Source organism: Furipterus horrens, unplaced genomic scaffold (assembly GCF_987537825.1).
Source record: "Furipterus horrens unplaced genomic scaffold, mFurHor1.1.pri manual_scaffold_4, whole genome shotgun sequence".
NCBI classification, from domain to species: domain Eukaryota; kingdom Metazoa; phylum Chordata; class Mammalia; order Chiroptera; family Furipteridae; genus Furipterus; species Furipterus horrens.
The window spans coordinates 43060209-43132297 of NW_028327174.1; the positions used below are offsets into that span (position 1 = coordinate 43060209).

At 39.2% G+C, this 72089-nt stretch overlaps 1 protein-coding gene across 1 annotated transcript; it reads left to right on the forward strand.

Moving 5' to 3' along the window:
* The first annotated feature begins 8553 nt into the window (after nt 1-8553).
* Nucleotides 8554-35832, forward strand: LOC150011606 (uncharacterized). The gene is made up of 36 exons (XM_090275120.1): nt 8554-8560; nt 8726-8779; nt 9526-9561; nt 9736-9762; nt 10858-10911; nt 11726-11779; nt 11907-11960; nt 12370-12423; nt 12545-12598; nt 13395-13448; nt 13585-13638; nt 14328-14402; nt 15964-16059; nt 16285-16383; nt 16973-17050; nt 21353-21406; nt 21770-21823; nt 21959-22012; nt 22707-22760; nt 22918-22971; nt 23466-23519; nt 23620-23673; nt 24128-24172; nt 24379-24432; nt 24571-24624; nt 24747-24794; nt 25202-25237; nt 25525-25578; nt 27714-27743; nt 29189-29220; nt 29309-29471; nt 29808-29845; nt 31181-31291; nt 33982-34021; nt 34669-34777; nt 35442-35832. The coding sequence occupies exons 1-36, from the start codon at nt 8554-8556 to the stop codon at nt 35623-35625; spliced, it is 2226 nt and encodes a 741-aa protein (XP_090131246.1). The 3' UTR covers nt 35626-35832.
* Nucleotides 35833-72089: the final 36257 nt, after the last annotated feature.

The following is a 72089-nucleotide window of genomic DNA, read 5'->3' on the forward strand; positions in this document are numbered from 1 at the left end:
GATGTCTCCAGCGGTCTTAGTCACGGCAGGGGTGCCGTGTGTGCTTTGGCTGATCTTTTTCCTCCCTTAGGCACTTCTGTCGCACCAGGGAGTCCGGGCACGGGAAGCGAAACAGGTGAGGGTGACATAGGCCTCCTTCCGCTCTCGGTCGGGTGCATGCAAAAGGGAACTGCGCTAGCAACGATGAGCAGTAGGCTGTGCAGGGTAGGAAACGGTGGCAAGCTCCCGATGGCTCGTTCTTTTCAGTAACGGACACGTCAGGCAAAGCCTTCCAGGGATTCGAGGCCACGGGGTTCGTTGAGTTTGAAGGAGCGAGCTCACGCTGCGTCCATGTCTTTGCTTTTCTCATGTTCAGGTGCTACCCGGGGAAGTCCCAGGACAGCCGCTAGACCTGGCACTGCCCACACCGGTAGGTCAACAAGCAGGAGCCTCCCTCTTCAGACTCCCCACGCAGCTGGTAGTCCGGCTCTGCAAGAATACCCACAGAACCCTTTCGACCTCTGTGGAGTCCTCATTCCTCACGATTCCTCATTTCCTTCCCTCAGAGGCCACGACGCCAACGGAAGGCGGCGGCACTGGTGCAACTGGATCCGGAACCGGTGAGGAGGAGTTGCAGCAGCCTGGGGCCTCCCATGAGTGAGGAGTCTTCTCAGCCTCGCCTGCTGGGAGGGGCGCTTTCCCAGAGAGTGGCCGGCCTTAGGTCCCGCCGTTCCGTAGACAACCTGTTTTGGGAGAGCCTGAATACGGGCTGTCGTCTCTGGAGTGGAACTCGGTAGAGAAGGGCTGCTGGTGACATGAGTGCGAGAGGCGTGCCCCGTGCTGGCACACACGTCACTGTGGGCTCAGGCTGAGTTGACAAAATCCTGTGCACGCAGGCAAGAGAAGAAGGCAACGCGAACGGTTAGGCAGACACAGGCTGAGCAAAGCTTTCCCCGCTGCAGCGGGCAATGCCGATAGGACTAGGTTTGAGGGACCCTGATACGTTGCTGGTTTTCTTCACGTGGTCGACCCCAGCGTGAGTGGGGGCGGTGGAACCAGGCTGAGGCTAGCTTCTGGACCCACTTGATGGCAAGTGGGATTTCTGGGACGCTGTCTCCCGTCGAGGGCATTGCTCTCTTCTTCATCACTTCCTTACTGCTGTGGGTCGTAGGGAGGCCGTAGACTCCCAGGTCGTCAGGAGGTAGCGCCAGGGCCCCGCAGCTATCGCAGGCATCCTCCCAGAGTCCTTCCGGAGGACGCACTTCCGGAGAGCAGCGGGAGACCGGCCGAGGATCTGAGACCCTTTGTGTTTCAGGCACGACTGGAATAGCCCCTGGCACCACGGTTGCTCCTGGCACCTCCAACGGAGGTGAGTGAACGGGCTGACATGGGGCCTCAGGTCCTTTCCACCAGCGTGATGTCTCCAGCGGTCTTAGTCACGGCAGGGGTGCCGTGTGTGCTTTGGCTGATCTTTTTCCTCCCTTAGGCACTTCTGTCGCACCAGGGAGTCCGGGCACGGGAAGCGAAACAGGTGAGGGTGACATAGGCCTCCTTCCGCTCTCGGTCGGGTGCATGCAAAAGGGAACTGCGCTAGCAACGATGAGCAGTAGGCTGTGCAGGGTAGGAAACGGTGGCAAGCTCCCGATGGCTCGTTCTTTTCAGTAACGGACACGTCAGGCAAAGCCTTCCAGGGATTCGAGGCCACGGGGTTCGTTGAGTTTGAAGGAGCGAGCTCACGCTGCGTCCATGTCTTTGCTTTTCTCATGTTCAGGTGCTACCCGGGGAAGTCCCAGGACAGCCGCTAGACCTGGCACTGCCCACACCGGTAGGTCAACAAGCAGGAGCCTCCCTCTTCAGACTCCCCACGCAGCTGGTAGTCCGGCTCTGCAAGAATACCCACAGAACCCTTTCGACCTCTGTGGAGTCCTCATTCCTCACGATTCCTCATTTCCTTCCCTCAGAGGCCACGACGCCAACGGAAGGCGGCGGCACTGGTGCAACTGGATCCGGAACCGGTGAGGAGGAGTTGCAGCAGCCTGGGGCCTCCCATGAGTGAGGAGTCTTCTCAGCCTCGCCTGCTGGGAGGGGCGCTTTCCCAGAGAGTGGCCGGCCTTAGGTCCCGCCGTTCCGTAGACAACCTGTTTTGGGAGAGCCTGAATACGGGCTGTCGTCTCTGGAGTGGAACTCGGTAGAGAAGGGCTGCTGGTGACATGAGTGCGAGAGGCGTGCCCCGTGCTGGCACACACGTCACTGTGGGCTCAGGCTGAGTTGACAAAATCCTGTGCACGCAGGCAAGAGAAGAAGGCAACGCGAACGGTTAGGCAGACACAGGCTGAGCAAAGCTTTCCCCGCTGCAGCGGGCAATGCCGATAGGACTAGGTTTGAGGGACCCTGATACGTTGCTGGTTTTCTTCACGTGGTCGACCCCAGCGTGAGTGGGGGCGGTGGAACCAGGCTGAGGCTAGCTTCTGGACCCACTTGATGGCAAGTGGGATTTCTGGGACGCTGTCTCCCGTCGAGGGCATTGCTCTCTTCTTCATCACTTCCTTACTGCTGTGGGTCGTAGGGAGGCCGTAGACTCCCAGGTCGTCAGGAGGTAGCGCCAGGGCCCCGCAGCTATCGCAGGCATCCTCCCAGAGTCCTTCCGGAGGACGCACTTCCGGAGAGCAGCGGGAGACCGGCCGAGGATCTGAGACCCTTTGTGTTTCAGGCACGACTGGAATAGCCCCTGGCACCACGGTTGCTCCTGGCACCTCCAACGGAGGTGAGTGAACGGGCTGACATGGGGCCTCAGGTCCTTTCCACCAGCGTGATGTCTCCAGCGGTCTTAGTCACGGCAGGGGTGCCGTGTGTGCTTTGGCTGATCTTTTTCCTCCCTTAGGCACTTCTGTCGCACCAGGGAGTCCGGGCACGGGAAGCGAAACAGGTGAGGGTGACATAGGCCTCCTTCCGCTCTCGGTCGGGTGCATGCAAAAGGGAACTGCGCTAGCAACGATGAGCAGTAGGCTGTGCAGGGTAGGAAACGGTGGCAAGCTCCCGATGGCTCGTTCTTTTCAGTAACGGACACGTCAGGCAAAGCCTTCCAGGGATTCGAGGCCACGGGGTTCGTTGAGTTTGAAGGAGCGAGCTCACGCTGCGTCCATGTCTTTGCTTTTCTCATGTTCAGGTGCTACCCGGGGAAGTCCCAGGACAGCCGCTAGACCTGGCACTGCCCACACCGGTAGGTCAACAAGCAGGAGCCTCCCTCTTCAGACTCCCCACGCAGCTGGTAGTCCGGCTCTGCAAGAATACCCACAGAACCCTTTCGACCTCTGTGGAGTCCTCATTCCTCACGATTCCTCATTTCCTTCCCTCAGAGGCCACGACGCCAACGGAAGGCGGCGGCACTGGTGCAACTGGATCCGGAACCGGTGAGGAGGAGTTGCAGCAGCCTGGGGCCTCCCATGAGTGAGGAGTCTTCTCAGCCTCGCCTGCTGGGAGGGGCGCTTTCCCAGAGAGTGGCCGGCCTTAGGTCCCGCCGTTCCGTAGACAACCTGTTTTGGGAGAGCCTGAATACGGGCTGTCGTCTCTGGAGTGGAACTCGGTAGAGAAGGGCTGCCGGTGACATGAGTGCGAGAGGCGTGCCCCGTGCTGGCACACACGTCACTGTGGGCTCAGGCTGAGTTGACAAAATCCTGTGCACGCAGGCAAGAGAAGAAGGCAACGCGAACGGTTAGGCAGACACAGGCTGAGCAAAGCTTTCCCCGCTGCAGCGGGCAATGCCGATAGGACTAGGTTTGAGGGACCCTGATACGTTGCTGGTTTTCTTCACGTGGTCGACCCCAGCGTGAGTGGGGGCGGTGGAACCAGGCTGAGGCTAGCTTCTGGACCCACTTGATGGCAAGTGGGATTTCTGGGACGCCGTCTCCCGTCGAGGGCATTGCTCTCTTCTTCATCACTTCCTTACTGCTGTGGGTCGTAGGGAGGCCGTAGACTCCCAGGTCGTCAGGAGGTAGCGCCAGGGCCCCGCAGCTATCGCAGGCATCCTCCCAGAGTCCTTCCGGAGGACGCACTTCCGGAGAGCAGCGGGAGACCGGCCGAGGATCTGAGACCCTTTGTGTTTCAGGCACGACTGGAATAGCCCCTGGCACCACGGTTGCTCCTGGCACCTCCAACGGAGGTGAGTGAACGGGCTGACATGGGGCCTCAGGTCCTTTCCACCAGCGTGATGTCTCCAGCGGTCTTAGTCACGGCAGGGGTGCCGTGTGTGCTTTGGCTGATCTTTTTCCTCCCTTAGGCACTTCTGTCGCACCAGGGAGTCCGGGCACGGGAAGCGAAACAGGTGAGGGTGACATAGGCCTCCTTCCGCTCTCGGTCGGGTGCATGCAAAAGGGAACTGCGCTAGCAACGATGAGCAGTAGGCTGTGCAGGGTAGGAAACGGTGGCAAGCTCCCGATGGCTCGTTCTTTTCAGTAACGGACACGTCAGGCAAAGCCTTCCAGGGATTCGAGGCCACGGGGTTCGTTGAGTTTGAAGGAGCGAGCTCACGCTGCGTCCATGTCTTTGCTTTTCTCATGTTCAGGTGCTACCCGGGGAAGTCCCAGGACAGCCGCTAGACCTGGCACTGCCCACACCGGTAGGTCAACAAGCAGGAGCCTCCCTCTTCAGACTCCCCACGCAGCTGGTAGTCCGGCTCTGCAAGAATACCCACAGAACCCTTTCGACCTCTGTGGAGTCCTCATTCCTCACGATTCCTCATTTCCTTCCCTCAGAGGCCACGACGCCAACGGAAGGCGGCGGCACTGGTGCAACTGGATCCGGAACCGGTGAGGAGGAGTTGCAGCAGCCTGGGGCCTCCCATGAGTGAGGAGTCTTCTCAGCCTCGCCTGCTGGGAGGGGCGCTTTCCCAGAGAGTGGCCGGCCTTAGGTCCCGCCGTTCTGTAGACAACCTGTTTTGGGAGAGCCTGAATACGGGCTGTCGTCTCTGGAGTGGAACTCGGTAGAGAAGGGCTGCTGGTGACATGAGTGCGAGAGGCGTGCCCCGTGCTGGCACACACGTCACTGTGGGCTCAGGCTGAGTTGACAAAATCCTGTGCACGCAGGCAAGAGAAGAAGGCAACGCGAACGGTTAGGCAGACACAGGCTGAGCAAAGCTTTCCCCGCTGCAGCGGGCAATGCCGATAGGACTAGGTTTGAGGGACCCTGATACGTTGCTGGTTTTCTTCACGTGGTCGACCCCAGCGTGAGTGGGGGCGGTGGAACCAGGCTGAGGCTAGCTTCTGGACCCACTTGATGGCAAGTGGGATTTCTGGGACGCCGTCTCCCGTCGAGGGCATTGCTCTCTTCTTCATCACTTCCTTACTGCTGTGGGTCGTAGGGAGGCCGTAGACTCCCAGGTCGTCAGGAGGTAGCGCCAGGGCCCCGCAGCTATCGCAGGCATCCTCCCAGAGTCCTTCCGGAGGACGCACTTCCGGAGAGCAGCGGGAGACCGGCCGAGGATCTGAGACCCTTTGTGTTTCAGGCACGACTGGAATAGCCCCTGGCACCACGGTTGCTCCTGGCACCTCCAACGGAGGTGAGTGAACGGGCTGACATGGGGCCTCAGGTCCTTTCCACCAGCGTGATGTCTCCAGCGGTCTTAGTCACGGCAGGGGTGCCGTGTGTGCTTTGGCTGATCTTTTTCCTCCCTTAGGCACTTCTGTCGCACCAGGGAGTCCGGGCACGGGAAGCGAAACAGGTGAGGGTGACATAGGCCTCCTTCCGCTCTCGGTCGGGTGCATGCAAAAGGGAACTGCGCTAGCAACGATGAGCAGTAGGCTGTGCAGGGTAGGAAACGGTGGCAAGCTCCCGATGGCTCGTTCTTTTCAGTAACGGACACGTCAGGCAAAGCCTTCCAGGGATTCGAGGCCACGGGGTTCGTTGAGTTTGAAGGAGCGAGCTCACGCTGCGTCCATGTCTTTGCTTTTCTCATGTTCAGGTGCTACCCGGGGAAGTCCCAGGACAGCCGCTAGACCTGGCACTGCCCACACCGGTAGGTCAACAAGCAGGAGCCTCCCTCTTCAGACTCCCCACGCAGCTGGTAGTCCGGCTCTGCAAGAATACCCACAGAACCCTTTCGACCTCTGTGGAGTCCTCATTCCTCACGATTCCTCATTTCCTTCCCTCAGAGGCCACGACGCCAACGGAAGGCGGCGGCACTGGTGCAACTGGATCCGGAACCGGTGAGGAGGAGTTGCAGCAGCCTGGGGCCTCCCATGAGTGAGGAGTCTTCTCAGCCTCGCCTGCTGGGAGGGGCGCTTTCCCAGAGAGTGGCCGGCCTTAGGTCCCGCCGTTCCGTAGACAACCTGTTTTGGGAGAGCCTGAATACGGGCTGTCGTCTCTGGAGTGGAACTCGGTAGAGAAGGGCTGCTGGTGACATGAGTGCGAGAGGCGTGCCCCGTGCTGGCACACACGTCACTGTGGGCTCAGGCTGAGTTGACAAAATCCTGTGCACGCAGGCAAGAGAAGAAGGCAACGCGAACGGTTAGGCAGACACAGGCTGAGCAAAGCTTTCCCCGCTGCAGCGGGCAATGCCGATAGGACTAGGTTTGAGGGACCCTGATACGTTGCTGGTTTTCTTCACGTGGTCGACCCCAGCGTGAGTGGGGGCGGTGGAACCAGGCTGAGGCTAGCTTCTGGACCCACTTGATGGCAAGTGGGATTTCTGGGACGCCGTCTCCCGTCGAGGGCATTGCTCTCTTCTTCATCACTTCCTTACTGCTGTGGGTCGTAGGGAGGCCGTAGACTCCCAGGTCGTCAGGAGGTAGCGCCAGGGCCCCGCAGCTATCGCAGGCATCCTCCCAGAGTCCTTCCGGAGGACGCACTTCCGGAGAGCAGCGGGAGACCGGCCGAGGATCTGAGACCCTTTGTGTTTCAGGCACGACTGGAATAGCCCCTGGCACCACGGTTGCTCCTGGCACCTCCAACGGAGGTGAGTGAACGGGCTGACATGGGGCCTCAGGTCCTTTCCACCAGCGTGATGTCTCCAGCGGTCTTAGTCACGGCAGGGGTGCCGTGTGTGCTTTGGCTGATCTTTTTCCTCCCTTAGGCACTTCTGTCGCACCAGGGAGTCCGGGCACGGGAAGCGAAACAGGTGAGGGTGACATAGGCCTCCTTCCGCTCTCGGTCGGGTGCATGCAAAAGGGAACTGCGCTAGCAACGATGAGCAGTAGGCTGTGCAGGGTAGGAAACGGTGGCAAGCTCCCGATGGCTCGTTCTTTTCAGTAACGGACACGTCAGGCAAAGCCTTCCAGGGATTCGAGGCCACGGGGTTCGTTGAGTTTGAAGGAGCGAGCTCACGCTGCGTCCATGTCTTTGCTTTTCTCATGTTCAGGTGCTACCCGGGGAAGTCCCAGGACAGCCGCTAGACCTGGCACTGCCCACACCGGTAGGTCAACAAGCAGGAGCCTCCCTCTTCAGACTCCCCACGCAGCTGGTAGTCCGGCTCTGCAAGAATACCCACAGAACCCTTTCGACCTCTGTGGAGTCCTCATTCCTCACGATTCCTCATTTCCTTCCCTCAGAGGCCACGACGCCAACGGAAGGCGGCGGCACTGGTGCAACTGGATCCGGAACCGGTGAGGAGGAGTTGCAGCAGCCTGGGGCCTCCCATGAGTGAGGAGTCTTCTCAGCCTCGCCTGCTGGGAGGGGCGCTTTCCCAGAGAGTGGCCGGCCTTAGGTCCCGCCGTTCCGTAGACAACCTGTTTTGGGAGAGCCTGAATACGGGCTGTCGTCTCTGGAGTGGAACTCGGTAGAGAAGGGCTGCTGGTGACATGAGTGCGAGAGGCGTGCCCCGTGCTGGCACACACGTCACTGTGGGCTCAGGCTGAGTTGACAAAATCCTGTGCACGCAGGCAAGAGAAGAAGGCAACGCGAACGGTTAGGCAGACACAGGCTGAGCAAAGCTTTCCCCGCTGCAGCGGGCAATGCCGATAGGACTAGGTTTGAGGGACCCTGATACGTTGCTGGTTTTCTTCACGTGGTCGACCCCAGCGTGAGTGGGGGCGGTGGAACCAGGCTGAGGCTAGCTTCTGGACCCACTTGATGGCAAGTGGGATTTCTGGGACGCTGTCTCCCGTCGAGGGCATTGCTCTCTTCTTCATCACTTCCTTACTGCTGTGGGTCGTAGGGAGGCCGTAGACTCCCAGGTCGTCAGGAGGTAGCGCCAGGGCCCCGCAGCTATCGCAGGCATCCTCCCAGAGTCCTTCCGGAGGACGCACTTCCGGAGAGCAGCGGGAGACCGGCCGAGGATCTGAGACCCTTTGTGTTTCAGGCACGACTGGAATAGCCCCTGGCACCACGGTTGCTCCTGGCACCTCCAACGGAGGTGAGTGAACGGGCTGACATGGGGCCTCAGGTCCTTTCCACCAGCGTGATGTCTCCAGCGGTCTTAGTCACGGCAGGGGTGCCGTGTGTGCTTTGGCTGATCTTTTTCCTCCCTTAGGCACTTCTGTCGCACCAGGGAGTCCGGGCACGGGAAGCGAAACAGGTGAGGGTGACATAGGCCTCCTTCCGCTCTCGGTCGGGTGCATGCAAAAGGGAACTGCGCTAGCAACGATGAGCAGTAGGCTGTGCAGGGTAGGAAACGGTGGCAAGCTCCCGATGGCTCGTTCTTTTCAGTAACGGACACGTCAGGCAAAGCCTTCCAGGGATTCGAGGCCACGGGGTTCGTTGAGTTTGAAGGAGCGAGCTCACGCTGCGTCCATGTCTTTGCTTTTCTCATGTTCAGGTGCTACCCGGGGAAGTCCCAGGACAGCCGCTAGACCTGGCACTGCCCACACCGGTAGGTCAACAAGCAGGAGCCTCCCTCTTCACAGTACTCTAGAAAGGCATCATTTCTCAACGTGCAGGTTATCTAATATAACTTAAGCTTAGTGACTAAATTATCTATTATGTAAGGATTATATTGCATATTATTTTTTTAGTAAATAGTTATTTTAAATCTATTTTATTAAAGACTCTACTTATGTAAATTTTTTTATAAAGTAGTGACTAGAAAATAGTTGATTCAGAAGTTTGATCCAGACTAAATCCATAATTATTCTTTATTCATTTATTGGTTATGTAAATAAAATCAGATGCTTTTTATTATTTTGGTACACTATAAGTATGTTATAAATTAATAACATGGCTTCTAATATATGTGACTATTGAGGCACAGTATGTATTTTATCGTTTTTTTTTTTTTTTGCATTCTCCAATTTCAAGATTCTAGTTTTTAATTAAATGGAACCAAACAGAATTACTGTGTGTACGTATTTTACTTATGATAAACATTGGTTTTGTTTTCAGTTTGTTACTTTGTAACTCACAAATGATTCCTTTCAAGAACACTTTACAGTTTATCTCTCAAGCGATCTGTCACCCTGACTTGAATGTTTAAGTTAAACATCTATGGAAATAATGCTCCTGTTTTTAAATTCAAAAACTTACGTATAATGTCAGTTGAAGCATTGAAGTAAATTTTTAAATTAAATTCAAGAAGTATATTATTTAATTAAAACATGAATTTAATCTTTCCTGGTTTAGGCCCATATATCGAAATCCCACCAGAACTCATTGTAGGTAAGTTGAAATTAAAATGACAAAAATATATTCCTGCACAATGTAGTTCGATATATTTTTTCCATTTGAGCACTTAGAAATAACTAAAGTACTGTGATATTCTCCCTAAATTATAATTTAATAGAAATTAATCTTTATGAGTTGATATATATCTAATTTGTTTTTAATTTTTAGTGCCTCCAGTACAGCCTAAAGGAACAGGTAAGTAATTGTAAGATTATAAATATACACTTATGAAATTATGTTACAGTAACTAGAATAGAAAAAGTGATAGCAGAAGTTATAATTTATCAGCTTAATAAAACATGAACTTCAAATTAGATTTTGGTAGCATATGATTTTTGCTTTTTCTTTTCCTATGCACTCTTTTTTCTTTTTAAAAAATAATTGTATTTATTTATTTGTTTGTTTATTTTTAGAGAGAGGGGAAATGAGAAAGAGAGGGAGAGAAATATCACTGTGTGATTGCCTCTCACTCGTGCCCCCAACTTGGGACCTGATGTGCAACCTAGTCATGTGCCCTGACTGGGAATCAAACCAGCGACACTTGGTTTGCAGGCCAACGCTCAATCCACTGAGCAACAGCAGCTAGGGCCTGCGTTCTTAAATCATAAGAAAGGTGTATTGAATTCCTTACATAATAGTTAAATTTTACATTGGTTGTGTACAAAGATACACAATCAATCAAATAAAAATAGGCCCCAAATATCCCCTTCATTAAAAAATAAAGTATCATATTTATCAGAATATTAATATTGTCAACTACCATTTTCATGAAAATTTTTAGCCTTGTTTGCATCCTGATGTCTTTTTAAAAATGGAGCAGTTTTAGAAGAGAAGTAAAGAAAAACAAAAAACTTGGTTCTATAGAACATTTCACATTTTCTTAATTGTTTTCTGCATTCTTCTAGCGATTACATTCAAATATACATCCCAGGAAGGCAGGTATTTTTGTCATAATTTGTTCATTGATATCAAACCCCTTTCTGGTCCTCATGCAATGAGGTGTTTGATTTTGATATTTGTCTGCCTAATCCACTAGATTCCACTTTTGTTGAATGGGGACCATTCAACATGCATCACTGAGTGTGTTGTTCAGTGCCTGAACTAGAGAGCCGAGAGATCTGTTAAAACAGGCATTTCTAACACAGGTTGAGTTGGAATGATAAGGAAACAATCACTATGGACATGATGGAAAGGAAGCTTTTTGTAAGCTCACCAAGATAAAAATAACACAAAATACTTCTCAGCATCCCAAACACCCAGAACTTCCTCTTCTCCTATTTTCTTCCTCAGAGGCCCCAACTTCCACAGAAGTTGCAGGCACCACTGGAGATGGATTCAAAACAGGTGAGAAGAAGCAGTGCGTGTCCTCTGTTAGCCACTAATTATGATGCTCAGAGGAGAGCCGAGAAGAGAAAATGTTTCTGGAGAGCAGTTCATACTTCCTTTACTAGTACTGTATTTTGGGCCAACTAATTCTTTTTGAGTTTTGAAATTCTATCTTGCAAAGCTACTAAAAGCTGCTAATAACAGTTTGGAATTACAGCTGTAATCCTTCAACATAACGTGATTATCCCAACAGTTCTAAGTACTTTATCCATGAAATTACAAATATTGTAAGATTTGAGAAGTAAAGAGAGAAGTTTTTATTCCTTCTGTGAAATTATAAATATTATAAAGTTTGAGGAGGAACGGGAGAAAGCTTTCAATTCCTGAGAAAGATAAAAGAGCTGCATAAATCCTGGAAACATGTCTGCCAGTATAGATGTTGGCATTTTACAACAAATCAATAAATAGAGCAATATTTATTCAAGTCTGAAGTTTCCAGAACACTCACCTTCCTTCTGCTTCCAACCCACAGCAGGTACCACTGTAGCATCAGAAAGTGAAGTCACTGGGAGGAAAACAGGTTACTGGGGAAAAACCAACCAGTTTACTTAAATAGAATGATGCCAGGAAGGTTGTTTCAGGTAGAGAACACTGTTGAAAAATTTTGGTAATAAAGTGTTTAATGAGAAAAAACATAGGGTTCATCATCAAAGGAGAGGTGGGCAGTGAGCCAGTTAGATAAAATGAAAATATGTTTAGGTTCTGCTTATGTGCATAGTTTTAAAAAAAGAAACATGACTCTGTGGTGACCACAGTTCCTTTTGTATCCCAGGCACCACAGGGGTCACTCCTGGCACTACTGTCACCCCAGGAAGTTCCAAAACAGGTGAGGCGGCAAGTTGAAAGAAATACTTCCACATCTCCTCTCAGAAATTAGACCTCTCCTCTGGGATTATCCATTCAGGGTTCCTGATATATTCTCCAATCACCTCTTTCCTCATTCGCTCCTTCAGAGGCCACAACTTTTCTTGGAGGAAGAGGGACAACCAGAGTTGGAAAAATCACAGGTAAGTGTTCTAAATTAATACCTGTACTTCATTATAATGTCTTCAAACCACCTTCTGAAAATATATCTACATTAATTACATATGTTATATTGAGCAATTTCATATTTTAAAAAGATATGCCAGGTCTCACACTGTTCTCTTTATTGTCTGAGCTTACAAAAGCCTTTACTAGACCACCATGAAGACAAATTAATGACAGATAAACTCTTCTCTCCACTCCAAAGTAAGAGACATGATAGTTAATAACTCAAAAAAGAGTTATAAAAATATTTTTACATGGGGCACATTTGTATGACTTCTTGGAACAAAAAGTTATAGATTGGGGTGACACAGAGAGTTTATATTCCTATTTAAATCATGTTGTGAACAGACAATTAAATTAGTGACCATTGCCCCTTTCTTGTTGTAGGTACTACTGGTGTAGCCCCTGGAAAAACTCTGGAACCTGGAGCTTACAACACTGGTAAGTCTGGAAATATGTGCAAAAACTAGAAATTAGCACCTTAGATAATATATTATCACAACAGTACAGTGTGCATTTCCCACACCCCAGTCTTCACTCCTTTTCTACTTTTCTCTATTAGAGACCACAAGTTCGATGGGAGGAAGGGGGACCACCCAAACAGGACTTCCAGGAGGTGAGCTATTTAAGTCTGAGGCTTCTTCTTCTTCTTTTTTTCTTTTAATACAATCTCTGTCAATATGACTAAGGCGAACGCATGAGTGGGAAAGTGGTATGAGGAAATGTGCACACATTTCTTCTGGGAACACAACATGCCAAGTTACACAACCAGGTCAGCCTAGATTTTCGGTGGCCTTTCATGACCCTCTCATTATTTTCAAAGACACAAGCTAGCAAAGGAAGTGGTGGGATGGCAGGGAAGAGGCCCGCCTTCAAGCAAGCCCCTGCTTACCAAGGCCTCATTTGTTATTATTGCCATAGCACTCATTAACAGATCTCAAATGGACTTATTTGTCATATTTATTATTCACCTGTGGACTCCAGCTGACAGAACATAGGACCACAGGGGAGAAATCTTTTGAATATACAGTTCAGTGACACATGCAAAGGCCAAAAATAATATAGTATAGGACACTTGCTTAATAAATTTCAGTGGAATGATAAAATGTATAGCTATGCCGAAACTTCCATCTACTTGTGTTGGTAGGTTAGCACCATGCTTTCAGCTGGAGCCAACAGCAGGTCACAGAATTCCAGGCCAAGGAGGATACACTGTCAGGCACATTAAGTTAAGAACAGTGTATAAAGCCTCCACTAAACACCTGGTTTCAGGAAATGACTATAGATGGCTCATTCCTTACAGAAGTAGACATGTGAGGCAAAATCCTCAAAGGATTCAAGGCCTAAGAGTATATTTAGATTTAAGGAGCAAGCTAATGCTGCATCGATGTTTTTGATTTTCTCATTTTCAGGTGCTACCGAGGGCAATCCTAGGACAACAGTTAGACCTGGGAGTGCCCACACTGGTAGGTTAACAAGATGAAGCCTCCCTGTAGAAATTCCTGACATAGCTGGTAGTCTGGCTATGCAAAAATACCCACAGAACCCTTTCGACCTCTGTGGAGTCCTCATTCCTCACGATTCCTCATTTCCTTCCCTCAGAGGCCACGACGCCAATGGAAGGCGGCGGCACTGGTGCAACTGGATCCGGAACCGGTGAGGAAGAGTTCTAGCAGTTTGGGGCCTCCCATGAGTGAGGAGTCTTCTCAGCCTCGCCTGCTGGGAGGGGCCCTTTCCCTGAGAGTGGCCGGCCTTAAGGCCCGCCGTTTAGATAACCTGTTTTGGGAGAGCCTGAATACGGGCTCTCGTCTTTGGAGTAGAACTGGTGGAGAAGGGCTCGTGGTGAGATCAGTGTTAAGGTTGTGCCCTTTGGTAGCTCAGATACTTTTCTATTTTAGGAGAATATTTAATTGTGTAACTATGTTTAATCTTTTGTTTTCTTTAGTCAGTTGTTGCCACCATGCTTTCAGCCTGTTTCCTCTTATCTATGGCACCACTTTTTTTTCAGCTTGAGGCAACAGCAGGTCACAGAATCCAAGCGAGGAACGATACACTGAGTGTCAGGCACATTATGTTCAGTACAGTGTATGAAACAGTGTTTTCCCATCTGTTTTCACGCAATGCTGCTCAATTCATTAATATACAAAGTAAAGATAGCTGACAGAGGTGTAGTGTCACATACAGGTGTTCTTTATATGTAATGAAAGTGTAGAATCTTTAGTTTTTTCAGTTTTATCCCATAAAGTTTATCATGTTGTTAGAGTTTTCAGACCCATTACCTTGTGTATTGATAGCACATATGACTTTTTCTTAACACATGCTTGTTTTCTCTTTACTTTCTTCAGGGACATCTAAAGCTACAGCAGGTGCCACTACAGGAGCTAAGAAGAAAATTACAGGGGACACAGGCTTTAGAACAGGTGAGATGAAGTAATGAGTCAAATGCTATTTCTTCCACAGATTCTTTCCACAAGCAGTCCTCTTTCAAGTCGGATACAAGTTCTTTGCTGAGTGCAGCATTAGATGACGAGGGTCCCGTGTCAGCATTAAGTCACCTGGATAATTTAAAAAATATTCAATAATTTGTTTTCATGTTGTAATAAAGTGTTAGTTACATATTTTTGTGGTACAACTAAAATTTTGAATTATGCTCAGATATATAACATAATTTAATCCATATTAAAATCATGTATTAAGTCAATCTATTGCCATTGAAAATAAAAGAATAAAAGGTCCCAAGTCTGACAGAATGAGGATTTGAACCCAGACCCCTTAGTCTTCTCTGATATCATTCCACCATTCCCTGATCTAGGCATAAAAGCATCATCAAAAATAATCAACCTGAGAAATCATATGAGGATATTCTTGCCCTTGTGCATCACTGACTAAATTTCAACTCTTGTTAGTTTCATGAATAAAACATTAGTAATACTCTTTAAGCAGAAATAATTTTCTTTAAAACAAACATGATGTAGTTCACCCCTGTCCCTTATGAAGTCAGTTAATATGAGTACCTCTTGCATTGTCTCCTCTTTATCGTATTTGCTTCTGCTTTTGCTCACATGTTAAACAGTTTCCATGTGGTCTCTGCCGTGGTCCATGTAACTCACCTCACATTCACACATGGTGGTCAAAGTGTGCTTCCCAGAGGAACAGTATCAACATCTCCTCAGAACTTGTTAGAAATGCAGATTCTTAGTTCACCTCCCTAGAATCAGGGTCTCTTAAGAGTGGAACCCAGCACAGTGTATTAATTAACAAGCCCTTTTGGCAATTTGTGCTCATCAAGTTGAGAACATTCTCATTGTTTCTGCATTTCCCACCCAATTCAAACTTTAGTCAATACCACTGACCAGAATGGAAAGGACTTCTGAACACTCAGCTGTCATCATGTCACTCCACTACTTACATTCCTTCAATTGTTCTGATTGCCCTTAGGATAAATAAAAATTACTTACATCGCACTAAAAGCCATGTCTTCAGATTATGCATGGGACTTCTCTTTATGCCTTTATTACCTAATTCATGGTCTGATTTTAACTATTTATGGTCTTATTTTGTTTTTATACATTTATTTACCTTTGTCGAATTTCTTGATTTAAAATTTATTTCATACTTTTTGGGATAAAATATATTTAATAAAAATATAATGTGTTAAAATTTAGAATCTACTTCAGCACAAATTAAGAAACTGGCTCATTTTGATTGGAGCAATGGACTGACATAAATTTTAAGGTGATGACTGTTTAGTCTATATTTCCTAAAATTTGAATGAGAAGCAAAAGTTTGAATATAAATTCTCATGCCAGTCTACCTGGGTTTGGCTTATGGATCTACTACCATCCCACTGAGTGACCTGGAGAAAGTCACAGAACCACGTCAGTTAGAGTAATAATCTTACCTGTCTCAGAGGACTTTATAAGATTAAATGATTTGATTTATATCTAGGGTATTTCTAAAACTGCCCTATTTGTTTTTCAGCTGGAACAGGGGCCCCTACTGCACCAACAACAGAACATGTGGAACACAGCACACCCAGAGAACCAAGCCCAGGAGCCACAAGCCCAGGGCAATCAGGCAAGTCGGCATGTACACCTTAGCACCTATTTAATGGTACTGAACATACTACAGGCTAAAGTAAAGATTTAGCTGTGTGTCATGTTAGATGATCTAGTGCCAGAAATTGTAGCACCATATTAAGATTTCCATTATATTAGAAACCATGATTCTGTCACACTAGAAGAGTGACAGATAGAATCCTATAGCTCTAGAAGTAATGCCTGTCCTTTGCTGTTATGTCAGGGACCTCAGAAGCCCCAGACGACTTCACCACAGCACCTGGGAGCGAAAGCACCGGTGGAGACTCAACTGCCTCAGGCACAGCCTCGGGAGGCAGAGCAGGTATGGAAATGGGGTGTGTGAAGCATCTCTTTACTGACCTCAGGGAAGTCACCAGCAGCTTCACTAAGTGATTAGTTATTGGCAAGTACACATATTCATGACTTCACCATCTCTGCATTCATGGGTTTCATGGAATTGCTTCTCTACCATCAGCTCAGAATTGACATATATTATGGTTCAGATTCTACGACTCTTTTTCTGTTAGAACATCTGACGCTCTGTGGAGTGGTATTCAGGTCATGGTTCGCAATCTTTGCTACACATCAGCATTGAGTACAGAAATTTTTGAAAAATAAACTGAAGAGCCTTTTACAGACTAACTGAATCAGAATTTCTGGAGGAAATGCACAGGCATAAATAATTTTTTAAATCTTTCAGCTGGTTTCAATGGCTAGCCTGTGCTGAGAACCACTAGCTAGTTTATCTGTTTCAGTAAGCAGCCCAGGTGATTCTTATAGTTACTTTTTGGAAACAGTCAACTCGAAATGCGTGGGAGCAAATGCATGAAAAGTATTTTCAGATAAGAGGACAGCAAAATCTGTTCTTTTAAACCAAGGGTCATGATGTAATTTATTGTTTATTTTGAAAGGGACTACGGGATCCTCAGCTGGTGAACCGACTACAGCACCAAGTGGTGAAGTGACACCATCTGAAGAAGGCAAGTTCGGTGAGTAGAGGATGTCATTCTGAGGCCACAGTTTTTTCCCAAAAGGACCACCTCAGATCAGAACCTTGCCAATTAAACAAAAGAATCCAACAAAAGATGTAAAACGGTATAAAAATATTAATATTTTCAAGATGATTTTTACTTTTCTGGTTTCTCCAACCTGCCCTTCAAAAGTAGTCCAGTTCTGGGTTGTCACAAGACTGTACATGCTCCCCGCATGCTGTGTTTGTCAGTGTAATAGCAGAGACTTGGAATGACTATTGGAACTGGCAGTAGCAGCCCAGCTAGGCCACTGGTTCCTGCCCAACAGGGAACTCAGCAGACATGCTGCAGGCTCACCTGGGCACGTCGGTGGTGTTCCTTCATGAGCTTAGCTGAGACCCCAAGTTCTTAGGAGGCATTTAAGTGAATTTAGTAATGGGTATGGCTTTAATGGCTATAATTTTAGGACAATAAATATAGATAGTGAGAGCATGGTCAACACAACCGCCTATGCAGACTAGAATTGCCAGATAAAATACAGAATGCCATTTAACTCTTACATTTCACATAAATATGGAGTAATTTTTTTTAGTATACATATATTCCATGCACTAATTGGGACATGGTTGTCTGTTGCCTATCTGGAATTCAATTTCACCGGAGGTGGTGTATTTTTATTAGCTAACTCAGGCAATCCGAGTGTGGTCTGACACCACTGTTGTTTTTGATTAGGAACAACTGGAGGGGGAAATGCAGCCACCACTGGAGCTTCTGGTGCAAATACTTCTGAGATAACATAATCAGAATAAAGTTAGACAATAGAAATGTGATTTTTTTAAACTCAAAATTTTGCAAGAGACAAGGTTTCCTGGGGAATAAATTATTATTGTTTGTATAATGTCATCACTGAAGATCAGAAATCAATGAGGAGCTGTTTTTTATGTGCCACATCATACAGGGTGCTCTAGAGAACATAGGAGCAGAGTAGAGTAGGGTTCTTGTTCTCGCAGAACTTGATTTCTGAGCAAGAAAAAGTGTGTTTATATATGCACAAAGGCAAAAGCCATGCAAGGCTAAGGATAATCAAAGGGAATGAAATATCCAGTGACAAGTGGTGGGATGGGGGCTTAATAGAAAACTCTAGTAAGAGAACTGATTAGCTGGGGTGAAAAATATCAGAGTTAATCTATAATGAAAAGAATATGATGTTATGATCAGTGTACCTAAACTGTATCAATATACTTTAACTTGAGCAAAAACTCAAAACATAAGTAAGCTGTGTGCAATTTTGGGGCTATATTCAATTTCAAGGAAATTTAAAGCAGTCATATTTCAAGTATTGGGGGAAATAAAATTGAAAAGAAATTCTCCCAAATGCAGAGACCCTGTCTACAAAGAAACCAGTATTATCATTGAATGAGCATTAAAGTAGAATGTGATGCAAATCACAGGCAACTTGCTAAGTGACTATAAAAACAGCAAGACCTCTCACCCAGCAGACACAATCCATTACATATATGTCCTCAAGAAAAATAACGCTACAGCCTTCCCTCACTTATCGCGGTTATTATGTTATAGATGCCCCCAGAATAGGTGAAAATCGCCAAGTAAGACCCTTACATTTATTTTGGTATTTATATATATTTTAAGGCTTTATAACCCCTTCCCACACACTTATAAACCATTCCCAGTCCCTTATTAACCTTTCCCACTCCCTTATTAACCTTTCCCACACTTTTATAAACACTACTTATATTATTAAACATATTCTACACTCTTAAACCTATGTAACTTTAATAACATACGTATACAGTACCGCAAAATCCCGCGATATAGTGGAAAGTCCGTGATAAATAATTAAATATAATATTTTAAAAAATCCTACGATACAGTGAGGCTGCGATAAGTGAACCGCGACATAGAAAGGGACTACTGTACTTCTCAAGCAAAGGACTTGACAGCACCTTTCCACATATTCATTCTAAAATCACCTGGTCATTGGGGTCACATCTGGTTAGTTATAAATAACCCTCCTAGGTTGATGACAGAAGGAAGTTTTATAACTAGAGGAAGAGAAGGGTAACTTCTCCCTTTATGTTTTCATTTGAAAGAGACAAAGACCAAGTTCTTGAGAAAGAAACTCCTTGGTCATTATGATGACAAGAGGCCTATAAGATTTTAAAAATATTTAAATATATTTCTAAGACACAGAGAAAGAACTTAAAATTACAAATTTTATAAAGTAAATGATCCAAGAAAGAGAAGGCAGAAGTCTCTTATTTTCAACAGAGACAATTAAGCCGCTCATTTAAACTTATTTTTCTTTATGCAAGCATTCTCATAAAAAGATCAGTTTTTTAAAAAATTAGCTTACTATTTTGTTTCTGTTGTAAAATGAAGCCATGCAGAGGTATCACATGGAGCTGTAGGTGGCAGCTCCACTGAGGAACCGAGCCCTGGACCCACAAGTTCTGGGAAGTCAGACAAGTCTGGACCCGACTTTCCAGCTGTTCCCAACCATACACCCCTTAGCAGGGTATGATCGAATTAAGGACCTTACCCTTAATGCTCTTTGATTTCAGTAGAATTTAAATTAAAGGAACCAATAGAAAGTTTTTAAAAAGTCAGAGAAATGGTGGTTCCATACGTTGCAATCCACACATACCACTTACAAACCATAAAGATCAACACAGATCCCGTGCCTAGTCATCAGGGGGAAGGCAGGGGAGACTAATACCCTAAAGACCAGGAAAAGTAGCCTGAGTGGAGGTGAGATTCGGGTCGTAGCATGCCAGAAGACAGAGAGAATCAAGAAAGTTACTTCATAGTGGTAGAGCATAGATAGCATCAACTAGGGTTTGCCTCCAGAGGAATTGAGTGAACCCAACCCTGAATGGAGAATCCTGAGAAAATATGAGACCTGGAAAGTCAGAGCAATTGTGGATGTGGAGTTTTAAAGATGATCAGAGATTTCAAGGAAAGAGAACGGGCAGCCTTGGGGAGGCATATCAGAAATGAAGGACTCTTTTGAGGCTGAATATTAGTGGAAAAGGAAACAAGTTGTTAAAGCCAAGGGTCTGAAGAAAACTGGATAATAGTTAAGAATTAGAAGACAGACAATGGAAAGGTACCACTTACACAAGAATATCCTCTTTCTCCTAACAAAATAAGAGGCAGCAAGTCAAAATAGGTTCTTCCACATTTCTTCCCACAACTTAGGTGTCCTCTGGGATTGTCCATTGCAGGGGTATTACCATACCTTCCCCATCGTCCTGAAATATTCTTCAAGCACCTCTTACTTCTCTCTTGTAGAGGCTACAACTTTCCTTGGAGAAAGTGAAACATCCAGAGTTGGGATAAACGGAGGTGATAGCTCTAAGCAAACACCCACACTTCATGGTAACTTCCTAAAACAGTCTTCTGAAAAGGTCTGCACTACTTATATATAATCTATGAAGCATAGTGAGAAAATTAAAAGACATGCCAATTTTTACATAGCCTAGCTATTGCCCAGGCTTACAAGAGCCTTCACTAGACGCCTATGAAGTCAAGTAAATGACTAATAAATAGTAATGTGGGGGAAAATTTTTCTCTCTCCTACAAAGTAAGAGTCATGACAGTTAAGAAATTAGAAAAAACGTTCTAGCAGTTTGGGGGGTACCATGTGATGAGTCTTCTCAGCCTCGCCTTCCGGAAGGGGTGCTTTTCTGCAGAGTGGTCAGCCTTAGCTCCTGCCGTTCCTCAGATTTAGCATATTTTTGGAAACTCTCAATACTGGCTCGTCATCTCCCAAGTGTAACTCAGTAGAGAAGGGCTTGTGGTGAAATCTGTGTGAGAGGTCTGCCCTGTGCTGGCACACATGTCATTATGGTGTCAGGGGTGTTGGGAAAATCTTGTACATCCAGGAAAGAAAAAAAGGCAACGTGAATGGTTAAACAGACCTATGCTAAGCAAAGCTTTTGCCGCTGCAAAGGGCAATGCCGAATATCAGTAATTTTCAAGGACATTGATACATTTCTGGTATTCCTTCCATGGTCTGCACCACCATGAGTGGAAAGGCCAATCTAGGCTGAGTCTACCTTTTTAACCCATTTGAGGACAAATGGGATTTCTGGGACGCTGTCTCCTGTCGAGGACATTGCTCTCTTCATCACTTCCTTACTGCTGTGGGTGTAGGAAGGCCATAGACACCCAGGTCATCAGGAAGTAGTGACAGGGCCCCGCAGCTATCACAGGCATCCTCCCAGAGTCCTTCCGGAGGACGCACTTCCGGAGAGCAGCGGGAGACCGGCCGAGGATCTGAGACCCTTTGTGTTTCAGGCACGACTGGAATAGCCCCTGGCACCACGGTTGCTCCTGGCACCTCCAATGGAGGTGAGTGAACGGGCTGACATGGAGCCTCAGGTTTTTTTTATGCTATTATTCATGGCAGGGGTGTCATATGTCTTTTTGCTGATCTTTTTCCTCCCTTAGGCACTTCTGTCGCACCAGGGGGTCCAAGCACGGGAAGTGAAATAGGTGAGGGTGACAGTTTCTCCTTCTCTTTCCCTCGGATATATGTGAAAGGCATCTCTAGTAGCAAGAATAATCAATAGTTGATCCATAAAATACATTGTGGAAATCACTGACATTTCATTTTGTTCTGGAATAGGGATCGGAAAGAAAGGTCTTTAAACATACATCAGTACTGAAGAGGAAGCTAATGCTCTATTGAAGTCCTTATCTTTTCCTTTTTAGGTTTTACTGAGGCATTCTCTAGCACAACCAATATACCTAGGAGTTTCCCCCGAAGTAGGAAAACAGGAAGAAATCTCCACATTTATTGTCATAATATAATTAGGTTTTTTGTTCTCTCCAAACATGGACATTATTTACTCCTAACATTTCAAATCCTCAGATCTCACTATGTTTGTTTCCTTCCTTCAGAGAGCACAATGTTAACAGGAGGCCCCAGCAGTCCTGGGACTGGATCCAGTCTTGGTGAGAATGAGTGCTTCACTATTGGGGTCTACTGTTAGTTATGGCCCTTCATAAGCTCCTGTTTTGGAGATGTGCTTTCATAGAGATGTTTACATTTATTCAGTATTTTCTTTGATTCAACATAGTATCAATAAACTTTCTATGTCTTCTCAAGCTTCACAGCTTTATCTTTATTAGGATGGGCTATTGATGAAATTCCTATGGGAGGTTTCCTCTTTGATGGCATACACATCACTACGATGTCAGAGGAGCTGAAAAATATTATATACTTGAGTAGAAAAGAAAGCCTATCCTTTATATAAGTTCTCTTTCTCAAAAGATCAATAATGATAGTCAATATTTTTTGGCACATTTAAATAGTTTTCTGGTGTTCCCCACACCATAGGCACCACTGCAGTACCATGAGGCCAAGCAACTGGCAGTGTGACAGGTGAACCTGGAATAAACCCACCTTTATTCTTCACTTTAAGTGGATGGAATATCTGTGGAGGGCACCTTACATTGGGAATATTGCTATTGATATTTTTACTACTTTCTTAATACTCTGTGTCATAGGAAAGGCCTGTGCTTTTCACCTCATCAGGAAGTAGTGAAGGGGCCCTTTGACATAACATGGATACACCCAGGGTCCTTTTAGAGACAGGTCTTTAACATACAGGAGTCACTGTGAAGATCTCTACCCTTTTTGTTTCAGGCACCACTGGGCTAGCCCTTGGCACGACTGTTGCCCCTGGCAGTTCCAACACAGGTGAGTCAACAAGGTGGCAGGAAATCTTTGATGGGTCTGTCTTGGTGACATTCCTTTTCAATTGTTATCCTGTGTAGGAGAACTTCCCCTGCCTTTCTGTGGTTCTGTGGCCCTTAAATAGTTTTCAACTACCTCTATCCTTTTTCCTCTCTCTTAGGGGCCACAACTTCTGTAGAAGACGGTAGAATAACAAGTGTTGGAGTAATTACAGGTGAGCTTGGTTAAGACACTAATTGTATTTTCTAATAATTTTCCAGTAAAAACTTTTGTCTGAAATACACAAAAGCTCTCTGAGTTTCTCATATTCTGAATATTGGGCAAAAATTTAGAAAATGTTTCATATTTGACATCAATAAATTCAGCTCAGATAATCCAACTTTTCTTCCTTGTCCTGTGCTCTAAGGATACTTCTAGGGCATCATGGGGCCCATTCCCTCACTGTTATATAGGTAATGTGCATGCAGATCTATCTCTCTCTAAATCAACCTTATAAGAGTGATCCAGTGATGGTGGAATCTCTCTGAAAATTTGCTGAGGGAATGAAATATTTGATGGACTATCTGTGGATGGACTCAAAACTAGGAGGTCCAGAGAAATAAGTTTACTTGTGAGAGACAAAGTTTGTTGTTGTTGTTTTAATAGCTAATGCCCATTGTTTTGATGGACAATGAATTGACCTACTGACCAAAATACTTTTTATTTCAGGCACAACTGAGGACATCTCTGGCAAAACTCCCAATCCTAGAAGTTCTAACACAGGTCCGGAATTCTGAATGTGTCCCCTCAAGAGATAGAGCCTATTGAAGACCTAGTTTGTCCTGTCTACACCTCCAGTCTTTACACCTCTTTTTTTTCTTAGAAGCCACAACTTATACAGGAGGCAGTGGGACTACCCAAGGAAGACTGCCAGGAGGTAAACTTTCTAGTCTGAAGCCTAGGGCTCTCATTATTTGTCTATTTGGGTTGCTGCCATAAGCAGATGAATGGGGAGGAGTGTAAAGGAGGGACCTGCGTTTTCTGAGGTCATACTGTATGCTACCAATCTGACATTCTGCTTGGGAATTCCAAGACCTCATATGTCTTAACCAGAATGTCCTCAGTATTCTAGCTTACAGAGATGTTCTCTGTATAAAAGGTATAAAAGGGTATAAAAGCATATTGCCTGTATCGCAACCGCTCAGTACTTCCAGTCCTCCTTCCCCAGCTTACCTTCCCCAATACTTGCCATTTTCTCTCATTTACTTTTACATGTTTGTTTATTTCATCTCCTCTTACTAGAAAGCTTCATGAAGGCAACTGATTATTAAAATTTATTACAAAGTTTGTTACTTATAAAGATTAAAACTATGCTTTATTTCATCCCTTAGGCACCTCTGGCACACCAGGTGGATCTGTCCCTGGAAATGAAATAGGTAAGGGACAGTTAAAGACCTGCTTCCCTTTTACTACATAGTGAAAGGGAAACCTGGGAAATAAAATGCTGGGAAGTGTATCTTCCATTTTCTTCAGAGAAGAGTGTCTTTAGAAAAGGGCTTCCAGTGTTTTAGGGCCACATTGATGCTGCCAAGATGAACTGGGAGGAAATACTCTATTGTTCCATTTACTTTTTGCATTTTAGGTACCACTGAAGAGTTTTCTGGGACAACTATTACATCTGGAGTTTTTAACACAGGTGGGCTAACAAGAAGGAAATTCCCCTTACTTAACTTCAGATATCATGACCTCTCTTTTTAAGGCTTCTAAAATAAAATACTAACCTGCTATCTCTTCCCAGTATCACCAATTACCAGACTTTATCATCTTGTTGCAGGTACTACTACGGTAGCTTCTGGCACTACGCTTGAACCTGGGAGTTCAAACACAGGTCAGCCAGCTAGCTGGAGAGAATCTTCCACAGTGCTGTCATTGAGAAGAGTACACCCTTAACTTTTCTCAGAATGTTAAATGCTCTTCAGCTCACATTTTTCTACCTTTCCTCTCTCATAGAAGCTACAATGCCCTCTAGAGTTAGTGGAACCACAAGAATCAATACAGGTGAGCTCATAGACTTCTTTACCTCTCTGCTTTTCAGTGACATCATAATGAAAACTTTGGAGTGCTGACTATTCTATATACACTCTTCTCATTATTATTTATTTTATTCCTCTACAAACTATGAGACAAGTACTATTTTTCTTTTTACAGATGAGAAAATCTGTGTCTCAGAGATATTAACCAAGTTCCCCAAGGTCACACAGCAAATAAACAGCAGATTTCAACTCAGGCCGTCTGGCTCCAAAGTCTATCCTCTTGACCATGATACTATACTACCATTATACAATATCACTAGATTTACTTATTACATGTCTAAACTTTTCTAGCACATTAAAATTTCTATAGCATCAATACTTACCCAAATAAAAATTCAATAGACAGTCAACTCTGTGTTATTTCTTTTCTAGGAGAATCTAGTAGCCCGGTCACTGGCATTCAAACAGGTAAGAAAAGGAAAATACCTTTGTCTATCCAGCATTGATTTCAGACAAAAGAATGTTATCTCTTTAGAGCCCCACCACCATCCCACATGGCACTCTCCCCTTGACAAATTTATATTCAGAATGAAACATTACATTAGAAAATGCATAAAACAACTCAGGAACCAGCTATTCCTGAAAATGATATTTTTGCATAAGAAAAAATTCTGTAGTTTCCTCATCCTATTCTAGAATATACTTTTATTATTGGAATGAAATTACACAATATTGCCATTCAATTTTGCTTTCAGTTTCTACTGGGGCGGTCCCTGGCAGTACCATTTCACCTGGAAGTTCCAACACAGGTAAATCAATGAAGAAACAGGTGTTACAATTTCTGCCTTAGGGCTAGCTCTGGAGCAGTAACATATGCTACCTTTTTTAAAAAATTAAATTTTTATTATATTTTTTCATTACCATTTAACCTCTTTATACACCCATCTCCTCCATAATCACCTCACTGTTGTCTATGTCTATGAGGCTTTTTCCTTTTGCTCAGTCCCTCCATCCCTTAACCTCCCCTCATCCTGTTCTCTATGAGTACGTGCGGATGACATGATCCTGTATAAAGAGAACCCCAAAGATTCCACCAAGAAACTACTAGAACTGATAAATAAATTCAGTGAAGTAGTGGGATATAAAATTAATATCCAGAAATCAGTTGCATTTTTATATGCAACTAACAAAAATGAAACAGAAAGGGAAATTAAGAAAACAATCCCACTCACAATTGCTTCAAAAACAATAAAATACTTATGAATAAATCTAACCAAGGATGTAAGAGACCTGAACTCAGAAAATTATAAGACACTGGAAAAAGAAACTGAAGAAGATACAAATAAGTGGAAGCACATAATGTGTTCATGGATAGGAAGAATTAACATTAAAATGTTCATGCTACCCAAAGCAATATATAGATTCAATGCAATTTCTATAAAAATTCCAATGTTGTATTTCACAGAACTAGAACAAATATTTTATATGGAACCATAAAAAGCCCCACATAGTAACAGTGATCCTGAGAAAGAACAACAAAATTGGAGGAATCACGCTGGCTAGTATCAGACTATGCTATGAGGCCACACTAAGCATGGTACTGTCATAAAAACAGACATATAAATCAATGGAACAGAATAGAGAGCCCAGAAATAAACCCATATCTTTATAGCCAATTAATATTTGACAGAGGAAGCAAGCACATACAATGGACTAAAGATATTTTATTCAGTAAGTTGTACTGGGAAAATTGGACAGATCCATGCAGAAAAATGAAACTAGACCACCTTCTTACACAACACACAATAAATTTAAAATGGATTAAATAAAGACTTAAAAAATAGACCCAAAACCATAAAAATTCTAGGAGAAAACATAGGCAGTAAAATCTTGGACATTGTTTATAGTAATATTTTATTTGATATATTTTATTCTAACTTTCCATTAGTCCTCACTATTTTCTTTTTACTCTCAGGAGCTATCATTTCCACAGAAGGAAGCCTAACCAATGAGTGGAATTTGCAACTCTTGAGTCACTGCTAATTTATACCCAACCTTTGCCTCTTCATGGGGACATTTGTTATAGGAAGCTTATACTTACAAAAACCATATTTATTTTGTGAAAACATTATACAGTAATTCTTAACAGGAGTGTCCAGAAAGATTTCCCCTTTTGACATGCAAACTATCACCCTGGAGTCAGATGGAAGCAAGCTAGGCCCATGTAGTTCTATTTAGGGAAACAGAGATGATGGAAGTAACTCTGGGGGAAGGAATTCTAGAGGATTACATTTCTTCACAGAAACACATGGATTTTTTCTGAATTATGATCATCCCAATAATTTCCACAGAGGAATATTCAAGCTTAACACAAAATTTGCTGCACATTCATTGCTCTACTTGCTTAGTCATTTTGAATGCACAACCACACAGTATATGTGTCACTTAACAGAGTCTACTGCCCCCACTGGACTAGTACAAGTGAAGTCACCATTGTTCACGCATGCGCATTCCAGTCCACTCTCCTTGGCTGCCAGGTTACATCGATGTCACGTAAATGGTTCTTGTTATAGTAACAATGGCTGGACTTTTTCCAGACAGACCTTTGTATGTCCTATATGTGAATTATTCTTTTTCTTTTTTGATTATATACTTTATTGTCCTATTCATCAGAACTGTCTTCCCAGAAAAATTGGAAGAAATACTTTCTAATTTCTTTTTCAGATTCTCATATATCCCACCCATTAAAATTTGAGCTCCAAAGGGAATACTCTCTTATCATGGAACATCAAATACCATAAGGAACAGAAAGAAAAGTTAGATAGGAATATGTCTGTAAGACTAGCAATGTAGCTCATTGTTTTCAGTAACAAGATAACTATATTTACCTCAAAAATATCTTAAGAACTTTCGGGACTATTATGAGCTGTCTGTTTTTATACAGGATGTCCAGCACCACTTCCACCACCTCCAGGTAAGAATACCTGCACTTGAAAACTAATCATTCTGCATTAATGATTCTTATAAATCAAATGTCAGAGGTCATGCTCATGAGAGTCACTAACTATGAAAATATTATAGAATAGGAAAACAAAGCAGGTGAATTTAGCTTTTATTCACCAAACAAATAGAGATGGGAGGTTTTCAAAGAAAGGTAAGCAATTTTTATATAAAGCTGAGAATAAATTTCAGAGTAAAAAAAAAATGTGAAGTATGTAACAAAATTGTATTTTGAGAACAATATGTAGACTAGTCCAGGGTATATAAATGAAAGAAGTAAGACAAGATTGAGAAGGTAGATTAGAGCCACATTAGGGCAGATCTGAGAAGCTAGAACACTAAAATAAATAACATTTTACAAGATTGTAAAAGGGATGTCAAAGGTTTTTAAAGAAATAATGAGCTGAAAGACAGGCTTTAGAAAAATTATCCAATTATAGAAAATCGGTTGGATCAGGAAGAGATCTAAAACAGAGTAACCCCTGAAAAAGCCTGAGTATGTTACATCATTGTAAATAAGATCCTGGATTATTATATAACAAGTAGAACCAGGAAAGGAAGCAATTCAAGTGAGGATGAAGATATAGGATTTTGTACTAGATTGGACATCAAGTGATAGAAAGGAAGGAATCAAAATGACTCCCAAGTTTTAAGCTTAAATGATTGAAAGAATAGTTTGGTCCTTAACAGGAAGGAGCCAGATTAAATGAGAAACTGCTTTTAGGGGCAAGATGATACAATCTGTTTTTTTTTCACATCGAGTTTGATGTTTTTATAAATCAGCCAGCATGCTGTTTATTAGGCTAAATGAGGTTTGGGTCCATCTCACACAAGGTGTCAGGACTGGAGCTAGAAGTTTGACAGTTGTCTACTGGCTGTTACAGTGGACGCTTGATATAATAGTGAGGGAAAGTACCAGGGGAAAGACTAGAGACAAAATGAGAAGAAGAAGGAGCTGAGGGGAGAGGAATCTCAGAGTGTTGAATCTGCAAGAACATTTTCGAGATGAGAGTTACAAATGTCAGCTATTATAGGGAACTTGAAAAACTGAGAAGGCCCTTGAGGCTGGTAATTATAAAGTCTTGGTGACTTGTAGGTTTATGGAAGCAGAAGTCAGATTGTAAAATAGTAAGTAAAACAGTAGCCATAAGATTTATTGATCACTGCCTGGAGAAATTAAGACCTTTCCTTTGCTGGCGCTTATAATAATAGGAAATATATAAGAGTTTATTAGAGAAAGTTTGATCAAAGTAAGTGGATATGATTTTTTCATCTTAAAGCATCTTACAATCCTCCATAATTCTGTGTGTCTGAAATTCTAGTGCTAATTGCAATATTGTCCACCTGGTGGTTATCTACAAATAACAGATGGTTATATTTTGCCAAATGTAATTAGCATTTATCATTTCATGTTAACAGTTTGTCATGGCCCATTGGGAGAAGAGAAATCTGTATGTACATAGTTTTTCTCTCCTTTAATCCAAATTTTCTGTCATTCCTAAATTTAAATAGAAGTCTAACCTTGGTTTATTTCTGTAGCCTGGAGACAGCTGGACTGCTAATTGCCACAAATGCACCTGTACTGATGCAAATGCTGTAGACTGTAAACCCAAGGAGTGCCCTTCTCCACCCACATGCAAGACCGGAGAGAGGCTTGTAAAGTTCAAAGATAATGACACCTGCTGTGAAATTGGATACTGTGGTATGTATTTATAATACATTATTTTAATTGATTAGTTGTTTCCTTACATATTCCAGAGACATTTATTGAGCTACTAATATGTGTCAAACACTATGCTAGATAGATGTGATAAATAAAACAGAATTGTTATTTGCCTTCTTAAAATTTACTGTCTTTGGTGTGGGGGAACCAGAATTAACAGTTATGAATATAATCAGTAGACTAAAGGGATGCGATGGTGTTATGGGAAGAACATTATAACTTGCTGATATATATAATACAATACAATTTGTATTTTATAAATAAAAAAGAATTATAGAGTTTATTTTTGGATAAAATAGTGTATTTATTTTTCAGAACCAAGAACATGTTTGTTTAACAATACCAACTATGAGGTAAGGTTGTTTCTACTTTCTCTATTGTTATTAATATATTTATGAATAAATTCAGATTCTTTCAGATTATGACATGAAATTTTCATAGGTAATGGTGGGGCAGAATTAGTTCATTTTTTTCCTATATTCAGTTTTCAAAAGGAATGTCAAATGTAACACTCAGCATGGCTCACTTCAATGGGAGAAAATATACTTGATCATTAACTATCTAGCAACGGAGCTTCTGAATAATATTTCCCATGGGTCTCTCCAGATTGAGAAGACACACTTCATAACATTCAAATCAATGAACAGACTTAAACTGTAATTATAACCAGAAAGATCAGATGGCCAAACTGTCAGAGATCAAATATGAAAACCCTAGAGTTTCATTATGTGAATGTAGCAATACAGTATATGCAGGGGTGGGTTTTGACAACTGCTCTGGCATTTTGGAAAGTAATTTTACTTTTTAGAGAAAGTATCAGGAAGCCATAAAAACTAGTTGATTCTCAAAATTCTCACATTGAATTGGTGACACTAAATATTTAAAAATCTGAAGTAAAATATATGTGGTATGTTAGGAAATACATAGAAACAAAGCCTATAAGAATTTTAACATGGTAACTCATTTGTCACACTCAATTTTTAGTTTTTTAAATTTTTAGTTTCTAAAAGTGACCTGACTTGAGAATTTTTGACAGTTTTTAAACATAAAATATGATGATGTTTAATAAACAAAGAAAACATTTTATCTTTAATCATTTATTTATATGCAAAATACTTGAAATAAAAGTCTAGTTTACCAGTAAGTTCATTTTGTGGTTTGAGGCCCTGGTAGAAATAAAATTTCCCAACCCAAACTGGTGTTTGAAGTTTGAACATAAATTAATTATAAAACAATCTAGAAAGTTTTTAAAAGTATAGAAACACAAGCACAGATAAAAGTAAGAAGTGACTTGTCATTTGTGATAAGCCTGTTTATGCCATTTTTTCCCATTTGGACTTATTATTTGTTTTCCTTTAAACTTAGAGTATAACAATTGATCAATTGACTGCTCCAAATCAAATAACCTTTTTTGAAAATACTTAAAAAGTATAATAGAGTAGCAATATGTGGATCTTAATTTGAGAAGCTTGACTCATTCTGTGCTCTCAACGATGAATTCTGATTTATACATGGAAGTAGAAGGCTTTCAATCCACTTTTTCTTAAGCATTAACCTAATGGCTGAAAGTGCCTCTGGAAATTCACTAAACATCATGAATTTTAATTTTTTAACAGGTTTCATTATCAACCTCAAAAACAAATCAAGATGAGTAATTACTTTGTTCCCTCCCCCTTCCTACCTCCCAGATTGGTACTTCATTCGGGGACCCCAACAACCCATGTGTCTCCTACTCCTGCAACAAGACTGGTTTCATTGCAGTGGTCCAAGACTGTCCAAAGCAGACCTGGTGTGCAGAAGTAAGCCATCTTTTCAAGTAACAAACAATAAGATTCACTTCTTTTTTTTTTTTAAGTATATTTTATTGATTATATTGTTACAATAGTTCCAATTTTTTCCCCCTTGCTCCCCTCCGCCCAGCACCCCCCTTCCCCAACAATCCCCTCTCCAAGTCCATGCCCATGGGTTGTACATACAAGCTCTCCTGCCTCACCCTTTCATATATTCTTCTTCTTCTTTTTTAAAAATAATTAATTAATTAGTTAAATATTTTAACAATAAAAAATAACAATCCCTCCCTCTCAGACTTAAGACCCTTTACAATCTTATAAAGGACAATGGACGAAGGTCTCGAGCTCCTCTAGCTGCTTCAAGCTGGACATGGTCATCGTCCTACCTACCCGTGGGTCAAGAAATCCCTAATAAGAGTAGGGGTGTGGAGGGGAGGGTGGCCTTCCCACAAGGGGAAGGATCGTGCAGACTCCAGGTTGGTTGGCTGTCTCTGGACAACGGCATGCTTGGTTTAACAGGCTGGCATCCTTGTTGTATTCTGAGGGCAACAGGGTTAAAGGACATCATTCAATCCGTAACCACTAGATGACAAAAGACAGGTATTAATTTTTCAATGTCCCACATTAGGGAAAATTATCCTCTAGCCTGTTTTTAATTCCTTCTACTGTGTTCTTCAATTCAGAGATCATATTCTTCATTTCCTCCTGGCTCTTATTGATAGCTTCCATGTCCTTTTTGATGCTGGTATAATTCTCAGTAAGTTTCTTATAGTTCTTCTGGAGTTCACTGTAGTTTTTCTGGAGTTCTTTGTAGTTTCCACTGAGGTCATTGAGCTTCTCCATAATCCATGCTTTCAATTCCATATCTGATAGTTTGCTCCCCTCTATTTCATTTAGCACTCTTTCTGGGGACTATACCTTTCCTTTCGATGGGGGGTTGTTTCTCTGTCTCCCCATTTTTGTGACTCCTATTATTTGTTGGTGCTTCTTAGAATGATCTGCACTTCCTGGATCTGCCCCTGGTGGCATCAGATCCTGTACCAGTCTGGGCCTAGGCAGCCTGTTGGAGACTTCCAGGGATCTACTGCCTTTGTCTGTCTCCTTTAGTTGTTAATCTATTCAATCTGTGATTAGCTGTCAGGCTTAAGGACCGTGGGTGTGGCAGCTTAATTCCTGTAGGCAGGGCCTTTGCTTCCCCTCAGGCTGAGGCCACTTGGCCGGGAATGGTCTGCCTGCAGTGTGGGGATGAGTCAGCACTGGGACCCTGTCGGCTGCTCCTCCAGTTCTCCCCTCAAAGCCACCACACCAAACTCTCCCCAAGCATTTCCAGTCCTCTCTGTCTTCCCTCTGCTTGTGCCCAGGGTAAGTGGGGGCAGAATATTTTCATATGTGATCCACTTAAGAGCTCTTTTTCTCCAGCTGTTTCTCTCTGGCTAGCAAGAAACCCTGTGGCTTTTCGCTTTTCTCAGCTGGATACTATTTTACTTTCCACTCTGTTGCTGTAGGCTGGGGAGCCCGGCTGGGGGTTTGGACCCTGCCCTTCTCAGGGGGAATCCCTGGCTGCTGAGCTGTTTCTCAGTCCCTTCCTGCCACCCGTGGAAGCCCAGCCAGCCCTTCCAGGTCTCCGCACTCCCTACCGGTCACGTTGTGATGTAGCGGCCTTTTCTGTCTCTCCGTGGTTATAAGACTTCTCTCCAGCTGGTGTTCAGTTGGTTATTCCAGATGATTTCTCCAAAATTACATTGTAAATCCAGACTAGTTCTAGGAGGAAGTTAGTGTAGCTTCCACCAAGATTCACTTCTCATATTCAATACAAACACAACCTGTCTTCTTGCTTATTTGGAAAAGTGTCTGCCTGGCCAATAGGCCTCTTGTAGATTTCTTTCCAGATATCTCATCCACCTTTTATTGTCAAGTGTATTTTTCATATCAGGGATACAATATATATTTTAGGGCTCTATAAAACTTAATATAGTGCTATTCTAGAAGTAAATTGCTATAGAAAGCATATTGCTATTTTTAAAGAAACAAAAACCCTAATTTGTTTTCAAGGTTTATGGAGCCAGGTTAATGATTTTCTATATAAATACAAAGTTTTCATCTAATCTCGTGTATGTGTACTGTTCAGATTTTCCTTCGTGCCACAGTCAAATGTGGTGAGGGTTTTGTATTACTGAATACTTAAATTTAAGTTATTAAGGAAGGTTTAAGCTTAACTTACCTTTCTTTCTGAAGATATAATTGATAATAAAGTTTAAAGCTTTATTTAAAAACTCCAATATTCGATTTCAACATTTATTTTGTTTTTACTCTGATACATTGATAAGTTTGAGTATAATAATGTGTAAGGTAAAAATTTCTGCCTATGAGAACTTAGTGTCTAGTAGTAATGTCATTATTAAAGTATTTTTCTATTAAAATAAGTAAGGGGAATTTTTTATTTCTTTGCATTTATTTTAAAGAAAAAAATAGTTAAATATTATTTGTCCTTTTTGACCCACTGTTGCAAAATTTAGTGTAAATACTCAGTCTCGTTTTTATTACTGTTCTCTCCCATTCATGCTTGCTGACTCAGAGATCAGCATGTTCATCTGTTCCATTTTCTTGCTTTGTGATACTGCTTCAATAAGTTAAAAAATGTTATTTATTGCAAAATACAGAAAATGTTGTCTTTTTTTCTTTTTCTCTCACCCATATAGGTAGACAGAGTCTATGATTCAAAAAAATGTTGCTATACATGTAAGTAAAATTAAGCTCCACATGTAGAGAAAATGTAAACTATTGAAAAAATTAGCTTCTTTAAAACAAAATGGCAGATCATTAAGAGAAAGTCTTCTGTGTTATTAACACAACAGATATTCTAATCTATACGCATAAAATAACAATGGATATTTGTACCTATGGCACTATAGTTCCTTATTTATGTTGGTTACAACATTCCCCCTGGTAAAAACCAGTGACATTTACAATAAAGAAAGTTTAATTTTCCTGGAAAAAAAATATAGCTTGCACTCCTGTCATCAGTAGATTATGTTGTAAATTGGTACATTAGATCATAAAGATGATCAGCAATGAGCAAATGGATATCAAAAACAAGCGTGCCTCTCTGTCTTCCTCCTCTTCTGTACTCCTCCCTTCTCCCCTGTTCACTTTCTCCTCCTCCTCCTTTTCTCTTTTCCTTCTCTATGGTAGTGATAATAGCAATAGTAATAAGATAACATTTACTTAATATTAAACAGTCACCTTGTGCTGGGTGTTGAAATAGTTAATCTCATCAGTAATGTTGTGAAAAGGTTATTACTGTTCTCTAATTATGATTAAGAAAACTGAAACTGAGCAATTGTTAATGTTAAGCCTTTCTGACTCTCTGATCTGCTTTGTTTCAGGTAAGACTAATTGCAGAACTTCACCTGTGAACGTCACTGTTAAGTACAATGGTTGCAAGAAAAGACTTGAGATGGCAAGATGCACAGGGGAGTGCAAAAAGACCATCAAGTGAGTTTTTCTATGAATGATTACTGCATGTTAATTTTGTAACATTATGGAGGCAATAAAGCTTTTAAAACATTACATGGAAAATTTTTATTTGACAGCCAATGATCAGGACCTTAATATGTAAAATATTAAGATCTGAGACAAACATTTTCAAAAACAATGAAACATTTTGAAGTAGCTTTCTATATATATCAAGCATGATATATTTATGGCAAATGTGTTTATTTTCACACAGTGAAAACAGAGAGTACTTAAGCAAATACTTTTGCTAAAAGTGTATTTTTAAATTATTACATGCATTTTAGATATATTACTTTTTTTCCTTTATGCACACTTTCACATGTAAATTAATTTATGTAGCATAATAATCTAGTGTTAAGTTGTATATTAAAATTCTGTTTCATTTTTTTGTATCATAATGCTCTAATTATGATATTTTAAATCTCCATTTTGAATTTCTTTTCCTCTTTCTTTTGATCTTACCAACCACTTATCACTGACCTACATCAGAAATTCATAGTGAGGGGGAAATGCCATACAAGCTACAGGAAAAAAGTAAATTGGTTGGGAGGCTTGGTCAATCACTTAGACAATTAGTATTTGAGCATGGATGTAAATTTATTTCAAAATATATTCAAAAATAATTATTTCTGAATCTTTTTAGGTACAATTATGATATGTTTCAGTTGGAAAATTCCTGCCTTTGCTGCCAACAAGAAAACTATGAGTTCAGAGAAATTGTTCTTGACTGTCCTGATGGCAGTACAATACCTTACAGATATAGGCACATCACGAAGTGTTCTTGCATAGACAAATGCCATCAATCTACATCTTCAAGTGCCTCTTAATGTTAACATTACCTTTCCAGTTGTAACTTGGCAGGTATTTGTTTTACAAGTAAACAAAAATACTCACTTGTGAGAATAACTAAACATTTGTATTTCAGTCAGAGTGTATTCTCATTATGAGGCATTTTGTTCTGTTGTTGACTGGATCTCAAGTCATATGCAGCTGTATGATCCAATCTGGAAAAATAAATACAATTTTGCAAGCAATTAGTGAGTCTATGTATTTATTTTATAATAAGGGTTCTGCAAGTCAAGGGGAAACTGAATCATATCATGGGTCTCCAATATACCCATATTCTATTCTGTATCTCATGAGGCCATTATCCTGTTTTGTTCCTTCCCTTCACAGTTAAACCTATTGAAAATGTGGTTCTTGCTCTCTTTCCTCACTTCTTTATGTGAGTTCCATCACCCTTTTCATTCTACTACAATTCTCTCTGCTTAGGATCCCAGTGGCCTCCTTATAATTCTTTATGTAGGGTCTGATATCATTTCCACTCTTCCTTTCTTGAACCATTTTTCTTGCTGTTTCTGTTACATTATTTTTTAATCACTGCTCCTAAATCTTGTGGACATCTTCCCCTTTGCCAGTTCTTTAACTCTCAGTTCTCCAAAGTTGCATCCTGTTCCTCTTCTCATTTTACTCAGGTTTCTTAAATGATTTCATCAACACAGGTAGATGTGTTCATACACAGAGGATTTCTAATCTATATGTTCAGTCCCAACCTCTTCTCTGAATTACAGACACTGATACAAGTTGAAGAGAGGAGAGCAGAATTCATCCAATCAGAGAAGTAAAAAAATATGAAAAAGAGCAAGAGTAGCTTAAAGGACTTATGCAACAATGTCAATAGGACCAATGTACACACTATAGGGGTCCTAGAAGGAGAAGAGAGGGAACAGGGCAGAAAGTTTATTCAAAGAAATAATGGCTGAAAAATTTCCTTACAGACCTCCAGATTCAGGAAGCTCAGAGATTTCCAAATTAAAGGAATTCAGTTAATAGAAGGAGAGAATATTAAAAGCAGCCAGAGAAAAGCATCTGTCTCTTTCCCTCTCTCTCTGTCTCTGAAATTCTGCTATTTGCTAAGAATTTTTTTCTCTTCTATTCATTGTCTGCCTTGATTTCCAAACACATTTTGGCTCATTTGGGTAATTTTGTTAAAAAAGTATGTGGCTTAGGTAACACTGGCCCCCAAATATATTTCTATTGCTCCAGGCAATAGGTCCCCTGTCAGAGAATGTTCAGAAAATTTCTTGGCTGTTACATATTATTCAGGGACATTAAAGAGTTTTCCACCCATATTCCTTGATTCTCATGGGTTTAGAAGTCTTATGTCAAAGAACATGAGCCTTCCATGAGGGCTTCAGTCATAAACAGACCTGTCTTTCCATGCATTATATTCAATTAGATCAGAGATTAAGCTTGCAATGATGTCAGAATCCTCACAAAGCATCAACCACTACTTATGAAGGTTTTAAGAGAGCTACCTACTTTAGGAACAATGAGAAGATACATAAGCTGCCTTTATACTGTTAGTCAGACTTGCCCTGAGGGTTAAATGTGAAATAGACCTTCCTCCTTGGATGGAAATAGAGCTCAGGTGAGGAGGCAGTGTTTTCAGGTCTTCTTAAATCTCTTCTTTTTGAGTAAGTTTAGTGGTCTTAATACCAAGTCTTTGGTAAATTGGGGTATGGCTCTCTCAGAAAAGAAAAGAAATAAGTGGAAGTATTGCTAGTATATTTGTATAGCTGATTCCTAAAGTTTTGCTCTGTGCCTATGTATCCACCTTATTCTAACAATAAAAATGAGCATTTTAGTTGTAATTTTCACAAACTTCTCTAATTGAAAAATATCAAAGATATTGTTTAGGTTGTTATTAAAGTCTCATAATACATTTGGCTGAGAATTTACCTCTTGTATTTGCCTCTCAAATCAAATGCAGCTGTATAATCCAATCTGGTATACCAGTGAGTGCTATGTAATACATATCATATTGATTTTTTTCAGCAAATGTTTACTGAACAGCTGCTATTTTAGCCCTGGGAATATAAAAATCTATAAACAGATAAAATTCCTTATATAGAATTAATATATACTCTATTTGAGTGGGAGTATAACAGGAAATACAGAAATATTTTTAGGAGCTATGAGGAAAGTGAAACATTGTTAGGACAGGGAAATGAGAGCAGCATGAAGAAACTACTTAACACTGTGTTATTAGTGTATCAGTTAGGACAGGTTAAGATATGATGTAATAACAATTAACTCCACAACTGTGGTGACTTATAACAACAAGTTTATTTCTCACTCATGCAAAGTCCACCTTGGGTTTGTAAACTCTCCAAGATGGCGATCCTTCATGCAGTGACTCAACAATCCAAGCTACTTTAATCTTGTGTCTTCTCACCAGGAGACATTTCTAATTATGTTGGTAAGGAAAGAAGGGAAATTCAGATATTGAGCAGGACTTCTCACTGACTCAACCTAGTAATGACACATTTTATTTTGCTCATGATCCACTAACCGGAACTGGTCAAATATCCTTACTGCTTTGCAATAGAGTTTGGGAGTATAAACTTCCATGTGTCCAGCAAAAAGAGGTGCATACCAGTGATGTTTACCACAACTTGGATGGTCTCTCTGAGATCTGAAACCAAAAAATCAGCTATCTGAAGTTAACTGTGAGAAACATTTTAGGCCGAAGAGACACATAGAGCAAGTGTCCTAAAGTAGGAACAGAAAGAAGACCAGTGCACTAAGGGAAGACCAGTATGAGATTATGTCAAAGAGGAGATCAAGGGACTAATCACGTAGGGTACAAAGAACAAGTAGTTTGGTTTTATTATAAATAGGGTAAGAAATCTTTGAAGATGATTAGAAAAAGGAATGACAGGTTTTGATTTATCCATGGGAAAGAAAACCAAATGGTACTCTCAGAGAAAATAGTCACCTACATGGAGGTGCAGAACCCCCCAAGTGTTGGCTCTGGGCAAGACACCGAGGGGGGTGGAGACCCACACTTAAGGAGCTAGTATGGAGACAATGAGGGTTGGCCCCTGAAAAACAACACATGGACCACAGCTCCTCTGTTGGAAGTCCCCAGCTGGTGTGGTGACAGTTGCCTAGGAGCCAGGGTAGATCATGTGACAGGGACTTGGTGGCAGGGACTTAGTTGCAGGGCCTCTGGTTCCAGGTGTAAGCAGTTACCCAAGTGACAGGGAATCCCTTTGAGGGTGCTTGCCCCCAGCAAGCCTTGGGGGGACTGCAGCACCCCCTGTTGAGAGGGTGTGTGTATAGTCTGTGAAGATTTGCTCTCAGAAAGCCTTGGGGGACCGCAACCCCCATGTAGGTTTACTAAGGGTCTCCAGTGTGCTCGTGATGGTTGCCTAGGAACTGGGGTTAGCCAGCTGGTGGGGAAACTGTGGCAGGGACCAGGGCTCCCCATGTAACCAATTATCCCGCTGAGAAGTAGACCTCACAGGTATTGTCAGAGGAAACAGTCCCTTATGCGGAGGAGCAGACCCCCCAGTGTTGGCCTTGGACATAACACAGGGGAACCCAAATGTAGGAAGTGGGTGTAGACCCAATGAGGGTTGGCCTGTGTCAAACATTGTGGATAATGCAAGCCCTCTGTTGACAGTCCCCAGTTGAGGTGGTGACAGTTGCCCAGGAGCCAGGGTCAACCAGGTGGCAGGGACTTAGTTGGGGAGCCCAGGCTTCCAGGTGTAAGCAGTTACCCAAGAGACAGGTCATCCCTTTTGGGGCTTTTGGAGAAAATGGTCTCCAGCAAGGGGGTGGACACCCCACAAGAGTTAACACCCAGCAAGCCTTGAGGGTCAGCCCACACCAGAAGAATCACCCATTCAATCTACATAATTAAGAAAGTAATAAATGCTTGGTGTCTGAGACTACTAAGTTTTGAGGTGTTTTTAATGCATCAGAAGTTAATGATTGGCAGTGGTAGCAGTAGTAGTAGTAGTAGTAAGTGACAATGGGAAAAAGTGGATAAATTTAGAATATGATTTAGAAGTAAAGTTTATAGGATCTGCTAACAGTTTAGAAAGAGAGTAAGAGAAAGAGGGAATGAAAGATAGCTATAGGTTTTAGTTTCATTTAAGATGAGTAAGCCATAGAAGATGAGTAAGCCATAGATAATGAAGGGGTAGACCACTTAGCAGAATTACCCACAATACCCACTGTTTTAAATTTTCTGAATTTACACAATATTTACTCTTTCACATTATTATGTTTTCAATGGAAACCATATACCTCATAGCAAAATTAAGATATAAATGGTTATAAGATATGTGATATAAATATAAAAACAAATATCAGGCAAAACCCCCATGTTTTTATTTATTTTAATTGGAAAGGTCAATATGAAGTCAGAATTTATTTTTCTCATTCTAAAGTTATGTTTATTGAATAGCTTTGTCTACTCAATTGTCCAGAAGGAATAACAACCAGTAGAAACAAACAACCATTGTGTACAGATATTCATTCTCAAATATTTTCAACTAAAAGAAAGCAGTTCTCCGTAGAAACATGGCTGATTTGTCATCTGGGCAATAAATCTGAGATATCTTGTCATCTCTGAAAGCAAATAAACTATGAATAACTCTCAAGATCATCTAAAAAGACACAAAAACCAGTTTAAAAGTGCCCACACTGGCAAAAGATAAATTTGTTTGAACATTAAAATAATGATCATTTAAATTCATTGAAACATATCAAAATATATATTAAAATCCATGTATTTATAATTATATTTAAAAAATCATCTTTAACTACTTTAGGATAGTTGCTAGATACCAATTTTTTTTCCAAAAATTGAGAAAGGAAATTAAACATATTTCCAGCCACTGCTGTATGTATATATAAGATAACCAACTAGTTAATGAAATAAATTTCTTTTTTCTAGAAAGTAACACATATAGGAGAAATAATAAAAGTCAAAGATAACTGTTTGTGACTCCTAACTAAATAATAGGCAATGATAATGAGTGCTTGTTTAAACCATTATGTAAAAGATTGTGGATAGTTTTACAAAGGCTGAAACCTCTTGGTCCATTTTTTTGGTACAGGGTATAAAATAACTGTTACGCTTACTGATTCAATAGCCAGGAAGAGTATTAATTATAAACTATTCTTGGTGTGCTGTCAAAAATCTAGAAATAGCAAAATTAAAACCACAACTTAACAAACAGTATTTAGTAAGAGTTTATTATGCATATAAGAGCAGTTTGTGAACTGAGAACTTGTAATTTAAAAATTGATGTGAAGCTCAGGGTATGATGTTAGAGAATGGCTTATAAAGTATAAATTAAGGCATTTTTAACCTTTACAATGATTAGTTACTAAAATGGAAGTTTCCAGATAGCAGGGGATTGGTTAAAAGACATTATCTCAACAATTTTTAGGAAGATGACTTGTTTCTTTTATGATTTTCAGAGACACAAGAAATAATGGAAGTTAAGTTTTCCTTATGTTCATGATATAAGTTAGATTTAGTTTTGCTTACATGGCTTAAATAGTTTTGTATGCTCAGGAAATTTTCAAGTGAGGCCTCCATTTTATATTTAATTTTAACAGTATTAAACCTAAATCCAATCTAACATCTAAACTTATTATAGGAAGATATGAAATAATACTATAAAGATAGAGTCAAACAAGAATAATGACCGAGTTCATTCAGCAACTAGGATTATAAAGGAGGAGAAAGTAATATACTGGAGAAACTTAAGAATCATATGAATTAAATACAAGGCATGGATGTAGTCTGGTTCTTAATGGGGCAAATCAACCATATGAAGACATTATTGAGACAAGAAAAACAACAAAGATTTTGTTGTAAGTAGTATTAAAGAATTGATATTAATTTCATTGGTTGTTATGTTGGTATTGTGATTATACTTTCCTATTTAATTATTCTCTGTCAGATATACATACTCAAGTATTTATTGGTGAAGTGATATAATGTCTTTTATTTGCTTTAAAATCGCCAGAAAAAAAATGCACTGCTACTCTTGGATGTTCCCTATGTCACGTGAAGGATGAAATTTGGCAAAAGAGATTCTCTAGAGACAAGGAGGTACAAAGAAGATAAAGTCTATCTTTGACTACACAAAGGTTTGATATAGAATTCATTTATATTTCAGAGAAATACCCAGAGTATGGCACCCTTTTTGTAAAAAGGTTATACTAGGTTCTCAACATTCACTTCATACTTTCACATATTACAGTTACTATCTGAAAACTAGAAGGGTTTAAAAGACCCAATATGACATGAAACAAGTCCACAAGCATTACAGAACATGCACTCCCTCAGTGTGTCAGCAGCTCACAGTATGTGTGATGCATCCTCTCACCACACCATTGCCTTGATTGCCCTTCAACACTGTATACTGTGGTTTATTGCCCTGATCATGCCCTCTTATACATTCACATTTCAAAAGTTCTTGCATATTTTAATAAAAATGAAATCTATTTTTGTTGCCAGCTTGGAAGTTGCACTGACATTGCCATGATAAAATGCATATTTAATTAATGTGTATAGAACAAGAATGTACAGCTTGCCCATGGGGTTTAAGGCATACAATCTGAGCAACATGTGGTTACATTATTGTACCTGTTTTGGTTGATATTCTCAATAATAAAGCTATTTATATAATTTAGTTGATTTCCCTCTTCACTGAACTATTGAAGAGAAATGAGGCAAGTGACATGGTTTAAGCTCAAATAATTCCTTTGGAATCTATTGATATTTCTTTTAACTCCATAATACTTTGGAAGTTAATGTCCCAGGGTACTACAAAATAATTGTGTAAGCACTTTATGTTGAGGAAGTGGTTAAGTCTTTGGTTTAATCACACTAAATTGCTAGTTTTGTTGATCGATATGGTCAATATAATTGCATATAGTTCCATATGATATTTACATCTATACCTATATGCCTGAGAAACTTCTTTCTCAATTGCTTTAGAATTTTTTGTGGGGAAGACTAAATTACTGTCGTTTACATGAAAGCTTTAGTAAACAATTATTTCATTTTTACTTTAATTTTATCTCCATGTTCTTGCAATAAAAAATATTTACAAAAGCTTCCAATAAACCAATAAATATCTTATGTTATGGTTTGGACAAGTTCCTGGTAGAAGTGCGTAAGGGAAGAAAAGGGATGGAGCCAAATTCCAATTCTATGAGTGTCCAGCTGCAGAGAGCGCTGTGAGATACACTCAGGGTCTCACAGTGACAGTATCCAGTTAGGAGCCAAGGATACAATGCAGGAGGCCAAGATTCCTACTTCACTCATCCAGAATCTTACCTGAAACTAATACAAAATAATATTAAATGTAAACTGTAATTAAATTTTGTTTAAACTTAAAAAAAATGAGAAAGCAAAGCAAAGCAGTGGATCACCATGGAACGTTTGGGGGACTAAGAAAAACTACTTACTGTTAAAAGTTTTTTTTAAAAAATGTAATCAGGATCTGGTGTATATTATGATTTATAATAAGAAATATATATTTGGTTTTGGAGTTCTTTCCTGGCACAGACCTCCTAAGACACTTGGAATTTACTAAGTGATGAGAAAGATAAAGGTGTCTTTGGTTTTGTTAATGAGGTGACTTAGAAAACGCTGATGGATGGAGATCAAGTTCAATTAATTCAATGGTCAATGATTTAATAAGTTCTGCCTACATAATAAAGCCCCCATAAAAACATAAAAGAACAGGTTCATAGAACTTCTGGGTTGGTGAACACGTAGAGATGTGGGGAGTGTGGCATGCCAAGAGAGGACTTGAAATCTTCATGTCCCTTTCCTCATATGTGTATCTCTGCCCTGTGTATCTCTTCCATCTGGCTGTGCCTGAGTTATGCTTTTTTAAAAATATATAAATTGGTAATCTAAGAGTAAAATGTTTCTGAGTTTTGTGAGCTGCTCTAGCAGATTAATTGAACCGAAAAAGGAGGTTGTGGGAACCTCCAATCTATAGCTGGTTGGTCAGAAGCACAGGAAATAAGGCAGGAGAGGGAGGCAGTCTTGTGGGACTGAGCTTTTAACTTGTAGGATCTGAGCTTATCTCTGGGTAGATAGCATGAAAATTGAGTTAAATTGTGGGATAGCTGGCTAGCGTCTGATAATTGATTGGTGGTGTGGGAAAAAACACCTCCACACATTGCAATTGGTTACCAGGATCTTAGGTGTAGAGACTACTGTAGCACCAAATAATCAAAGTGTAACAGACGAGAGAAGTGAAGCAGAGAAAACTTACACTATAGTTCACATCTGAGCTACTTGCCTGACTCACCAAAAGAAAAGGATATATTTTTATAGCTCTAATCATCTTATATGAAATTGTATAGGACATGAACAGACAAACTTTGTCCTAATTCTGAACTATGAGGAAACATTTTCAAAAGATTATTAGCATTCCTTTTAAATCTTTTGAAAATAAATAGGTGTGGAGAAATGCAAATATTATGAAGAAAATTGTGGACAAAAACTGCTTGTTTAAGTAAGTTATTCTGATGTTCAATAGGAATAAACGCATTTCAAGGAAGGAGAATGCTCATTTTATTCATGCCTCATAATTACTATTCATTATTTCATTTGTATATCCAGTAACACATCAGAGAAGGAAAACTCTGACTCCAAAAAACCTCCGCTGCCTTGCGGCATACCTCTTCAGGGGAAAGGCTAAGGGAGTAAACCCCGACAGAAAATCCGGAGCCGGAGTCCCTAAGGCGGTTTGACGTTGTAGTCAACACTGGCAACTCCTGCGGCGCACCTGAAGCCAAGCTGTATTGACTCCGTCTTTCCCTTGGATCCTTCAGCTGCGAAGAGAGGGGGGGTCTGCTGCATGGGCAACAGCAGACCCTCCATATCACCCTGCCCAGGCTCTGTAGCTTCAGCTTCACTGGAGAGGACACTCCAGCGTCATCGCAAGATGTCGATTCAACACGGGAGGGGACAGATACCGTGTCACTCCCGGGTCAGACTGCACAGCCATTCTCGGCGGTGCAGATAGACTCTTAAGAAGCTACACCATCGTCTCTCGAGACGGACGGCTGCCGACGAGATATCCAGTAAATTTTATTTGAGCATCTATTATGTGCTCTGCTCTGTAAATGCGCCATGAAAATAGTCTTGAGCTCAAGAAGGATTACAAGATGTGAATACAAAGGAAATAAAAATGCACTTTAAATACAGCACCATGGGAGAACTCTCTGAGATGAGATTTGAGATGAGATGTGAAAGAGGAAAAAGTTCTGGCTATGCTAAGAAGAGCAAGAAGAGCATTACAGGCAGAAGAAACAACCAAAGAAAATTTTGCTAGCTTCAAAAAACAAAAAAAGCTTATTTTCCATAATTTACGCAGGCAGAGTGTGTCCTGGGATGAGGCCAGAGAGCAGGCAGTTTCCAAATGTGTAAGACTGTATAAGTCAAGGTATGGCTTTTGTAGTTTTTTCTAATTATAATATTTATCTACTTATCTATCTATCTATCTATCTATCTATCTATTTAATTTGACCTGGCTGCTATGTGGAGAATTTATCTCAATGTTTAAATAAAGAATTAGAAAAAGGGCAAGAAAAAAACCATTTAAATGTTAAGCCTAGTAATTTATATATTATGTGTTCATAGGAAAAAAATTTATGGCAGATACTGCCTTTGGTTTATAGGTGTGTTTTTCAAATTGTTACTCAATAGAGTGTTCCTGAATTCAAATTACAACTAAATTATGGTTGCTTGCATATAAATATGTAAGTTCCAAAATATCCAAATATGTTTGTCTTCTCTAAACTCTCCTTTTGCATTTATTCACCTTTATGTCAGCAATGCAACTGATAAATTGGTCATAATTCAAGCAGACACAATCAATATGAACTAGTCATGACCTCTGACATTGAGAAATGTCATAAAGCCTGACATCCTCTCCCCGAGGAAAATCATAAATGTCTATAACTAAAAACAAAATACTTTAGATTTCCCTAGTTCTATATTTGTATGAGTTATTTTATTGTATGACCTGGGTCAATTATAATATAAACATACTGACAAGATTGTTTAATATATTGTGTTGATTATTGGACTAAGAATTCATTTTCTGAGACAAATTTGGAAAGGGAGAAAATTTGCATCATAAAAATGATTAAAATAATCAAAACTCCAGAAACATTTTGCTAAGGAGGCTGGATTTCAAGGGCTAAGTGAAAATATTAATAATAACCTAGACTCTAGTGTGAAGTAGGATCCAAGTTCATCCCAGATCTCAACTTTGAATGATTAGTAATCACACTCAGTGATGTGGACAATCAAAGCATGACCAAAAGAATTCATTCATTTGCTGGAATAATACAAGTTAATACTTTCCAGTGCTGTTACTTAAATTTATATATTTTAAATCTTCCAATAGAGACATTTAAAAGACTTAGAAATATAGGAAATTGAGCTCTTTCTTTATGATATTGAGTTTTATAAAAGGACAAAAGACCAACAAATGTACGTTTGAAGGACTTTAAAACTTTTATCTATGCCTGGATGAGCTAAAAAATTCTCTAGAGCTAGAGAGCAGCAGGTTAATTTATTTCACATTGACCCAGAAACTAATGTATGCAATACCCCTGAAACCTTTGTCTGCTGTCATAGCAGGGCGATGAGGAATTCCCCTGTGGTTTGCACCTTCAGGACTTTTTCAACATTCTCTGAAATAGTTGATGTGTGTTTCTGCAGAGGTTTCTCTCTTGTTACCAGAAAGTTATTTTGTTTAATTAAAAACTAAGGAAATGCAGACACTAATAGCAAAATTAGCAAGTACTGGTGGTAATTTAAAATTCAGAGTCAAATTTAGCCACAACAGAAGTATAGAAAGAAAATATCTTTTTGAACACCACATTTGGCATTGTAAGAGTAGAATTAGTAGATAGATCTCATAAACCACATGCAAATAATTGAAGAATTAGTGGAAAGCATATTAATGATTTCCCTCTCAATGTAATCTTTCACACCATCTTCTATTCTTTTTTTAGTGCAAGTTTATTGACCTTATTCTCTTGGTGTTGGCCCTTTCATGAAGAGCTACTTCATGCTAGATATTCCCTCGTCACAATGTGTGAGGGGTCAGACAAGTACTTTCTTCTTAAGTCTTTTTCTACCCATTTTCTAGTTACCTTAAATATTTAAGCCCTCTGCTCAAAATAATCCCAGTGTGCCTACATTTCCTTGAACATGCCCTTCTTGTTATCTCTGTGTCATCATCGTGGTTTTTTTTTTTTTTTCCCTACTTTGCCCATGTGAGAAATAACAACGCGCCTCCCATTGCCTGCCTGATCACAACCCCTTCTTATGAGAATGCATAACTCCTGGATGAGAAAAGTTCTATCTGTCTAAAGAGCCTGCTCCATCTGGACATGGACAACTGTATCAAGGTTGGCAATGAACACAACTAGCATTAATTGGATTCTCTTTCTCAGGAATTTGGGTTTGATTTTCTAAGAGACTGTCCAAATTAGACTTAGTACAAAAAGAGATAACAAGAGGGGCAAAACTTGTGGTGGCCATGGTAATGGAAAGGGCATATAAAAGTGAATGCAATTGGCGGCAGCAAGCCAGTCACATGGAAACTGAAATAATGGCAAAGCAGAAAGTAAGAGTCTTGAAAGAAGAGTGAGACTCTCACTCCCTTCACCATTCTTTTAACATTGTTTCTGTAAATGATGACCTGTTAACTAATATGTGACAACAGAGGAATAGACTGTTTTGCCTAAGAATTCTAGGAACTAACTTCAAAAGTAGCATACTCCAACCTTCAGACATTCTGGCTCTGGGAGATTTGCTGACCTCCAACTGGTTGTTGGAACACACTGTGTTGGTTTGCATATAGAACGCTCAGTGGAGAACACTCAACTCCCTCCTTTCAACTCCTTTGTTCTGGTTTTCTTCCTTCCTCCTTCCTTCTTCCTCCTTCCAAAACCCCCTGCTCAGGCCCAATTGTTACAATAGTCTCTGTGATGACAGTCCCCCAGCTTCTCAGGCTGCCAGCTCTTGAATAGACAGATTTTTCCTTCCTTCAGCCCCTGTCTCTAGGTCATTGGCTCCCAAGCAGCAGGCAGCTGAACCTGGGTTCAGTATCAAGAAGACTGCAAAAAAGCAACATTGAGAAACTTGTTGTTCTAGAGAGAGAGTCAGAGAATCAGAGGGAGAACAAATACATAAATATGCCATTCTTAAGACGGCAAGCTTGCCTTTTTTTTTTTTTTTTTCTGCAGAGATAGAGATTGATTATTTTTACTGAACTTCTTTTTCAACTTGAGCTGCTTAGAGTGGGTTTCTGTACTTCTCAGCCAAGAGTTGTTTTCATTTAAAATTTTTTTTTGTGGAAAGGACACTTACCATGAGATCTACGCTCTTAACAATTTTTTGAGTGTACAATACAGCATTGTTGACTATAGACACAATGCTCTAGAGCTGATATCTAAGACTTATTTATCTTGCTTAACCGAAACTTTATGCCCATTGATTAGCTGTGATTAGAACACCATCTTTCTACATTCACCTCAGTTCTACCCCACTAAGCTTCACAACCATGTCTCTCCCAGAACACCTTTTCATTTTCTTCCTCAGAAGGGTCCCTCTGTGCTCACATGCCTCTTATGCCCTGGACAAGCTTCTTTCACAACCCCCCTAAGCCTTTGCTGGATGTCCTGCTGTCTCCCCCATGTCAGATGGCAAGCTTCTTAAGAGTTAGATTCTAGTTGTATTTTTTTTTGTGTAGGGGAGGTTGGGGGTACAGGATTGTATCCCTGTAACTTAGCACTGTGCCAAACACATAATTAGGTGTTTAATAAATATTTATGGAATAAGTAAACAAAAGAGTAAATTTTTATTTTATTATAAAATAAAACAGTAAGTATAATATGGATGAATATAATAAAATTGAAAATTCCAGCTGTATATTTCCTTAAAGTTATCTTCTTCTTTTCTTTAATTCTCCCCCAAGGATATGTTTATTGATTTGAGAGAGAAAGAGATAGACAGAGAGACATCAATCTGTTGCCTTCTGTACACACCCCAACTGAGGATCAAACCCACAACCTAGGTATGTGCCCTGACTGGGCCCCACAGCCTTTTGGGGTATGGAATGACACTCTAATCAACTGAGCCACCTGGCCAGAGAAGTTATCTTCTTGTCATTCTCTTTTTCCCTTCTTGAAGTTCTACACTGTACCAGTGTTTTCCAAATTCCAGTCCACAAACAGGTTCTTGCTTAGTTGTCTAATAAGACTCGATAAACAAGATATATTCATAATAGAATCCTACATAAGGCAATGAGAATAAAAAGTAGTTACAACTGCGAACAGTAATACAGACAAGTTTCATACAAAAAAATATCCAGACAAATAAGACAGATACAAAAGACTATATTCTTCATAATCCCATTTTTAAAAAGTTCAAAAACAAGCCCAACTTATCTGTGGTGAAAACAGAGAGTAATTACTCTAGGAGTGTTAGAGGAATGACTAGAACAAGGCAGAAGCTACTATAAACATCTGTGTGTAGCATTTTTGTGGACATATGTTTTCAACACCTTTGGGTAAATACCAAGCTGGATTTTATGGTGAGGGAGTGCTTAGTTAAGTAAGCTACAACTGAACTGTCTTCCAAAGTGGCTATATCATTTTGTATTTCCACCAAAAATAAACGAGAGTTCCTGTTGAATCATGTCTTCAACAGCCTTTGGTGATGCCAGTGTTCTGATATTGGTCACTCTAATAGGTGTGTAATGGTATCTCTTTGTTTTAATTTGCATTTCCCTTACAGCATATGATATGATATGGAGCATTTTTTCATGTGCCTATTTGTCAAATATATAGGAATCAATAACTTCATTGGAAGAAATAGCAAAACTTGAAGAAAAATCTTAAGCGAATGTTTTGAAAGGGCAATATTGCAACATGCATGCTTGGCATGGTGACCAGGGGAGGTCTTTCCATGTCTATGGGGAAGGCAGTCAAGCTCAGTTCTTCTTGCTGCTGTGGCCCAGGGAGAGCTTGTCAAAGTGGTACTCTGCCATGTCAAATTCCCGGGCTCCCATCTTGCTCATGTTGGTGATATGGTGCTTCAACTCCTTGATGAACTTCATCTGCACATTCAGGAAGTGGCACAGGTGGGCATCCTTTTTCTTGGTGACCAGCTGGGGCAGATACAGCAGGCTCTGGTTCATGTGTCTCTCCAGGTGCAAGGCACACTCCATGGCCCATAAGTGTTTTCCCAGTAGTTGAAGTCAGGCCTGCTGGTCTCACGCAGGCACATGAGACCTCCGTGCTGGTTTTACAGACTCATCAGCCTCATGCTCCCTCTCCTTGTTCAACTGCCACAGGAAGAACTGGCACACATGCTTCAAGACCACATTATTGCAGTTGAAATAGGAGGCCATGGACAGGTACACATAGGAGGCTGGAGCTTCATGTTGATCTGGTTGTTGATGGTGGCCTTGCAGTAGGGGTTGTAGTTCTGGTGCACTCCCGAGGGGTTCAGGGTCTTTATGGCTAGTAGTGCAACTGCAATACACACCAAGGCCAAGGCCTCTGACAAACAGGGGCTTTGGGAAGCAGCTGCGCAGGCTAAGGTGGAGGCTGTTGGGCCTTGGAGCATTCTGAGGTTGGCAGCCAGGATGGTTAGTGGGAGGCCAAGTCAGCAGCAGTGGTGGTGGGGATCTCAGAATGTTCCCAGGATGGTTTTAGGTCATTCTGGGGCTGGGCTCATCTGTGTAGCTTCTTGATGAGGTGTTGTTGAGATCTTTTGCTCATTTTAAAAATTGCATTGTTTATTTTCTTGTTGAGTTTATACAGTTATTTGTATACTTGGGGTAAGAATACTTCATCACATGTGTCTTTTGCAAACATTTCTCCCAGTTTGTGGCTTGTCTTTTCATTTTCTAGACATTGTCTTACATGGAACATAAGTTTTTAATCATAGTGAAGTTCAGTTTATCAATTTTTTTTAGAGATTGTGCCTTTGATGTTATATCTAAAAATTATCACCATAATCAAAGTCATCTAGATTTTCTTCTCTGTTGTCTTCTAGGATTTTTATAGTTAACATTAAACTTTTATGTCTACAATCTATTTTGATCTAAGTTTTACAGAGGGTGTAAGGTCCAGTTATTCCATCACCATTTGTTGAGAAGAATATTCTTCTCTATTATATTTAATTTGTTCCTTTTTGAAAGGTCAGTTGACTATATTTTTTGTGGATCTATTTCTGGGTTCTATATTCTGTTCCATTGATCTATTGACCTATTCTTTCACTAGTATCAGATTGTCTTGATTACTGTAGCTTTATAGTAATTCTTGAGGTCGAGTTTTATTTAGTCCTCCAAATTTGTTGTTCTCCTTCAATATTGTGTTGACTTTAGAATACGTTTTTTGATATCCATGAAATAACTATGGGGTATTAACTTGTGTTGAATCTATAGATCTAGTTGGGAAGAACTGACATCCTGAGAGATGAGTGTTCCTATCTATGAACATGAAATACCTTTCCATTTATTTACTTATTCTTTGAATTTTTATCAGAATTTTATTTTTATCCTCATAGAGATCCTATACATATATTTTATTAGATTTATACCTAAGCATTTGATTTTGGGTGGTGCTAATATAAGTTGCATTGTGCTTTTAATTTTGATTTCCCCTTGTTTATTGCTGGTATATAGGATTGCTATTGACTTTTGCATTATAACCATATTTCCCAAAATGGTGAGAATAGCAAGAGTAGTGAGAGGAAGATGGGAACAAATCAGATCATATAGGACTTCATGAAGGAAATGGGGAAAACAATGTTATTTCTTCTTCTTCCCCTAAGTGTTATGAGAAACTAAAGGAGGATTAAGAGCAAGAGATTGACATGACCAGACTTAAAAAGGATTACTAGTAATCCTTATGTTATGGATTATAGAGTGAGGACTACAATACAGAAAGTAAGATGGCTGATCATTTAAATTTTGCAGTGAAATAGGTAAAAGATGATGTTGGCTGGGGCTGTGACAGTTAGAAGTGGCAAAAATAGGACAGAGAAAATGTAAGATTTTGATCCTAAATGGGTGATGCCTGGTTTCTGAGATGGAAAAATACTAGGAGAGGAGGAGTTAGGAAGGAAGAGTTTTGCCTATGATGACTTTAAGATACCTATTTATCAATCAAGTGGAGATGCTCTAGAGAGAGTTGGGTATGCGAGCCTGAAGTTCAGAGGATAGTTTCTACTTGAAATGTATATTAGGAAGTCATTGTGAACTATAGATAATCTTAAGAACCATGGTACTGGACAAGATTACCCACAGATTGAGTGTAGCTTGAGAAGTATTGAGGTTGGGTCCCTGGAGCACCTCAACAAGCAGAGACAGAAGAGAAATAAGTTGCTTGCACAGGAGGAGGAAACCCTGAGTCTCTACCATATGTCTTTATACAATATATCCTAAATATCTCTGCTAATCTAATCACTGGAATGAGAATTGATCACTATTTCTCTAAATATTACTACATTATGAACCAATATTGATGACAATTGTTCTTAATACAATATTGGTAATAAAAAAGACTTTGTGATGTCAATTTGCCCATCTCCCTCTTCACTGAATAACAAAACATACAAGGTCTGTCCATAAAGTATCCAGCCACCTGTTATGAAAAATAGAGACATTTATTGAAGAGATACATGTTACAAGTAACATTGTACACAGAACAATGATGCTTCAGTCCCCTTCAAAGTAGGCACCTTAGGACCTCACAGCATACTCCCAATTGCCACCAGCTGTCCCATTGTATTTTCCTGACTCTCATTGATGGTCTGAAATCTCTTCCTTTTCAAAGGTGACTCTAGTTTTGGGAAATGCCAGAAGTCTCAGGGCACCAAATGTAGGCTGTAGGTGGGCTGAGTCACCTGGGTGATTTGATGTTTCACCAACAGACTGCATGAGATGTGATGCATGCTCAGGTGCATTGTTGTGATAAAGCTGCCAATCACAAGTTGCCCATAGCTGTGCCCTTCTCAATCATTCCAATAGTTTCTGCAGAGGAATATTCAAGGTTAATGCAGAATTTGATGCAGATCTGTTGCTCTACTCACTCAATTATTTTGAGTGCAATGACTACACAGTACACATACATGCTCACTCAATGATGTCTACCACCCCCACTGACTAGTACAGTGAAGTTGTCATTGTTCATGCATGCATATTCCAATCTACTCATCAATGTAGTGCAAACCATTCTCATTACACTAACAATAATTTGACTTTTTCCAGACAGATCTTTATAATGACTATGACACTTTCAGATATACACTTCCCTCAAATACTAAATCTAAATCGCCATAAAATCTACCAAAAAATCTTTTTACATGTTAAATATGCATAATCCTCACTCAGGCTTTAACACAACAAATACAGATATTTCCAATAAGACTTATGATTGATTTGGGGAGTCACTCATGGATACATAGTGCCAGATAGTTATCATATAGGGTGTGGCAAAAGTAAGTTTATAATTGTAAGTACACAAAATAAAGTTTATTTTTGTATTATTATTTATTGATTATGTATTATTTTCCATATGACCAACTGTGAACCTATGTTTGCCCACCCTGTACATACATAGGGACCTGCCATGCCTGCTATTGTATGATAATTGATTATCTAGAAGCAACTTGGATAGAATGATGAGAAAGTCTAAAGTTGACTCAGATTATTCAAAAACTTCTTAGCTCAGCTGTGGATAATCTCAATTTTATTTGACTTTTTGAACTCTTTAAAATTCTTTTAACTTTGTTCAGTCTCTGGAATTTCCAACAGAGTTAACAGATTTGGTTTAAAGAACTGTTATTAGAAGCAAATATTTAAAATGCAGCAAAAGCTGAAATAAATTTTAAAAGGTTAAATATATACCAAAATTGAGGCTAATTCTTTTTAAAAAATGTATAATTTTGTCAAATCCCCTTGAAGAGATTAAAAAATAACTTTAATTCGGTCCATTAGAAAAAACCATTTTCTTTTTAATAAAAGGAAGTTTCTGAGAAAGGAATGAATTAGTCATAAGGGCCATTAAATCCCTTAAAGTGAACAAAGGATTCCACAGGAAATTATATAAATATTAATAAAAATATTACTTTTGTTGACAAGATGTCATTTGCTTTATTAAAAACCACCTAATCTGAGAAATGAATCCCCAGAGTAATATGAGAACACAGGGTGGTAAGAATATTAAATATGATAAATTTTTAACATTTTTACCCTCCTTTTTAGTTATCCTTATTTTTCTTTTTAGAGCAAATGAGTTTAATGAGTTGCTTAAAACTTAAAAATTATTATGATATGTCCTATTGTAGCTTTTGGTGTGATAGCTTTTTGGTAATGGGCAACTACTTCCTGCTGTTGGAAGAAGGCTTTGCATTCTAAAAAGTAGCTTGCTGAGCATATGGTGGATGGCACATTAAGATCTCTGAATTCTACTTCCAAGTCATTCAAGGAATTGTAAAGCAAAGCTAGATTTTTCCTGTTTCCTCTGGATGCTTTTAGATGGATATTTTGTTTTTTAGTCATATAACTTCAAACTAAGCTGCTGGGGTCCAGGTGTAGCAATTATTTATAGTGGAGTTGGACTATAAAAAGTTGGACAACTCTCTTAATTAAACAATAGTTTTAAAATTATTGCAGCTATGTGAACTTATATATTTCCATTATGAATTTATATTTCTCTAGAAAAAATTTTAAGCTCAGTATTAAAAATGTGACAAAATTTTTAAACTTCCGTAACAAAAGGAAAAAGTGCTTTCTTCTGAAAACTATAACTCTCACACTATTTCTGTTATCCTAGTTTGAACTCTTTGCCCCTATATTATTTCTTCTTTTGGAAACAAAATGTCAGACATTTGAATATCATTAAAATCAATCTGCTTTGTTAAAAGATCTATTACTGTTGAAGACCCAAAGTCTGGTTTACACATGTGTCTCCAAATCAGAAATATCTATTTTTTACATATTATCAATTTTCCCCAGGTTCAATTGTGCTAATCCTTTGAGCCATATCTAATTTGTTTTATTCTTATTAATTAAAAAAATTTCATATTATTTCCTGTTCCTACTTTCAGTAATCTCTGTCTTAGTTAGGAAATCCGTAACAAAATATCATAGACTAAGTGGCTTAAACAACAGAATTATTTCTCACAGTTCTGGAGGCTAAGAAATCCGATATCAAGGTGCCAGCAGGTTTGATGTCCAGTAGGGACATCCTTTCTGGATTGTAGACAGCTACCCGTCTTCTATATCTTCATGTGGTGGAGAATCCTCTAGTGTCTTCCTCTTCTTATAAACACAAATCCCATGAGGGCTCCACCTTCATGACCTTGCTTAAACCTAATTACTTCCCAAAGATCCCACCTTCAAATATTATCACATTGGGGTTAGAGCTTCAATATATGAGTTTTGAGGGGACACAAACATTCAGTTCATAGCAGTCTCTTTTTAACCAATAATAATGCCAGTAACAATAACTTTAATTTAACTCTTACTCTGAACAAGGCACTATTCTAAAGATATGCATAATAGCTCACAGAATCCTCACCAGAACTCTATGAGGTAAATATTTTTATTACTTCCATTTTACAGATGGGAAAACTGAAAAAAGAATATATTAAGTAGCTTGCTTAAGTTATTTAGCAGGGAAGTGGGAGAATTGGATTTAAAATGTTTGATTTCAGAGACACTCTCTGAACCAGAATGCTACATAAATTATTTCTTCTGTTTTTGTTTAGCTTATTGGTAACTTTTAAAAAGAGTACAGTATGTAAATGTAAGCAAGAAACCTCTTGTTCTGGTTTAATAACCAGTCATTTACTTTAGTGATTCTTAAACATGTAACTCCTTCAACAACCAGGGCTCTCCTGCATTCACCAGTGGATGTGTTTAAAGGTCCAACACAGTTACTGATTTGATTACTGCCGAGTTGTGATAACACACTGGTCTCTGCAAATAGTGCTCAAGTACTTGCATTTAAGAAACACATTTAGCCCTGCTGCTGTGGCTCAGTGGATTGAGTGTCAGCTTCTGAACTGAAAGGTCTCTGGTTCTATTCCCAGTCAGGGCACACACCTGGATTGAGGGCCAGGTCCCAGTCAGGGGTAGTGTGAGAGGCAACCAATTGATGATGTATCTCTTGCACAGTAATGTTTCTCTCCCTCTTCTTCCCTCTCTCTAAAAATAAATTTAAAATAAAATATTAAAAAAAAAAAAGAAACACGTTTAATAGATAAAAGAGGTGAATTAAAAAGGGGTGGGTACCAGATTAGGGACAGCTTGAGTAGACCAAATTTCTTTAAATTTGGAAAATTTTTTTATTATAGCAATATGTGACTTAATTCAGCAATTTTTTAACTTTAAAATTCAATAAGGGAGTTTTCATTATGAATTAAATACAGTTTTATGTAATTTTGGGTTTCCCTATATAGCCCAAGAGTATGTTCGTAGCAATAATTTCATTAAAATTGCTCATATTAAAACATCAGATGGAGCTTGTTTTTATGTCTCTTATGTCCTGTTTTTATTTCAAAACCATTTTGATTATTCAGCCATAGGTATTTTAGAGAAGTCCCTAAGAAGATCTTTTATACCAGTAATTTTCAACTGCCCGTAATAGTGTTCTTTGTTAGTCATCAAAGAGCTTTTCAATGAAATGTTATTACATTAAAGAAAGTGGCAGGTGTTACCAACCATATCATGCAGACAATCACTCCTGAGGCATAGACATATAATGGTCTTGCTGATATTATAAAGCAAATTAGTTTCAGAGCTAGGCTGCTGATCTAATCTGTTTTCCATGACATAATCTGATAAAAAAAAGTTAAAATCTTTGTGAAACAATAATGACAACATGAAAATATCTGTGGTAGGGCATGGAATTTGAGTACATATAAATTCACAGTTATAGAATTCTTAGGCTGAAAGGGACCTTAGAGAACAATCTTGTCAAATTTTCTGGTAATTTACAGGTAAGGAAAGATGGCATGATTTACTCCAAGCCATACTTTTTTTTTTTTTATGGTAGAGAAAGTACTAGAATTTCGTTTTATTTTTATTCTAGTTATTGAGAGGATACTGTGTATGCCAATTTTGTTGCTGTGTGGTAGAAATTCAAAGATAAATAGTGCACTAGGACCAACTATAGGGGAGGAAAAAGAAGTAAAAGAATAATTGTAATACAGCATGATTACTTCTTTGAGAGTAGAGTCTCCACTCCCATCCCTAATACTAGTCTGCCCCCATACCACTGCCTCCTTATATTCCATGTCAGGTAAAGAAATGTACTATTGTTAAATCAATTTTTGCTTGGAAATTACACTTATAATTATACTTCCAAATTAAAATCTGGGAAAGTCATGGCTATAGTTATCAAAGCACTTTGTCAAATTTGTCAAATATTATCTTTCTAGAAAGACTATCCATTAAATATATACAATATAAAATATATATGAATGTAAATGTGTGTATGTTTATTAAAGTTATTAAATTTATTAAGTCTGTTAAAGTAAAATTGTAAGATATTCTATTTCTTTACTTCTAACTATTAAGTTCTCATCTCCGAGTTTCATATCCTAAGCAAATAATTGCAAATATAACCCTATTTTCCTTGAAGCTTACCATTTGTTATCACTGAACTATAGATGTACATACCATCCAGAAAAGGAAACACTGAGTAGATGAGGAAGTTCAGTAATTAATTTAAATAATTTATTTTAATTTGGGGTTTTGGAAATGCTTATGAATTTTGTAGCTGGGGAAAGTCAGCAAGAAAGTGGTGAATTGGAGTCAATCATCAGTCAAATTTACCTCCAGGTTTTCTGGAGGACTTGTGGTGGCAGTGAGAACTGGTATAATTCACTCTTATAATCCATGAAAAGAATACAAATTTGATCAGGTGCCTTAAATAGTACAAGCATCTGTCTGATATTCAACATTTTTTACCTGCATATTCCCTTAGTACACACTGTTGTTAAATTCAGCCCTGGCTGGTTTTGCTCAGTGGATTGAGTGTCAACCTGCAAGCCAAATGGTCTCTGGTTCGATTCCCAGTCAGGGCACGTGACTGGGTTGCAGGCCAGGTCCCCAGTTAGGGGCACACAAGAGGGAATGACACCTCGATATTTCTCTGCCTCTCTTTCTCCCTCTCTTCTCCTCTAAAAATAAATAAATAGAATCTTAAAAAAATAAATTCAGACTAAATTCATACTTCTAAGGGTAAAATCTAGCTTAGAATTTCCTATAATCCCACATTGTATTTAATATAATTGCTTCCTTTTGAGCACATTATTACAATTTATTAATATCTGATCATCATCTGTCTCATCCTAAGCATACCAAGAATAGCATATCATTTTCACAGATGTTAAATTGATAAAATTAGTTTTTCTAGAAACATCTATAATATGAAAGGAATAGCTCTTGCAGAGAGGGAACTATATACCCTGGGAATGTTTTGAACATCAAAACGTGACTCAGGAAGTATGATAGAATGGAGAATGTAACCAAACCACAAAGGGTAGAATTTTCCATTGTTGTTTAGTCTTACAATTCTTCTTTGTCAATATTGTCTCCATCTTAATATTTCTATGTGGACATATATGCCTAAACTCCCTTTTTATACCAACAGATGGTATTATACAGACACACAAATGTTAAACTATCAAAAGACAAGTCTAAAAAGCAAATGTTTTGATTAAGGAGATCAATGTGATTTAGAAAAACAATCCGAACAGAGATTTTGTTCATAGAAAGTACTATTTACTGTTATCAGGATTTAAATCCATTTTTGATATATTAAAGTTAAAAATAAAATTGCCTACTATTTCATATGCCTTCAACTTCTACCTAAAAATCCTATTATGGCATTTATGAATCTAGCAAAATGAGAATATTTTCCATCAATTTTTCCTGGATTTGTGTTTGATTAACTTAAATTGAACATAATGAATTCCCTTAAATAAGCAGTCTGACTTACTAATTAAATTTTATTAAATTTCTTGGAAGACTTGACACTGCTTTTATAAATATAACATAGTTGAATTACAAAACATTGCTGAAAGGAACTAGAAAATATTATTGAAATTATTAAAGAATATTTAACTAAGTGAAGAGAGAGTTCATATTGATGGATCAATTTTCCCCATATTGATCTATAAACACAGTGTAAAGCCAGCAAAATCCCACCTGACTCTTTTTGCTAAAATTTACAAGTCAATTCTAGAATTTATATGGAATAACAAAATATTTCTGAAATAGAACACAATTTAAGTACCTCCCAAGGGCCCCACTGATGCCATCACATTGAAGATTTGGATTTCAACATATGAATCTGAGAAATACAAACTTTCAGAACATGGCAAATATAGAAAGTGAAAAAAGCAGTAACTGGAAATATATACACTTTAGTTTAATAAAATTATTTTAGAGAACTGTATGTGTTTGTACAGACACAGATTATCTGTATATATTAAACTATAGATGTATTTAGTTTTATTTTCCCATATCTTTATTTTTTATCACTAGTATGCATTGTTTTCACAATACATAAAAGTTATTTTAAAAGAGAAAGTCTAGATTTCCCCAAATCCAAACAAAATACATTTCCATTTATAGAACCTTGGGTTGACTAGGGTGGCCTGGTCACTGCTTATGTCAAGGAACACAGGGACATAATTATATCTGCCCTAAATCAAATTTGGGTTTGTATAGTAAATAAGATGCTCTGGGAAAATATGCCATATATTGGGTCGGCAAATGGCAGTATCCACTATAGATGCAACATATTCTAAACTTCTCATTTCTCAGCTGTAATTTGCCTAAAAGACTGATTTATAATTAGGTCTGTTATCTTAATGGTTATAAGTTAGTTCGTGATAAATGAGAATAGGCATGATATATTGGAAAAAGCATGGTTGGATTCACTCCTGGGTTCTAACCCCATCTTTGTACATCTCATATGCTATTCTAAAATAAGTGAAAATAATATCTGTTATTGAATTATTTATTAATTTATTTTAGTTATGCTTAAAAAGAACAAGGCTATAAAATGTGACCTATGTAAAGAGAGACAAATCAAGGGTTGGACTTACCAAGAAGGTCGTATGGTCTAGCTATTTATAGTGAGCTTATTCTGATTCCCTCTGTATCTTGTTAGAGATGTTTGAGTTCCAGAGGTGGTACACTTTTAGTTTTAAGGAATTATTTCTATTCATAGAGATATCTGACTGTTGGAAAGTTCTTTCATTAACTTACTGAAATCTGTCTTCTATTGTAGAGCCAACACTTTTACAAAGGTAAAGAATCTCTTGGAATTTAAGTGCACTGTAAGCTAAGTAGATATTTTTCTATTCACAGTGTTGAATTTGGGTTTGTTATTATTTCAATAAAATTTATGTTTGTTTCAAAGGCAAAATACTTTTGATATGTTTTCCATTACTGTAATATTTCTTTGTAATGTTCGTTACCAGTGTGTCTCCAGCAAATTGCTGCCTTTATAAATTAACTTTGATATAAGCTAACTAGTGAATATGAATGTGTCCAGTTTCTTTCATTTCCTTTCAAAGCAAGCACATCTGGCACTCAGAAGCACTGCTGCAACTTCACACAAAGAGGGTTAATTGATGACGCTTCTTGAATATCCGAAGTGCCAATGAAAGCAACTTGGCTTCCTTTGAATACTCTATTTCATGCCTCAAATACTGTGTGAGTGTCTAAAACTACACATGTCTTTCTGATAGTTTTTTGCTTCCTTAATACCCAGGCCAACGTTTAAGGCATTCCTGTATCTTCTTGGTTCATTAGCTGAATCCTAGGGTGTCTTCCAAGCTTGATGTTTTCATGAAACAGGAATCAATAGGACCGTCTGCCTCACCGGAAGTGGCTTTGCCATCTGGCTTTAGGAAATTGGGTCATGTCTCACTGGTTCAGAGTGAGGTGGTGGTAAATCTTTTGTATGTTGCAGCACAATACACAAGCATGAAAAGACTGCCTTTGAAGGTAGAAAAAAACACATCTTTGGAGTAATCTTTAGCTCATTTTATCCACATATGCTGACCAGGAAATCATCAGTCTATAACCATTTATGGAACACCTATTACATGCCAGATGTTTTGTATTCATTTTCTTTAATACTCACAAGAACCACATATAAGCTTTATTTTCCCACTTAACAGATGCATTCCTAGAATTAGGTTAATTGGAATGCTCACAGATGTGCAGATCAGCAGAAGTGCATCTTGGATCTAAAGCTGCATTGGTAGCATAACTTGTGTGCACACCTGCTTTCCATGACCTCATGTCACCTTTCCGTGTCATTCTTCCTATTTATATGCTCTTCATTTATACTGTGGTTAAAGGAAGCTAGCAGGGTATTTTGTTATTTATTATTTGTTACTTTTCCCCCAGAATAATAAACAAGCTTTGAATTTTATCAAAGCAAACAAAACAGTATTTGAATTAGAACATGTTCCAAAGCCAGAAAGGAAATGCTTGATAGACTTCCATGAGTTTTCTTTTAGCATGTTAGTCACTTTGACTTTCAACTCTTTCTCAATTGCAAAGCTTTGTTTACTTACTTGAAAACAACCTGTCAGTATTCATTTAAGCAAAAGGATTTAAAAGAAAAAATATTATCTAGTTGAAATTGCTTGATCATTTCAAAGGAGAAGACTCAATCCACAAAGAGAGAAGGCTAATGCCAGATGTGACTCTATCCCAAGTAGGGAATAAAGAGTTCCAGAAAAGAACAGCTCTTTTGTTTAAAATCACAACGATAAATCTTTATAGAAAGAAAAATCAATGTACATTTAAACTTGACCCTTCCATCTTTATTGCTGATTGAACCAGACCTTCTTGGAGGACAAGAGCGAGAAAATTTCTTTATAATCTACAGTATCACATCCAGTTGAAAATGCTAAATGAGTGTTTTAGAACTCCTAGAATATTGATTTGAGAAGTCAATTTCTGCAGCAAATTGACTACACAAAAAATATGTGAAATTGAGAACAAAAAGCTTTCTTTCTATTCCTTTTCAAGTCATTCTAGTTTTAAGATATAGAAATTGCATTTACTTTCAGAGTACTTAAGATATTAATTTTCAGAGAATACATATAGATATACATCAACATAGTAAAATGGCAGGATCTGACACAATACAAATAAAGGCCAAAAATCAATGGTTTCATGCAGTTATTTATTTATTTTTACTAGCAAATTCTTTTAGAAATGAACAGACTTCTAAGAATGAAATCTGAAAATGTTCACTTTAAAAAAAAATTTATTTACTTGTTTATGTGTTTATTTATTTATTTATTTTTAGAGAGAGGGGAAAGAAGAAAGAGAGGGAGAGAAACATCACGCTGTGGTTGCCTCTGACTTGCGCCCCCCACTGGGGACCTGATGTGCAACCTAGTCATGTGTCCTGACTGGGAATTGAACCAGCAACACTTGGTTCGCAGGTCGACGCTCAATCCACTGAGTCACAGCAGCCAGGGTAAAATTTTCACTTTTGATAAAGCTTTTTCATGAGATCTTTTCTTTATCAAAGTCCCTAAGTCACTCAATCTACGGGAGCAGGTTTAAATCTTACTGATCCCTGTCAGAGGGCAGAGTGGACAGTTGCTCAGATTCAAGACTCTGGCTGCAAAAGCAATCAGGAACCATGACCTGCCGATGAAATATCCAATTCACCTGAATTGGCTACTGGTAGATTCTTAGAAGCAAGCTGCAGGTCAAACCTGGAAGATGGAACAGAGATTACAGTTTAGTATAGAGCTGGAGACTTTAGAAATAAAATGGATATGATACTGTATGGACTTTAAAAAGAAATTAAGTATTAAAGCCATATAACAGGATATGATTCCTATACACTAGTTTTATCTTGTTTTCTTTTGTTCTCTATATTCCCTAGATTACATTTTCAGTTACCGCGGATTAACATAACTTCTTTATACTGGTCAACCCTGAATTTATATTTCAAGTTCAGACCTTCCTACTGAGCAGCAGTCTCACAAACTGCCCACATGGTATCTCCACTAGTGGTCTAAAAGTTATAGTCTCCAAAATATAAATTCTTCATTTGCTCATTACTCATTTTTCTCCCATATTCTTCCTTATTTCAGTACATGGCAACATCCCTCTCCTGCCAATTACTAATGTCAAAACATCTTCCCCTTTCTTTACTCACCTGAGTAAGTTAAACTGATTCTATTTCCAAAAGATTTCTTGAATATACTAATTTCCCTGAAAGCCTATTAACATCACAAAGTACAAGATACTATCACTTATTGTCTGGATCACAGTATTAACTTCCTACTTTTCTCACTCTCATGCCTGTTCCCTTAAAATACATTGTTAGCCAGCAGTGAGTACACTTAAAATATGAATTGCACCATGTTATTTTCTTGCTTAAAGCTTTCAAGTGTTTTTTTCAGTGAACTCAAAATGAAATCTAAAATTCTTTCAGTGGCCTAAAGACCCTATACAGGCTAAGTTAGCTTCATCTTTCATTATTCTCCTGACTCCACTATGCACATCTAACATCCTCTAGGTATTCAATGTTCCAAACTCTGTCCTACCTCATGCTTTTACACATGCTATTCCCTATGTCTGGAATGTACTTATCCCATATGTCTACATGATTAGCTCATTGTCTTCAGGTCTCAACTTCAAGGCTACATCTTTAGGAGGTCTTCCCTGATCACCTTTCCCAATGTAGGTTCTCATCTCACATTCCATTGCACCCTTGTTTCTTTTAAAACTATTATATTATTACAACTTGTAACCATTAATTTTATTTCCTCTTTTTTTTCTGTCACTTGACTACAATGTAAGCTCCATGTTTTCCTTGTTTAGTAAACTACCTCAACCATTTATTAAATAACTTAATTGATCAATGGTCAAAAACTCTAGTTTGTTTATACAAAAGAACCATTTGAGAAGATGGACCAAGAGAGATTTCTCTGGTTAGGGGCAGTTTCCAAGGAGTTCTGGGTTGATGCTATTCTGAAACAGGTCTATTCAGGATTCCTTGTTGGTTTTGCCTTGTCTCAAGGTGTGATTCTGTCTGCTAGTTATTAAAAAAAAAGAAAAACCATTGACCACTTCAAGAACTATGGAGGTCAGAGAAGACCTTCTAGTTGGAGCAAATCTCTTGGGTCCTCAATGGACAGTTTATTGGTTAAGGTGGCCTGCTGTCTTCTAGGGGGCTTGGAACTGGGACCAAAAAACATGACCTGGTGGCAAAATGGGTTGCCATTAGATGGCAGCAAAGAGTTGTTTCTTTTGCATGGCTACTTATTGACTTTGCCCCTATTTAAGGATATTAAAATATTAGTGTTTACAGATATATTTAAAGAATTAATGGATTTTCCATTTGGTATTTATATCTGTTTATTTCAAACACTGACAATTAGTAGAACCAGTGGGAAAACTGCGCTGCATAAAGGAATGTTGTTAGATAAAATAACTCAAAGTTGCAAATTTATTAAATTAAAGGCAATAGGTTTTTCTTCTCCAGGAAGTAATCGGAATAAACATAGAATATATATATGTAAGATAAATGTTGTGATACAAACATTTTATATGTAAGATAAATGTTGTGATACAAACATTTTATTTGAAGATGAATTATTTCACAGCACCAATTTGACTCACAAAATAACAAAAGGTATGTGTTATTGTATCAGGTGTTCTCAATAATAATGCACTAACAGGTTTAATTTTATTAGTCATTGGTATTATTTTGTTCCCCTGTTAAAATTGAACTACGTAGGGTGCCATAAAATCCTTTAACATCTGAATCTGAATTAGCTTTACCAACAATAGCTATATTTTCCTCTTCATCATCTATTCTAGTCACAGAAAACTCACCATGCCCCAAATAATTCAGCAACTCTACCTATCTGACAAGTTCTATGTAGTTTCCAAGATCTATCTCAAATACAACTCCTTTGGAAAGCTCTTCTTCCTTTCGCCCTCCTTCACACAAAAAAGAGCATGCATGCACAAGCACATGTGCACGCGCACACACACACACACGCACACACACACGCACACACACATTCTGTTCAGAAAGTATCCAGCCATGTCGGATGAAAAAAAGAGACATTTATTGAAGAAGATACAGGAAACATTGTACACAGGACAATGCTGCCTCAGTCCCCTTCAAAGTAGGCACCTTGGGCCTCACACAGTTCTCCCAATTGCCACCAGCTGCCCCATCATATTTTCCTGAATCTCATTGACAGTCTGAAATCTCTTCCCTTTCAAAGGTGATTTTAGTTTTACAAAAATCCAGAAGTCACAGGGTGTGAAATCTGGGCTGGGGTGGGGGTTGAGATACCTAGGTGATTTGAATTTTCACCAAAAAATCTGCAGAAGATGTGATGCATGAAGCAGCACATTGTCATGATGAAGCTATCAACCACCAGTTGCCCATAGCCATGCCTACTGAATCATCCAGATAGTTTCTGCAGAAGAATGTTCAAATTTAATGCAAAATTTGATGCAGATTCATTGCTCTACTTGCTCAGTTATTTTGAATGTGATGGCTACACAGTACACGTGCTCACTCACTACCACCTACCACTCCACTGATTAGTACAGTGAAGTTGTCATTGTTCACACATGCGCATTCCAGTCCACTCTCCTTGGCTGCAAGGTTACATTGATGTCACAAAAACCATTCTTGTTATATTAACAATGGCTATACTTCTTCTGGACAGACCATATATACCTTCAAGCAATCATTCATCTCGTAAATAATTATTATTTAATTAGCTATGCACTATCTTGCGTGCCAATAAATATAGTGATCATTATTCCTGCTGTCATAGATTCTAGCAGAGTTGGGAGACATTAGATGAATAATTGACAGTATGATGAAGGCTTTGAAGACATACAGAAAACTCTGTCTTTTATGTATTAGATTCATCCTAAGGAATGAATCTAAGAATGAGTAGAAGTTAGCTAGATGAAGAGACAATCATTCCAGGCATAGGAAAAGACATATGCAAAACCCCTTGGTTAGAAGATTGTATATATTTGTTTAAGAACCACTAGAAGTCCAGCATGCTAGAACAGAGAGAGTGAGGGGAAGAACAACATTCAGATCGGGTGAACAATTTAATGGAGTGTGGTCTGTGAAGGTTCCTTAAAGCCTGTTGTGGATACTGGACTCTACCTAACAGTAAGAATAAATCACCAAAAGCTTTTAATAAGATAACTAAAATGATAATTCAAATTAGTATTTTGGGTTTCTTCAAATATCCCCAGAAATGGGATCACTGGGTCAAAAGATCCATTTTTAATTTTTTGAGGTATCTCCATACTGCTTCCACAGTGGTTGCACCAGTCTGCATTTCCATCAACAGTGCAAGTGTTCCCCTTTCTCTACATCCTCACTAGCACTTGTCATTTGTGAATTTATTGATGATAGTCATTCTGACAGGTGTGAGGTGATATCTCATTGTGGTTCTAATTTGAATTTCTCTCATGGTTAGTGCCATTGGGCATCTTTTTATATGTCTATGGGCCATCTCTATGTCCTCTTTGGAAAAGTGCATATTCAAGTCCTTTGTTTATTTTTTAATTGGGTTGTTTATTTCCTTGGTGTTGAGTTTTGTAAATTCTTTAAAATTTTGGGTATAAGTTTATCATAAATATTGGTGAATATGTTCTCCCATTCTGTAGGCTGTCTTTTTATTTTGTTGATGGTCTTTGCTGTGCAAAACCTTTTTAGTTTGATGTTTATTTTTTCTTTTGTTTCCCTTGCCTGGGGAGATATATCAGATAAAATATTGCTACAAGAAATGTCTTAGATTTTACTGCCTATGTTTTCTTCTAGGATTTTTATGTTTTCAGGTCTAATATTTAAGTCTTTAATCCATTTTGAATTTATTGTTGTGTGTGATGTAAGAAGGTCATCTAGTTAGAAGGAGAAGAACACAACAGGTTTGGGAAAGCGTAAGGACGTTATTGTTATAGTCTAGGAAAGAGATTTTGGGAGATTGGACGAGGGCTGTAACCACGAGGAAGGGAGAAGTGGAATGATTGGACTGTAATTTAAGAGGCAGAATGGACAGGACTTGCCGATTGAGTGCAAGGAGTGATAGAGAACAAGGAATCAACGGGGGGCTTTAAAGTTACTACACTGAGTAGCTGGGTAGATGGTTGTGCTATTCTAGAGGTAAATAAATCTCATTACCAATTGATATTTAGAATTACATTGATACTCTGTTTTAATGTTATCAGGAAGTATATAGTAAGAGTGAATATAATGATACTTTAAATCTATAATATAATTTTTAAAATTCTTATCAAAAATAATTTCTGGGATTCCAAAGAAACATGAGTTGTAAAATTTATTGTTAGGATAATGAATAGACATATAGAACTGGGTCACCTGTAGTAATGATACTTTGTGCTCTTGTCAAACTCTTTCTGTTGCTACTTCTGAAAGGAATCATTTGTGGCTCCCTCTCTTTATTTCCCTGTTCCTAGTAGGTTTACACCCTTCTGCGTTTTGCATACATAAAACGTTAAAAATTAAGAATAGAGTCTCCAAGCTGCAGACCTTATAATCAAAACCTTTAACAACATTTTTTTCTTTCTGTTAATCAACTTTCTAAAGTGTGAGCTATTTTTAACACCAGTTACACTTGCACCTCTGGGTCCAATTCTAATTCTCTTCACATTGCAGATGATCTCTCTGCAGCAGAGTTCTTTTTGGACTCAATCAGTGCTTTCAGAAGAGAAAGTGATGCAATGACGGATGAGAACTGGGTCATGGCAAGCATTCTTCCTCACAAAAAGCTGAATTCTTTTAGTTCCAGGTGCAGAGACAGGGTTAGACGATTAACATTTCGAGAGCACAAAAGGAACCATTAGAGTTGATCCCCACCCCCTACCCCCCAAAAAAGCTTACTCAGTAGGATTATTTCAGATGGGCTGCACTATTGCTTTGTTACTAGAATTTTAACTTTATCAACAAACAAATTACTCTTAGTAAAATTGCTATTAAAAACTTATAGAGCTAAAAATGACAAGCAGTGTCTAAGGCAGCCTCCTTAGACCAACACTTCCTACTTAGAATACTGAGAAGACTCAGATTCTAAGACCAACACAAAATTTACTGCCTAATAGATCATCTATTTCCATGAACTTTAGAAATTCATTGATTTTTAGTTTGATGTGATTTAGAGTGAGGAAAATATAGTGGTTGCCATTTTTAAGGGAAATAAAAGAAACCCAACCTTCTGAACAAAACTTGCAAAATCTTTTGTCTTTCCCCAATGTTTACCTTTTCATTAGTGGCTCAGTTTCTTTATCAACTAGAAAAAAAGAAAATCATTCCTTCTCTATGCTCATCTTTATTTTGAAGTGACCAGCAGCTGTTTTTTCAACCTCTCCTACCCATCCTCAGCATTCAGCTAAAGTTGGGCAGGTTAGGTTGGGGTAGACAGGATTCCTAAGGAATCCAGGAGGAGATTTTAATAGTATGTACCACATTAATTTCTATTAGAATACCTGGCAGGGATGAAGAAAAATATTCCCACCTCATAAAAAAAAGGCCATGAGAGGAATATTTTGAGATTGGTATAAAATTTGGAGCTACTTCTCCAAAATTTTCACACTGTAGTATTCTATTTACTCACCTACCCATCTATCCATTGACAAAATTGGTTCTTATTTTTTTAAATACCTTTCAATTGCCTCTGAAAAAAGAAAGGCACTAAAAATTTAAGGAAAAAATTTTTTTGAATGAATTCTTAAGAAACAACATACTAAGAGGAATGGTAACAAAATATTAGAAAAAGAAAAACAATTTGATTTTCCAAGGTTACTACATGAAAATAAAAATAGAAGCTTTGACCATCTTGAGACAAAACTTGAAGGAAGAAAATGTAATATTGACTAGAAAGTGAGTTGATAAGGAGTCAATTTATGATTCTCTCCACTACACACATGTTCCCCTTTAATGGTACCAAAGGTAGATAATAAAAGCTGTTTCTGTTCTGTGGAAAAGAGGTTGACATTTTGGAAAAGAGAGCAAGAATATTCCCACATGGGCATCTCAGAAAAATATCTTGCTTTTGCCCCTCTCAGAGTCAAAGTCTAGGTTGGGCCTGACTTTGACCTTTCAGTAGGTTTAATAACTGGAGAACAGGGATATCTTGTGCCCTACCTGTTATCTGGATTTTTAGGAGAGAAAAGTTCATGCAGGGCACTCCAGTTATAATAGAGTAAGAATGAATGCAGGCCAGTTCTAGGAAGAGAGAGACAATTCCCTTTTTTTCCGGCTCCTCATAAGCCCAGAACCATGTAGATGAGCATCTGAATGACTTCTGTGTCCTTGAAAATGATAAAGAGGAATATTCCTGGAGATGGAATGAAGAATATATGAGGTGAGCTATATTGTCCTAACAATTAGAGGGCAAGGCAGTACTGTGGATACCAGCAGCAGGCGGCAGAGAGAAGCATTTTGATCATTAAAGGCTATATCTCGGTGAAGGTTTACTAGGGAAGAAAATGACCTTGAGTAGATATCAGCTTTTCTTAATAGCTTTAATCATATGTAAGTACCTTCTCCCCTGGGGAGAAGAGAAGAGAAAGAGGGAGAAAATATTCTTGAATTAACAGACTTAAAATTATGCTTAAATGCAATACAGACTGAGTTTAATAAGAACTGGTAAGATTAACATTTTTATCTTCAGTAAAAACAAACTGGAGGCTTGGAGGTTAAGTTTAGTTCAGTTAATGAGAAATCAAAAGAAAGTTTAATTTTTGCACATCTGAGCTTACTGATTCTGAAAATTCCTTAGATGTAATACATATATAATATTTGGGCATGTAACTTATGTTCTGAAAAAGTGTTATTATATTACTCCAATAGATGATGCTCTTGGCCAGAAATGATCCATATTTCTTTTTCTGGCATCCAGGGGGTCTCTGTAGCTTTAGCCTCATTTATTGTTGAAAAGCACAAGAGAAAAAAGACCCTCAATATGAATTTTTGAGAAAATGCTGCAGCACTAGGAAAACAAGCATTACCCTGAAGAGTAAAGGAAAATAGCTTCTAGGAAATGAATTATTACATGGCAACATTTTGGCATTCTGATACCATAAAGGAACACATAGCCACAATGAAATAAGTTGACTCCTGGAGATGAGCTAATGTATAAAAACATAGAGTGGGTTTGCAAAGCAACAAATAAAAATAAAATAAAACACATAAAATAGATGCCATCAATAAATTAATATATATTTTGCTAGGAGCTAAAGTACCAAACTGACCCTCAAGAAAATATTGAGGATCAACTTGAATAGCCCTCACTGAATGCAAAGGAAAGAACAAGGAGATAAAAATGACAGTTTAGGAGATGACTAGACTAGGTGAAGAGCAGAAAACCAATAAAAAAATCGAAATTATTTCTAAGGCAGAGATTAGCATAATTGCAATAGGAGTGATGGCTGAAGGCAAAATTGAAAATAAAAACTCTGACTCCCCTTCCTGCCCCAATAAAAAAGATCAAGTGATTTTATAACTACGTACCTAATTTCCTTTAACTATTTTATTTCATTATGCCAATATACCTAGAGTGTAGAGGTTCTTGTCTCCCAGGGCTGAATTCTGAATAATAGCACATGCAGCACTCCATGGAGGAAGCAATTATAGTCAATGGAGTATCATGGATGAAAATCTAGGATTGGATATCTGATCAAGTTTTGGTTTAAAGGTGAGAAGAAACCACTTACCATTAATAAGTGGGACACTGGTAACACATGGTATGCAGTGACAAAACAGTTCCTGAAATTATCACTTTTGGTCTGGGACAAAGTGTCTTGCTGAAGGCAAGGCTTGATGGTTAAAGTGGCTACTTTAACAGACATAATGTGTATACTAAAATCATGAATTTTATACTTTTAGAGAGAATTATATGTTATGTGAATTATAGCTCAATACAGTTGTTATTAAGAAAAAGAAATTCCTGCAAACTTTGAAATAGGAAATATAATTTTTGTGTTACCAAAGTGATTATAAAGTCTGGAACATTACTAAGTGATACAGTTACAGAATATGAAAAACCATGTTTTATGCAGTAGGTTTTTTTGGAGGCATTTATTTAAGATGCATAAAGTTCATTGGACAGTAACAGTAAGAAAAATACAAAGAATTAATTGTGAGCGATATGCAGCAAAAACAGAAACAACAGGAGTAAAGCTAATTCAAAAAGAAGAAATGAATATGGTTCTGGGAAGTGAGTATAAGGCCTCTATGAAGGGTCATCTGAGGCCATGGTGACTATGATGGAGAATATAGATTAGCTTTTGTGGCATCTTATCTTCTTGTGTCTGCTTCTTATTGACTGTAATTACTTCAACACATAGCATGACTTCTTTTCTTTTCAGTTTCTCCAAATGCTACTGAAAAAAAACAAACACCCCAAAACGTTGGTTCTTAACTTCTTGATAATTACGTTACTAATGCAGTGAAAGAAACTTGGACCTTGCTGCCCCTGAATTAAAAGAAGTAACAGGTTTTCACTAAATCATAGTGAGAGGAATCCTAATCATGTTGTCATAATTGCTATTTATTACAGAAGAACAGTCACCAAATGGGAAGCAAATTCTTACGCATTAACAAGTTGTGTAGCATTTATCAGCACCACTCAGCAACACTGCCTTCACCACACCTCCTGAACTATTTTGTAACTTGCTGAGAAAAACAAAAGTTTGCAATAAGGCATGTGGCATGTGCTATGGTTGGCTTAAAGTACTGTGTTCAAATTTTTGAAAGAAATTGGGAAGTGGACTGTTCATTTCAGAGTGAAGATACTGAGGCTGAAAGGTTTGCATTTGAGATTTACAGATGAAAAGACCTAAACTCTCCAACTTTGAAGCCCAAAGAACAGAGCATTGCAACTTGTACAACATCTTGACAGTTGCACTATAAACGGAGTAGTTTATATGTACTAGGATATTTTTACTGAAGCAACTCTTCAGCTTGTAGAGAGACATTTTTCCCTTGTTTCACGAGCCTGATTCCCATGTCTGAGAAACAGAATTTCCTTTGTCTCCAAAGGTCAGAGATTTTACATTTCTCTTCTTTTACAAAACATGCTGAGCAACTGTACCAATTAACTACAGATTGGTACATTGATCTTATTATAATTGTGACATCTGTAATGTTCTGTAAAGCAACAGATTTAATAAAATCACAAATGTGAGAACTGAAAAAAAAAAAAAAGCACCTGAATAAGATTCATGCACGTCCATGTCAGCCTCTAACCCCGGTGCTTACTCAAGGTGCTCAGGCACAGAATGGCCGGGGTGGTGGTGAGGGGGCATGTGTCCAGGCTTCCTTCCCTTCGCTGTGGCTAATC

Bases quoted from the DNA above. Each gene is read 5' to 3' on its own strand.
- LOC150011606 (XM_090275120.1), top strand. The intron at 12,424-12,544 runs GTAAGTCTGGAA...TTTCTCTATTAG, and splicing joins ACCTGGAGCTTACAACACTG to AGACCACAAGTTCGATGGGA. The intron at 22,761-22,917 runs GTGAGTCAACAA...CCTCTCTCTTAG, and splicing joins CCCTGGCAGTTCCAACACAG to GGGCCACAACTTCTGTAGAA.